Source organism: Rattus rattus, chromosome 8 (assembly GCF_011064425.1).
Source record: "Rattus rattus isolate New Zealand chromosome 8, Rrattus_CSIRO_v1, whole genome shotgun sequence".
In the NCBI taxonomy this organism is placed as follows: Eukaryota; Metazoa; Chordata; class Mammalia; order Rodentia; family Muridae; genus Rattus; species Rattus rattus.
In genome coordinates this window covers 111723471-111794257 of record NC_046161.1, presented here as the reverse complement: position 1 = coordinate 111794257, position 70787 = coordinate 111723471, and the positions used below count along the sequence as shown (strand labels likewise).

Below are 70787 nucleotides of genomic sequence, written 5' to 3'. Positions count from 1 at the left end.
CTTTGAGAATTTCATACATGCATACCATGTATTTTGGTAATATTTACTTCCTGATCCTAACTTCTCTCAGACCCACCCTTCAAGCCCCACCCCACCCCCATGTCTTGTCAGGTGTGTGTCTCTCCAAGCCCAGTCTGTGATGTTCATATGTGTATGGTGCAGTTGACTACCAGGGACCACAGCCTTCGAGAAACCGATACTCCCTCCCCGAGAAGGCACCGACTGTTCGTAACTCCTCAGCTAGGGCTCTGGAGCTCCTGAGCCCCTCCCTCCTCCATGTTAGAATGCTGACTGGCTTGAGACCTTGTCAGGTCGTATGCAGACCACCACATCTGCTGTGGGTTCGTGACTGTAGTGGTCCTGTCATGTCTTATCAGGGTGAGAGACTCCTCCTGACCTACGGTTCTTGCAATCTTCCCACATTCCTCTGTGGTAGCTCAAGTCTTGAGTGCGACAGAGATGACCATTTGTGGCTGAGCACTACACTTGTCCCCTGCAGTTTGACCAGTTATGAGCTTCGGCATTAACCACTGTCCCCTGCACAAAGGACCTCGGATACAGTCTGAGTGCACTAATCTGTAGAGATAAATCAATTTAGAGGGCAGTTTGACCCCTTGGCTAGGGTCACCTCTGAACCCTATAGACTCCCAAATGTGGGTCTGTGGCCAGGCATGTGGTACTAAGCATGTGTTTCCTCCTATGGAAAGAGCCTTAGAGCCAATCAGAAAGCAGTTGGTTGCCCCGCAAGCATCAGGCCGCTGTTGCACCATGGACATAACTTACCATGCTGGTCATTTCTGTGTTTGAACACAGCTTGGTGTTCAAAGCTGTGTAAGATTGTTGGTAACTCCACACTGAACCCAAGAAGCCTGCATTATCACCTTCTGGTGGCAAGAAAACCAGCCAGCAGGAAGGAGGTCAGTACCAACTTGATTTGTTCATGCGCTGTGATTACAGTTTTGTTGATGTATTAGTCAGCTGTCACTCATGCTGACCCCACCCATCTGCATTGTAAGGAATCACCCGTTTGTTCCTCCCCTAGCTTCTTTTCAGATTCCCAGCACCAATCACTGTGTAGAGCAATGAAGCTCTGAAAAGTCAGGGTTTTGCAAACCACATTTTCCTGTCTTTTGAGAAAGCCAGCTCTCTCAGAAGAAGTGTGTGTGTGTTCTAGCTTCCTTGGAAAAACAACTGTGGACCCAATGGAGTCACAGAACTAAACGTGAGTCACCAAAAGCAACCAAAAAACTGGTTCAGTGACCAAAAAACTGACTTAAATCAAGTGTGTAACAAGTCCAAGGTTTTTCCACCTGTGTGGTAATGTGTGACTTCACCACCACTGTAAACACATGTGTGCTCTGCATGACAAAAACTCAAAAAAGGTTGACTCAGGGCTGGAGATGGCTCAGCAGTTAAGAGCACCCGACTACTCTTCCAGAGGTCCTGAGTTCAATTCCCAGCAACCACATGGTGGCTCACAACCATCTGTAAAGAGATCCGATGCCCTCTTCTGGTGTATCTGAAGACAGCTATAGTGTACTTATATATAATAAATGAATAATAATAAAAAAAAAGGTTGACTCAATACTCAAGTGTCTGTGGAAGGCACTCACAGGCCTCAGATCACAGCAAACCTCGTTCCCAGCCCCTCCCCTTCTACAGAAGCTTCAGTTAGTAAGGTACTTCCTGCACAGCTTGAGTACTTGGGTTCATTCCCTTGAACCCACACGGTGCAAGAGTTGACTCCTGAAGGTTGTCATGTGACCTCCACATACCGTCTGTGGCATATACGTCTGCACACACACAAATAAGTGTATGGGGAGTGAAAGAAAATGCACACACTGAACACTGGTCTCTTGACAATAAGTCCACAACGGATGAAGCAAACTCTTCAACGAGTTTTGGTTTGTTTATTTTTAAGGGATGGATCTGGTCGATGGTCCGACACACGCACACACACATATGCAGTTATTCCCTCTCCCAGAGACCAGAAGAGGGCATGGGCTCCCCTGAAAGGACCTGGAGTTACAGGAGGTTGTGAAAGAATCAGCAGGGATTCTAGGAACCAAACTTTGTTCCTCTGGAAGAGCAGCAGGTACTCTAACACAAAGGTGTGGCCAGGCTCGCTCCCCTTCAACTCTGATATTCCTGCTTCTGCCTCTTCAGCACATCCTACTAGCAAGGGATACCACAACCAGCTCAATAATGAACTTCTAACATCAGCAGGTGACTCTCGTTCGCGGACACGATCTGCATTTCCACACTCACGGGATGTCCTGGCATGGCTTTCCTTTCTTTCATTAGTATCTGCAACGTCAGCCTCACCACTCCTAATATTTATTTCCTCCACCATGGGCCACTGGCCATGAACTTCGGCGTGGCCCAAGGAGTCCTTCAGCGTTTCGGATAATGGACAGCTAGTCTGAGGAGGAAGGAAGCTAACTCACCTGAGGCCAAGCGGTTTGGAGCATGACTGGTGTCCCTGACTCCTTGCACTGTTATCTGGCCTTAGATAAGCAAGACCTTAGAATCCAAGGGAACCGCAGGAGTGCTAGGGGAGGGACCTTGCCCTGAATCACTGAAGCCTCCAGTGGTGCCTGGGTTCCGTGTATCTCCCACTGTGGCCCCCAACTCCTCGGACACTTCCATCCAAAGCCTTCCTGCCTCCCACACAGGGGGAGGCCTCCACTTTGTAGGCTTTGCAGCGCGCTTTCAAAGGCGCGTGGGTCTGACAGCGAGGGGACAGACATCCTCTGAGGACAGCTGATGCTCTGCGCCCCGGGGGTGCCCCAGGGGCCCAGGGCACCCCGGGCCGCGGGGGCCCCCATATCATATTGTCCGCTTGTGGCAGGCTGGGAACGCAGAGGGAAGATCCCACCTCAGACCCAGCACGGGTGCAGTAAGTCAACGACCAACTCGCCGGAACTCTCTACAAGGCCCCAACCCGGAAGTGCAGTATACTTCGGCCTCTCTAGGCCTTCCGGAGGCCTCATCTCGGTGATAACACCGCCCGACCCCTTGACCATCGGGCGGAGTAGGAGGAGTTTGATGTGTCTCAAGGCGCCTGCGCACTTAAGAGTTTAAAGGGGCTAACACGCAGGCTCCGCCGCATCTGCTCTGAAGATGCACTTTGGGACATCTGGGTGCGTGCGCACTGGGGCGGCAGGTGGTGAGCGTTGCTCGCTCCGGGCATAAATTATACAGATTCGTTTGAGCGATATATCTAGCACCGATTTTAAATAGCAACATGACTGGACAAAAAAGTCACACCTCCACAAATAAAGATTGGACATCAGTGTGCTGATGTGGCCAGAAAATTGGCTTAGCCAGTCAGTTCCCAGCACGAGTCCAGGCGACTCAACTCAGCGCCAGCAAACCTAACGCCCTCTTCTGGACTGCCTGACACTGCACTGAGCACATACCAACACAGACACATGAATCATTCTAAAAAGTATTTTAATGATGGGGTTGGAAGAATGTTTCAGCAGTTAATAGCACTTGTTGCTCTAGTAAAGGGCCACGACTCAATTCTGGCACCCACATGGTGGCTCAAACCATCTGTTAACTCCTGTTCCAAGGGACCCAACATCCTCAGACACCACAGAGGTGCAGACAGCCCAAGCTGGCAACTCATTTACATAAAACAAACCTTTCTTTAAATGGTAAAGCAGTAGAAATTATAAGGTAGAAAGAACTTATTTCTCACTGGACACCAAGGTACTTACCTGTAAATGCCAGCATTTCAAAGGCCTAGGCAGGAACCAGAAACCCTACCTCAAACAGGTTTGTTTTTTGTTTTTTTTTCTTTTTTCCGGAGCTGGGGACTGAATCCAGGGCCTTGCGCTTGCTAGGCTAGTGCTCTACCACTTTTTTTTTCCCTTTTTTCTCTTTTTGGGGGTTTTTTTTTTTTTTTTTTTAAATTTATTTATTTATTATGTATACATCATACAGCTTTCTGCCTGCATGTATGCAACTACAGGCCAGAAGAGGGCACCAGACCTGATTATAGGTGGTTGTGAGCCACCATGTGGTTGCTGGGAATTGAACTCAGGACCTCTGGAAGAGCAGACAGTGCTCTTAACCTCTCAAACAGGTTTTTTAATGTTCAAGAAGGAAGGTGTGGTGGTTGAGGGGCTATGCAAGCTAAGGCAGTTAGTACCCTGGAGCTCAGAAGTGGGAAGCCAGAAAGGCAAAGTGAGACCTCATTTTCTGAAATTTAGCAAGTCCACAGCAGTCCCAAGGCTAAGAAATCCTCAGTAGGCCATCGTAAATACCCCTGAAACCAATCACCAAATACCTCACTGTAGTAACCATGCTTTTGGAACTGCTATCTCCATGAGTTCAGTCCCCTCCACCCCTGCCCCCTTACCGCAGGCTATTACAGTAAACGCAGTTCCAGGTATTAGTTCTTAACCATCAGTGTTTCAGTGCAGTAAGGAATTGGCCCCTTTGCCAGCCGAGGGGCCAACCTGAGTCTAACTAGGTATGGGCTCTGTGCAGAAATCCACTTCAATTCCCAGCCCTGGGAGGAAAACTGTTGCTTCTTAACAAATCACCTGCTAGTTGGCTGGTTGAAAACAATAGACATTCTTCTACTCCACCCCCATGGGGATGGGGAATCCTGGGTAGCAAGGCTGGAATTCAGTGTGGTCTCCTTTCCCACAAGTCTTCACAGGCCACTTTTTGGACCATAAACAATTTCATCATGTAGAACTCTTCCTGCCACCAACACCTTGGGGGTATGGGGAACATGCTACTTAATGAAGCCAGATGCATTTATTCTACTAGATTCTGTGAGCTCAGAGCAACCGTATGGTTGGAGAACCAATTATTCTACTTTGTATGTTTTAATCCCTAAACACAAGTCCATGAAGGGAATAGGCTCATGGAATATGGGACCACCACCTTCCTGACAGTAGAGGGCCCAATGTGTGCTCTGAAGTGCATAGATGTAATGAGCATTTTCAATTTCCTTCCCACTCTGTAAGCCAATCGGGGCTGGCTAAACTGAAGTATCAGTGTTTTTATTGTATGACCTACCTCACAGTTCCACTCTATACCTTCATTGTGCAACACTGGCTGGCCTCAAACTCCTGAGTTCACATCCATTTTGAGTGCTGGGAGTAAATGTGTATGCACCACACCAAGGCCTTCTTAAAGGCTACTCAAAGGACTACTCCACATTGCACATTCCCTAGAAGCAACCCGAATCCTCTCCTCAATCTTCCACCTGCCACCTCATAGGATAAACACAGCCCTCGAAAGCTACAGACAATGACAGGACTCCCCCTACCCCAGGTCATTCCCAACTTGTATTCCAGGTGCCCAAGTATAAACCCTTGGACATCAGATTGAAAAGCACCCAATGTGTTGGGGATGACCCTACAAACAATCCACCCCAACTTCTCTTATCCTTTTCAAGAACCAAGCTTCTCTCCAATCATCCACTTCCCTATAAATATTCAGAGCCTATTTTACAGTCCAAAATTATCAAAATCATGCCGTGTAAAGGGAAGAAACGCTAAATGCACCACACATGCCGGACAGGCAAGCCGAGCCTTGCTGTAGCTTTCAAGTTATACTAGACTCTAACTCATCAAAGGTGGGAAATATATTTATCTGTACAAGGGCTAATGACACTGTACTGTCGTGGTACCCGTGTATAAAGGATCAGTTTAATTCTGGCTGTATGCTGAGTACTGAGGCCTGGGCAGAGTGAGTTTATGTAGCTAATCCTGGAAAGCATCTCACCAGTCCATTCCCCACTTGGTGATAAGCTTAGAGTCCACACATGAGATCTACCACTGTGTCAGTCAAAAAGAACCTTTATTCTTTGTGTAGCCTCCTCATGCTTTCTTGCCGGCTGCCTTTGGAGCAGGTGCCTTCTGGGCCGGGGTCTTCTGACCCTTCTGACCTTTAGCAGGGGGCGCTGCCTTCTGGCCTGCAGCCTTCTGTGCAGAAGCCTTCTGGCCTGCGGCCTTCTGACCTGGTCCTGTTGCCTTCTTGGCTGGGACCTTGGCTTTAGCTGCTGCTGCGGCCGCAATGGCAGCCTTAGCAACAGCGGCTTTTTTAGGAGAAGCTTTCAGGAGAGCAGCTCTCTGGAGTTTCTTCACTTCAGTCTTGATTATTCTGTTCCTCTGAAAAAAAGAACACAGGAGAGCATTTGCTACAGGATCACACAAAAATATACCTTATGTCCATTGTTAAAAATCAAACTGCTTGTGCACACATTGACTTAAACAAGGGCGTCACTGCCAAGACTCAGTTGGGTCATTAAGCCAGGTACCGAGCTGTCTTGCTGGCCTCACCTAACAGGAATTTTAAACACCAATCACCTACACCACCAAGAAAGGGGCTGGCTACCATGCCCTTTTTACCCTGCATCAAATACAAACATACATCTGAAAACTTACCATTTTCTTTGCCTTCATGACTTTGAACCGATCAAAATCTGTCATCTTGGCTTTCTGTTAAAAAGAAAAAAAAAAAAATTGATCTCCCCTAACACTTCTCAGCACCCCACTCTCCAGAACTTAAAGCTTTGTCATTACCCTTTCTCTGGCATCAATTTTCTTGGCCCATCGTGTGGCGGCCCACTTTGTATTGATGTCTGCCTTCTCCCAAGCTTTCCGAACATACTTCTGGCGCGCACTGTGAGGAGCAAAGGCACAAGTTACTGAATCAGCCTCAGATTCAGCTCAAATCCCCTGAGCACACATGCCACTGCTCACATACACGTAAGCGCAAAGCCATATCCTTTTGTAGGCGACAAGAGCTGCTCCTTACACGTCATATTTTGTACATAACTTGGCCAAGTTTCTTTTTTTTTTCTTGGTTCTTTTTTTCGGAGCTGGGGACCGAACCCAGGGCCTTGCGCTTCCTAGGCAAGCGCTCTACCACTGAGCTAAATCCCCAGCCCCTTGGCCAAGTTTCTTAACCACCAAAACTTCACTGCTGCTGTGAACCCTAGCTCCACCTGTCGTCACTCGAGTACATGGTAACTGTTACTGCTCCAAGACCTGTACCCCTGACCTGCGTCTGTCTCATGGACCACCCGCGTTAAATCTACTCTGGTGGCTCATTACAGCAGGTGCTTCATTGCACCAATCACTGAAGACAACTGCACAGTACTGCAGAACAGTCTTAACCTGCATTTCCAAGAAAAACCAAACAATCGCTGTTGCCTTCATTTCCAAGCTGGAAACACACTTCTTCATGTTAAACACCCAAGTCCATCAAATGACAGGTTTTTGCATGTTTAAGGCAGGGGGCATGGTAGCACCCACCAACCGCATTACTAAGGGAAGTCAAGACAGGAAGGCTGCAAGTCTGGGGTCAATTTGGGCTACTCAAGAGCAGACATTTTCACTGAATTTATAAGGGGGTGGGGGAGGGGGAGACTCAAACAGTAAAGCGGAAGACCAAATATAGCTAACTTCCATGATGGCAAACAAATGAAGCCATACTAAGTAAATTAAGGTACGTTTGCTAAATATAGACACCTTTTGTGGGTTGGCTCCAAAACACCTGTATTGTCTGCATATAACGGACCATGGCACCAAACCGAAGAGTGACTTAGAACCGGGTGTTACCTGTGTGGGAACTTGAGGATGAAGTCAGTGAGCTGCATGCATTTGAAGGGCATGGCCTGTCTCCTCACCCGAGTGCAGGGTCCATCCACTAAAGCCTAGAATACAAAATTGAGAGCCTTAGTCACCTCATATTCAAGATAACTGCAACCTCTATATAACCTCTGGTCTTCTTCAGGGCCAAATGTACATTACTATTGAGATAAAGCCAACGTGCACTCTAACCCAATATCCCAAACACCTTCATTGTGGGTCTTTTCCCCCAGACAAGGTCAAGTAGCCCAGGCTGGTGGCAAACCCCTGGTTCTCCCACCTCATCCTCCCAGAGCCTGAGGTAACAAGAGCCACCACAACTATCTTCAGGGCTGGGGAAATGACTCCAGGGTCTCTAGCAAGCAGTCTTGTCAACAGAGCTGCACTTCCAGCACCATTGGTCTTTTACAGTTACCTCATTTAAACTCACCGGTATTTGTCTGTCTGGTTTACCTGGTGAACTATTCTTGTGAGATTACTTCTTACCTACCCTGTACTTCAAACCCTGTGCCCAGTGTTTCCTCAAAGTAAAGCTGTAATCTGAAGAACGCCACCCAAGGACCACTCTAGCTACCCTGAGCACCATGTATAGTGCTGTCAATCTATGGCCCCGTTAAAGATTATAAAAAATACTTCGTCCAACACGTACCCTGTTTTGATCAATAACATCTACGATTGCGACCAGCTTTCCAGCATGGGGCCCAAAGGAGATGTAGGCCACTCGGCCAACCTCCACGAAACGCCTGAACACCTAAAACAGAAGAAACAAGGGTTGGCTTTAGATATTCCAAGTCCGATGTTTACCGGCAACACAGGGCTCAGAGCCGCCGTGGGGGCCGAATTTGAACTTAGCAACCAGTCCTTTTAACTTAAAGTGTCCTGCATGTGTTAAAAGAGTCCTGCATGCACTTTTTCCAGCACTCAAGTAGCCCGGATTCGCCCTTACCCATGTCTGATACTCCTTTAGTTCTCATACAATTATCTCATTGTTCGACTCTGACCCACTCCCCGGTTCACTTTTTCCGGAGAAATAGAGCTGAAGGGAGCTCCCGAGGAGTCAGGCCGCCCGGAAGGGCCGAGGCCGCAGCAGCGCCGCCATCCCCGAACTTCAGGCCCGACCACTCCCGCCACTGCGCACGCGTGGCCCCGGCAGAGCCATCCACGCGAGCCGCGCTCCACGAGGGCTGGGTTCCGCGCCCCACCGCCTCCCCACGCGCTTCCCGAGTCGCACAGAGCCACTCCACGCCGGGGCTCGCCCGCTCGGAGCGGAAGACGAGCGTCCCGACCGCCGTGCTCGGAGCCCTCAGCAGACACACTCACCATGTTGGCGGCGCTCAGCGAGAAGGGAGAGGGCCCGCCCTGCCGTGCGCATGTGTCGGCGGAAGCTCCGCCCCTACGTCCAGCGTAGCCACCGATTGGTCGACAGGGAACGTGCGTGCGTTTACGCATGCTCAGTAGGTAATGACATGGCGGTGCGGGTTCTTAGCTGGTTGCTTCTTCTCAGACACGTGCTGTGAACTTGGTGTTGTAATTCCTCTCTTCTTGTTTGTTTGGGTTTGGGATTCTTGGGACAACGCTCAGTGTCTGCCTTCTCTGTATAATCCGGGCAGTCTCGGACGCAGCAATGCTCCTGCATGTCTCTCAAGTGCTGGCATGACAGGGCGGTCACTCCTGAGAACTTTACAGATAGGAAGGACTCAAAGGCTGATCTTTTCGTCCGAACTGTCCAGAGCCCACTTCACTTTTCTTCTGTTTACATAGGATATAAGTAAAATACAGCCGAGCGTGCTGGCGTTCGTCCTTAATCCCAGCACTCGGGAGGCAGAGGCGGAAGCAAGTTTGGATTTAAGGCGGGTTGCCTTACCAGTAATACATATTGAGATTGTCTTAAAGAACAAAGATACAGGTTATTTGGAACAAAAGGGGGCCGCGGTTGGATCCAGAATCCCAGATCTTAGAGTTTCATGCCTCCTTTACAAGCCTTACGTTGCATCGATTGGGAAGAAGTCTCCCTCTCCACCCTCTTAGTTTTTTGTTTGCCCATCTGTGTTTCTGAGAGGGTGCGAGTGCCACTGGGAGTCAGCACTTGTGGAAATTGGTTTTCTGCTTCCACATCAAAGGTCCTTGGGACTAAACTTGGGTTATCAGATCTGGCAGCAGGCGCCCTTACCCACTGAGCCATGTCACTGGCCCGAACTATAATTGTTAAAGACATGAAAAAGAGTGGCCGCAACAGTACTTTTTCTTTCGTTGTTTTGCTTAGGTTTTTGTTAGTTTGTTTTGACAGGGTCTCTACAAAACCCTGGCTAGCCTGGAACTAGGTAGACCAGGCTAGCCTCAAACTCAGAGATCCACCTGCCTCTGCCACCCAAGTCCTGCTATTAAAGGCATGGGTGACCATGCCTGTCCCTTTTAATGTTTTTAATAGTATACACCGTAAACTGTAGAGAACCATACACAGGAGAATGGATAAAGTTTGGTAGCCTGTAATCAGGAGACTTTGGAACAATGCAGGTAAAATTCACACAGAACCCTAAGTGAAGTAAACATGTGAAGAATATATACTTTTTTTTTTTTTTGGCCAAATCTTGAATGTCAGAAGTATGGATTGTGGCTCTGGGAGGTCACTTCATGAGTAAAACATTTATCAATAGGTCAGAACTTCAAATTCCTAACATATGCTATGGGCGGTAGTGGCCTCCCTGTGATTCCAGATCTCAGGAGGCTGAGGCAGTTGGAGCCTAGGGGCTCACTGACCAAAGAACTGATCTACTTGGTGAGTTCCAGGTTCAACAATTGTGATGGTTTGTTTATGCTCAGCCCAGGGAGTGGTACGGTTAGAAGGTGTGGCCCTGTTGGAGTAGGCGTGTCATTGTGGGTGTAGGCTTAAGACCCTCATCCTAGCTGCCTGGAAGCCAATATGTCTGCTAGCAGCCTTCAGATGAAGATGCAGAGCTCTCAGCTCTGCCTGCACCACGCCTGCTTGGATGCTGCCATGCTCCTGCCTTGATGATACTGGACCGAACTTCTGAACCTGTATGCCAGCCTCAATTAAATATCCTTATAAGAGTTGCCTTGGTCATGGTGTCTGATCACAGCAGTAAAACCCTAACTAAGATAACAACAGACCTTGTCTTGAAAAGTAAGGTGAAGAGACATGGAGGAAGACAGATGCTGGCTTATGGGGATGCACACACAACCGAATGTGCACACACAACTGAACGTGGGAACAAGCGAGCAAAAAGCACGATAACAAAACAGGCTAGCACCGATCTTGTTTTTCCATGGTTCAGGCTGCATTGCTAGAGTGTAGCAGGCCGGTCATGCTGTCCCTCATCCCCCAGTTCAGTACTGGAGTGTTTGCTTTGTGCGGACAAAGATCTCCAGGTAACACAGGTGTCCTTTTTTCTCCAAGCGTGTATTAACTTAAAAAAATATTCTAAAGAGAAAAGAAAAAACCTTTTCTCCCTAATGAGAGTTCCCTGGACTTACTACCAGAGAACTTGAGGGCAGGAGTGGGGGCTGAGACAGTTTAAAGTCCAGTGGTATAGTGAACACACTTTGAGGATCACTGGAGAATTCCTTCAGCCTACAGGACTTTTCCGTAAGTGTAAAGTCAGATTATGTCACTCCATTCCCATCCCTCCCGAATTCACTTTTACCTCCTAACCTAGAGGGTCCACAGCAGAACCTGGCATCCAAGCCCCTCCATTGTCTCACCCAGACACCCTCCATGGCTTTTGTTGTTCAGTTTTTCAGGATAGGGTTTCTCTGTGTAGCCCTGGCTGTACAAAGCCCTGGCTCTGTAGACCACGTTGGCCTCAAACTCATAGAGATCCACCTGCCTCTGCCTCCCAAGCACTAGGGTTAAAGGCATTGCCACCACTCTGCTGTTCTCTGAGGTTTTAATGTTTTGTTTCTTTCCTCCTGGAAAGACAGGGCACGTCTGTGAAGGGACGTTCCGGGACCTTCGCCAAGACCAAGCATCAGGCTGCAGTCAGGTTTCTATGGGTTCTGTTTTATGGACAGGGTAACTATTCCAAGCAAGACTTGCTTTGCTCTAATGGAGAGGTTCTCAAACCTGTGAATCTCGACCCCCTTCACAAGGGTCACCTGAGACCATTGGAAAATACAGATATTTACAATTCAGAACAGTAGCAAAAACACAAGGTAGTAGCAATGAAAATAATTTTACGGTCAGGTCACCACAACACGAGGAACTATATCAAAGAGTCGTAGCATTAGGAAGGTTGAGAACCTTATGAATCATAATGTCCTATCTGATATGGCAGGATATCTGATATGCATGACCAACAAATTAACCCCTGCACTAGAGTCCAGTGAGAAGGTAATCAGGATTTCCATTACAACCCTCTATAACTAGAGCATCACAAGACTCCAGGCAGTCCAATCACTGAAATAGGAAGGGCAAGTTGAGGTTGACACCGGGAGCCAAGATTGCAGCCCCCATGCTCTCTGGTTCCTCCGACCTCTGCCTAGTACCCATGAAAAGGCCGGTGAGAGGCTGGAGAGATGGCTTAGTGGAGTTCAATCCCCGATATCCACATCAGGTGGGCCACATCCATCTGTAACTCCAGCCCCAGAGGATCTGATGCCTCTGGCCTCCAGCCGCATGTAGACGGAAAGAAAAACTAAAGAAGAAAAAAACCCTAGCACCTAAATGCAGGTGGAAGCCCCAGCAGCTGTCCTTGTTGTTTCCTATTGGTCCCATCCCTTGCTTGTTTCAGAGAGCCAAGTGGAAGACCCGGGGAAGACAGCAGGCACCCTGCCCAGCTTATCACAGGCCTGGTGCCCCCAACTTCTGCCAACAGCTGCTTTGTGGATGTAACTTGGGTTTCCTACTCACCAGGGATGGAGGCCTCAGTTTGGCAGAGAAAACCTTTGAACCCTCAAAGAGAAAAAAAAAATCATCAATATCTGTACCAGAAGTGAAGCCAAAGCAACCCTGGCCCCGACTGATTTCCTTTAAAAGATGTGTAATTATCTGTGTATGAATAAGTGTACACACCCATCCAAGAATGTGGAGTTATAGGTCAATGCTGGGTGCCCTATCTAGTCCCTAAGTGGCTCACAGCAAAAGTTCTCAAAGAGGTGGATGGCCCTTCCTTGCAGCCCCATCCTATGGCTGTGGTAAGATGCCACAGTAGGAGCTGTCAGAAATGGCGGTTTTTGTCAAAATGGTGGCACTGCAACATCTTGGTCTCCAGCCTTCACAGGAGTCTGCACAGGAGCTTCCCCTCATGAGCTGTCCGTAGTGGCCACACCTTTCCTGCCTCATCCTACAGCCCTGGTGCAGGAACAGGACCTGTCCCACCCTGTCTCCAGCCTCCCCAGCAGCTGCACAGAGATGGTGCCTCAACCAAAACCCTCTGTGACTGGAAGGACTTTGAACCCTAACCCATGGGCCCAATGCAGACAAAAGGGGGTTATAAAAGAAGCCACCAATTCCTGAATAGGAGAGCCTACCAATCCCTGAGCAGGAAAACCCACCAATCACTGAGCTCCCCAAGCTCAGGACTTGAAATCTCACCAATCCTCAATCTAGAAATCTCGGCCTGAAAAGCTCCACCTCCTAAGAAATCCTATATAAGCCCCGCCCTTTGTCCAATTCCCTGCTGTCTGCTTCTGGGAACAGAGGGTTGCCACGTCTGGATTCCTCCCTCCTCTCCCTGGACCCTCCAATAAATCTCTCTCATGAGATTTTCTACCTGTCGTGACTCTCATCAGAAGAAGCCACGAAGCAATGAAGAGATGGGAAGGAGTGAGAAAGTGGAGCAGGGCTGAGGCTCCTGAGCTCCTGAGCTCAGCTGGAGATACTCTCCCCTGAGAGCTGCAATGCCTCTGCTGAGGAGGCTTCCCCTCAGAGCTGTGTGGTTCCTGGGCTTCCAAACGCAGGGAACCCTCCCAACCAAGTAAAGACACTTACACTCTAGTTTGCTTTCTATTGCTGTGAGAGAACACATGACCAAAAGCAACTTGAGGAGGGAAGGATTTATTTGGCACACAGCTTACAGTCCACCATGAAGGGAAGTCAGGGCAGGAGCTGACGCAGAGGCTGTGGAGGACTGTGGCTTTTTGGTTTGCTCCTCTTGGCCTGCTCAGTTGCTTTCTCACACAGCCTAGGACCACCTACCTGCCCAGGGGTGAAACAGCCCCAGGTGGGCTGGGCCCTCCCACATCAACCACTGACTAACCACAGATTAAGAATACGTTCTACAGACGTGCCTCTTATCCCCCAAATGGGGCTCCTTCCTCCCAGAGGACCCTGGCTGTGTCAGTAGACAAGAGCAAAACGGCACACTGGGTACCTTCCTCAGCGACTCTTCATCCCAGTTTTTTGAGACAGTCTCTCACGAACCCAGAGTCTGCCAGTTCAGCTGGTTAAGCCACTGAGCCCCAGGGGTGCACTTGTCTCTACCTCCCCAAGATGACCACTGCAGGCCATTGATCCGAACTCTTCACGTGTGTGATGGGGACTCAAGTTCAGGACTTTACAACATTAAGCCCTTTTTCCTAATGTGGGTGCAGGGGGCAGGGGGCGTAGTTCCCTTGGAGGCCAGAGAGGGCGTCCAATCCCCTAACGCCAGAGTTATGAATAACTGTGAGCTGGAACCTGAAATCTGGTTCTCTACAAGGGCAGTAAGAAAACACTCAACTGCTAGTCACCTCTGCAGCTCCGAATGAGCCCCATTTCAGACAATTTTTGTTTATTTTATGTGTTTGGGTGTTTGCCTGAATGTACTGAGCACCGAGTGCAAATAAACTCAGTACCGGCAGAGGCCAGGAGAGGGCATCACATCCCCTGGAACAGAAGTAAACGGACTATGAGCAGCCATGTGGATCCTCTGCAAGAGAGCAGCAAGTACTCAACCACTGAGCCAGCTCTCAACTCCCTCTCAATAAATCACTCATCCTGAGAAGTCTGCGATAGCTGGAGAGTGAAGAGGCACCGTGTGAGAAATCCCAAGGAAGAGCTTTCTATCAGACGGGTGCAAAGAGCTGAGCGAAAAGATGTTTCAGACAAGCGTTGCTGAACCCCCCCCACCGCCGCCGCAACACACGCACAAGGTCCTCTCCGTGCTGCTCCCCCCCAGGGGGAGGGGGCAGTGGGCAGTCCTGCCTGGAGGCCAGTGCGGAGGGTGGGGATCTGAGAGAGGCGCTCCGGAAGGCTGACAGGGCTGGAAAGTGCTGGCTCAACACGTGCTTTTCAGAAGCTTGTTTTTAAGTTGTTATCTGTTGGAAGCAGCTGTTCGGACCCCGCTGTCCGCGGAGACGGAGCAGTCAGCACCAGTATTCTATTAGGAGAACGGGGTCCCAGGAAGCTCTACTGCCTGAGTTTGAGGGACAAAGCAGGAAACAAGCATTGGACTCAGGAGCGTGGCTCAGCAGTAAGAGTTTTCCTGGGACACAGGAGAACCGACGTTCAAACCCCGAACCGCCGAAGTGAATACATTTAAAGTCAGTCACCGTGGTTCAGGAAAAAAAAAGTTTTTTTCATGTGTTCTTAAACACGAGGCTTTTATATTTCCTTGATTTTATTATTAGGTCGTAAAATCTTTTGGAAAGGAAGCCTTAGAGGAAACCTCAATTTCGGTTTTTACAAAGTAAAACTATTGCGTATAAACTGCGCGCAGTGGTGCGCGGCTACAATCCCAGTACGCGGCAGGCTGGAGGAGAAGGTCCCGAGAACTTGAGATTAGCCTGGCATATATAGCAAGCACCAGTTGGGCATCATGGCAAAACTTTCTCAAACAAAAACCAGGATTGGGGAAGTGGCCTCGTTGGTAAGGGGCTTGCGTTATAAACGTGAGAACCTAGTTCAACTCCCAGAACTCACATTAGGAAAATAGGAAGGGAGGGAGGGAGGAAGGCAGGAAGGAAGGAAAGAAAGAGAAAGGAAAGAAAAGAAAGAAAGCCAGGTGTGATAGTATTATTTTGTAATCCCAGAGCTGGGAGTGAGGAAATGACACAGCTAGAAATACAGTGGGCTGACTCAACTCCCCCCTCTGCCCCTCTCTGGCAGTGTGATACTGATTAAATTAACCTCTTATCTCCTCTCCTCTGTGAAATGGCATCTAAAAGCTTTCTCTGTATGCCGGGTGGAGGGGAGGAACACTTGCAATCCCAGCTACTCAGGAGGCTTAGGTGGGAGGAGCAGGACCAGCCTCAGCTGCTGTACCAGTGCATACAGGTCTGAGCTGGAGATCAGGTGCGAACGTGTGAAAAACACTACCTCAGTGTGAGCCAGCCGAGGTGGTAGTGGAGAGCCAGATGTCTTGTCTGTGTGTGTGTGTGTGTGTGTGTGTGTGTACTATGAGAGTGTGTGTGAGACTGTGTGACTGTGTGTATGGCATAGGGTCTGAGTATGCGTAGGAGGAGCACAGACATAGGGGCCATTAGAGTTGGGAGAGCTGTTGGGATAGCTGGGACGGTGTGTGGGTATGGGAAAGTGTGGCTTTCCGAGTGTGTGGAGCCAATAGGGTGACATCTATAGTGTATATAAGACAGGAAGGACCCAGAGCAAGCTCTCGGTCTGTAATCCAAGAGCTCAAGGATGACAGGGGTGAGAAACACAGACCTGTCAGAGAAGGCGTGGCCTTGGCAGGAGGAGAGGCAAGCAGCTGCCTTTCTTTCCAATGACTGCAACCTTCCAGCCAGGAGCTTGTTATTTAACTGTCATCTTCAGCATGGGTTGCTTTTTAAAGCAAGCACAGGGTTCTGGTTTTATCCAGTGCTTGTTTGTTTTTAAGTGAAGGAGCTGTGGGGCTTCTAGGAGTCAGAGATTGGCATGTAAAATCAAGATATTTGACTTTTTAAAAAAAAAGATTTATTTAACTTTTATTTAAAATTTATTCATTAGCTTTTATGTGTAAGGGCCTTTTGCTTGCATGTCTGTCTGTGTAGCACGTGCATTCAGTGCCGGAGAAGGCTAGAAGAAAGAATCAGATCCCCCAGAGCCACAGACGGCTATGAGCTACCACACTGGTGTGGGGACCTGAGCCCAGGTCCCATAGAAGGGCAGTCATTGCTCTTCCCTGACGATCCGTCTCTCCAACCCCTATTTTTATTTCTGATTTATGCATTTCAGTGAGTCTGTGTCAAGACCCTGTCTCAAAACCAAAACAAAGGCTAGGGCTATGGCCCAGTCAGTCAGTAAAAGGCATGCAAGGCTGAAGACCTGAGTTCGGGACCCAGAATTCATGTCAGTTATAAATAAATAAAACCTGGGATCCCAGTCCTGAGGAGGCAGAGACAGAGCTATAAGCTACACAGTGAGACTCCTCCTTCTAAAAATACCACCCTGTGTCCTTAGGAGAAAGGACATTGAATTCAAGTTAACAGATACATATTGCAAAATAAAAATAATAGTTTATTCCATATGGAGCCAACGACCAGCCTTGAGGCACAGCATTGATTTGTCGCTTGTAGCTACTGGGCTTGAAGATCTTTCCCATCCCACTTTGGAAGCAAACATTCCCAAGACTGCCTTCTCTTCCCCCAAAGTCAATCTGGGAAGAAGCTATGCAGGAAGAAATGTAGGGATGTTTTTGGACAGGATCCTGGATACCTGTGGGAGCGGTGGGAAGAAAGCACACACTGACATGGTTATAGCCCAAAGGCACCTTGGGCAGGACCTTTGTCAGGTCAATGAGATCCACCCCCAACCTTCCACCCTGGTGCAGTCCACTGGGTGCGATTTACAAGAGGGAACAGCGGGGAGGCAGTTACACAAGGATGACACACTCCAAGTAGCAACCTCATGACCAGAGCTCCAAGTGGGCATTCCAAAATAAGAATAGCTAATAGTTTAGGGACTCCTGTGTGGCTTTGTGCTTCAGGTTCTGCCTACATGACAGGGGCCGTCTGTCCTTGGGGCTGTGAGTCTTCTTAGGCTGGGCATGTGACTCAGGCTGGTCGAATAATTGCCTAGCATACGTGAAGCCCTGGGGTTCCACCCCCAGGACCTCACAACCCATAATCCCAGCCCTCAGGAAAAGAGCTACTTAGTGAGTGGTCTTGGCTACAGAGTGAATGGGCTACATGAAACTCTGTCTCAAAAGGTATCATCTTCCCTGCTAAGTGCTACAAGCTACCAGTCAGGGAGCTTAGTGCTTACGAGATTGCTAAGAGAAAGTATCAGTGGCTTGAGATAGGGCCCCACTCAACTCAAAGACTTGAAGGCCTTGCAAAGGAACTACAGGTCAAACCTACAGGGTGAAGTGTCTGAGTCAGAGCCTTCCTGGGCAGCTTGCTAGGAGGAATACGGAGGGAGAGAAAATGGAAACCCAGCCTGGGTCAATCCTTCCAAATTAAATTATATTCTCAACGTCCTCTGGAGGAGACAGAGTGAAGCCCCTGACACCAACTGCCAGTGTCTCCTTGATTTCCAATGGATCAGCAAGCGGGTACGAAGGGTGCAGAGGCAACACCCACTGGGTGGCTGAGGGACTCCCAGGAGGTGCTCCAGCAGGAACCAGTGGCTGAGAGGCACGTGATCTTGGCATTTAACCACGGGACAGGTCCTGGTGGCAGCCACTTCACTCCCTGCCTGGTGTCACTCTGGTGAGTTATGGCAGCCTCAGGCCCCAGGTGCTGCTTGGAAGGTTCAATCAGAATCCACTGCTTGGTCAAAGGCATTCTCAGAGCGCTCCTTTGTCCTAAATGCTGAACATAGATAGAAAAGAAATGCCAGGCACAGCAAGGCGATAGCTGTGAAGAAGGCCAGGACTCCCATAAACACCGGCGGCTGTATGGGTAGATGGATCAGGGGACTTCCAGCTGGGATCTGGTTGGTCAAGCTGAGCATGTAGCCTAGGGACCAGGCGATGCTGCTGTTCCCCACCTGTGGAGGAGAGCGGACGGCTCAGTTCTGAGGTAGAACTACAGGCTAGTCCCATCCCATACCACCATCAGCCCCACAAGGACACCCCGGAAAAGAACTATGATCTAAGACATATGTTCTGACACTATAACACAGCCACAAAGAATTGGGGTTCCACCTTCAGTACTACAGACAATGAGAAACTGAGTTCCCTACAAGCCCGTTGAAGTGGAGGGTTAAAACAGCGCGGTCCTAGCAGTGAAAACATTCCTGTTGTGCAGGGAACCTGCCTGTTTGTGGTTAAAGAAAGGGTTAGAAGGCATTGACCCAGGCTGAAGAGATCACTCAGCGGTTAAGAGCACTAGCTGCTCTTCTAGAGGTCCTGAGTTCAAATCCCAGCAACCACAGGGTGGCTCACAGCCATCTGTGATGGGATCTGACGCCCTCTTCTGGTGTGTCTGAAGACAGTTACAGTGTATTTATATAGAATAGGTAAATTTTTTTTTTAAGGTTTTTATCCAACCCAAGACTGGTTCCTAGGAATAGGGGGCCAGCCCTAATGGGAAGCTCTCTTCTGATAGGTGCATCTCCACTTTTTTCCTCCCTTCCTCCCCCCACCCCTTTAAAACAAGATGTCATTAAGTAAATTCTATCCTGGAACTCACTATGAAGGCCAGACTGGCCTTGAACTCAGAGACCCACCTGCCCCTGGCTGGGATTAAAGGTGTGTGCCAGCACGCCTGGCCTTCAGTCTGCTTTTTGATTATCGAGTTTCGAGGCTGTTTTCTTAGGCATCTCCGAGGTTTGGGTTTGCAGTCTTTATAGGGAACCAAACTTAGGAGGATCTGCACTCTAAATTTCAAATAATGCTCTTCAAGATAGCTTAGCCAGATAGCAAATATTAGCACCTCGGTTAGCATTTGCTTGATTATTTATTCAGATTGCACTTTTACGTGTGTATGTGTGGGGGGGTGTTTGTGGGGGTGGGTGTTAGTGTTTGTGTGTGTGCATGTGTGTGTGTGCATGTGTTTGTGTGTGTGGGTGTGTTTGTGGGGGTGGGTGTTAGTGTTTGTGTGTGTGCATGTGTGTGTGTGTGTGAGTGTGTTTGGGGAGTGTTTTTGTATTTGTGTGTATGGGTGTGGGGGGTGTTTGTGTGGGTATGTTTATGTGTGTGTGGGTGATTGTATGAGTGTGTATGTGTGTTTGTGTGTTTGTATGTATGTATGTGGGGTAGATGTTTTTATGTGTATTTGTGTGTGTGTGTGTGTTTGAGTGTGTGTTTGTGTGTATGTTTGTGTGTCCACAGCATACATGCACAGATCATTAGACAACTTCTTTCAGGAGTATAGGTTCTTTCTTCCCACTGAGGATCCTACAGTGGAACTCAGAGAGTCAGGCCTGGAGGCAAGGGCCTCTCTCCTCTGAGCCATTAACTGGCCCTTTGCCTGATAAAAGAAAACTATTGGGGTTGGGGATTTAGCTCAGGGGGGGGCGCTTGCCGAGGAAGCACAAGGCCCTGGGTTCGGTCCCCAGCTCCGAAAAAAAAAAACCAAAAAAAAAAAAAAAAAAAGAAAACTATTGTTTTAACTTTCAGTCTGTCTGTATCCTAACTCTTAAAAACATAAACATTTCTCTTACAAATGAAACACGTCGGTTGCTTGTTTAATTTTGCTTATTCATTTAACTGTGCCTATTAATTTGTATATTATTATGAGACAGAACCATACTGGTCCCAGGCTGGTCATAAATTTACTAGTAGCAGAGGATGACCTTGAACTCCCAATTTTCCTGCTTCTACCTCCTGAGTACTGGGATTATAGGTGTTTGCCACCAGACCTGGCTAGCACAGGAGGCACATTTCCTCACAGGATTTACAGATATTCAGTATTCCTCAGAATCCCTTTCCAACACCCCCCCCCAACTCTCCCACTCTACTCCCCTTCTCTAGCTACAACTTCCCCAAGTGATGGCCAGAGAGGCAGCCTGGCTTACAAATCTAATCTGACCAGCCTGTCTTCCTAATGGAACTGGGAGTTTCATCTCCCAGGCTGGCCTGAACACACAGCACACCTGGGTGACCTTAGACTCCTCATCTCCTATCACCCAAGTGCTAGGATCAATTACAGGGGTGTGCACTGTGAGACTCAGCTCAGGACTCCCTGTTTTTGCGGGGTGCTGGGGAAGTAGGGTTCTGCCTGGGGTCGAGTATATGCTAGACACACATTTTACAAATGGAGCCATCTCCCAGGAGAAGCCTTGTGACTGATGGCATTGTTGACGAGTCTGGACTTCTGGACTTCTAATATCCTACTCCAACAATCTCCATTATTTAGCACCTGTGTGGTGGTCCAAAGACAGCTTACAGAAGTCAATTGTCTTTCTCCAACGTGGGTTTGGGGAGGGACTCTTGCCCCTGGCTCTTCGGGAAGAGCTTTTATCAGCTAAGCCATCTGGCCAGTTCCCGGAAGGAAATGCAAACCAAAGATGTCTCCTCACAGACTGATTCTCAGTGCAGACGGTCTTCATTCTTCCGATGCGCTTGGCAAACGACTGTTCTTGCAGAGCAGGGCTCAGCACACAGGCCAACGGTCTGCACCTCCAGAGAACACTGCCCCCTTAGATGACTCAATTCTACTTACATGAAAATAGACAGCTCCAAGCTTAATTCAGGATATTGATTGGATTAACTCAATTTTGCCAAGGCTGGAATTGAACAGAATGGCTCCAGACATCCTGCAGGCTTTACTGAAGCTATTCCTGACCGGAGAACATCCTCTCGGAACCGAGGAACACAGTACAGGTCAGACAGATTCCCAAGGTGATGTCCTGCCTGAAACAGCTGTCCTTCTGCTCCCTTAACACTTTAGTCACTAGGCAATGCCTGCCTGTCTGTCTGTCTGTCTAGCTACCATCTACCTATCCATGTATCTAATTTATTTGTCTGTCTGTTCTCTTTCCAGTTGTCTATCTTCATCTATCATCTATCTATCTATCCATCCATCTATATCATCTGTCTGTCTGTCTATCATCTATTGCCATCCTCTATCTATTGCTCAGACAAGAGGCCCCTCCCCATCTTTATATTTTGTCTGTAAACATGGTGACCTTGGGCTCCTTCAAAGAGAAAATTCTTACATAATAAAAAGGTGCTAATGTGACCCCCTCACACCTTCAAGGCTGCATCTTACATTGTCTTTTGTATAACATGGGGAGTACTTAATTATTCTTTATAAATTATAAGCCATGAGTGGTGGTGGGTGGGTGGATCTCTAATCCCTGTACTCACATAGTGAGCTCTGGGCCAGCCTGGGCTACACAATTAAGTCCAGGCGAGCCTGGGCTACACAATGAGGTTCAGGACAACCAGAGCTACACAGTAAGTTCCAGACCAGCCTGATCTACATAATGACAACCTGTCTCAAAAAAAAAAAAAAAAAAAAAAAAAAAAAAAAAAAAAAGAAAAAGAAAGGAAGAAAAGAAAGAAAGAAAAATGTAGGCTCACCTTGCAGTTTTGGGGGGATGAAAAATCTCAGACACATTTTGTATTTCATGATCTCACCAAAAAGTTCTTTGGCACTGACTGGGCTCTAGCCCTGAGCTGAAGGCCGGCATCTAGCAAGCCCAGACAGACCCACCCTCAGGAACCTCACCGTCCATCTATTCAATTCAGTCTTCTTATCTGCAGCACTCTGGGAACAACTGCTTTAAATTCTATCACCTCTTCTCCTGAGGCACTAACAGGTGCCCAGCAAGATTAGAGCATCTTTCAACCTTTAACCTCTCTTCCACAATCCTTTCTATGGAAAGGAAGAAGAGAAGACTCTTCGTGTTTGGACTTACTTCTTTTTCAAACCGTATCTGAGGCCAAGTCGCCTCAGTGAATTTGTATCCATTTATGAGCAAGTGGTAGATGTAGTGGGCTGAGAAGCAGTAGGACCGGGCATACGTCTCATCAAATCTGGGGAGCAGGGACGGGAGCTGAAAAGGGGACAAAGACACCTGAGAGGGGGAGCAGGCAGGAGAATCTCAAAATGTGCGTGTGGGAGAGCCCAAGGGCGACAGCGGTGTTTCAAAACCAGTCACTCACGACTTCAAGATGAAAACGACATTAATGAAATTGCACAAGAGCTGAGACTCCTACCCAGTGTTGCGTCAGAATCCAGAAGGTCACAAAGCCATCTACACCACGTGCTGCTTCAACCCACCGAGCCTTTTCTCTTTCATGTTCACTTCAGTTGGGGTCTCACCTAGCCCATGCTAACCTTGAACACGCAACATGCACATATACATACATACATACATACACTTATGTGTACATACATGCTCACTTATGCATTGCATATACATTCACACATGTGTGTTGGAATATGGTCAAGAACAGAGTCGTGTGGGGAGAATTCTGAGTGCTTGTGAGAAGACACCAAGAAAACAAGACAAGAAAGGCAGAACCGTTCTTGGAGTGGTTCTGTGCTACTCCCAGGTGTAGCAGATAGGAGTGACTTTGCTTCGGATTTTTCCTTACAACTGGCCAGGTTTTTTGTTTATAGCCTCTATGGAATGGGAGGCTTGTCCTTGTGACTGCACACTTTACTCATATGACTCTCGAGAGTCTGAATTGTCCGATGCTCTGAATAAAGTTGGCTATCACATGAGACTTCAGTCTGTCTGACTGATTGGCTCCAGTCTCTCAGGTCCCACTGCCTCTAGAGCCAGTAGACACACAAATACACATACATACAGATATAAATAGATAAATATATATGCTCATATGCATTTACACACACAGAGAAACAAATACATAAATATATAAGCTCATATATGCTGACACGCACATATGCATGCACATGCGCGCGCACACACATACACATGCATGTGCACACACACACACACACACACACACACACACACACACACACACGGACTAAGCACTGTTGTTTGGTCTGTCCTGATGCTCACCCTCTCTTTTCTAATACTGACCTCGCTCCAAGTGTGTCTGCAGAAGTCCCAGCTGCTGTCATTGAAGGAGGTAAGGGAGAAGCTTCCAGAGAGGTTTAGGGCACTGGCTGTGTAATAGAATCCTGCAAACGCCTGTGAGCAGGAAAGAGACAGTGAGTTCTCTAAAGGAGTGTGCTACGGAGCTACCTGGGGAGGGAATATCGAGAAGCAGGATAGAGGAAGGGAACAGGGTGGGAGAGAGGCACCCCCCGGGGTGCAGAGCCCCACTCCCAACCCCCTCCTGCCAACCTGTCTTGACTCTTACCACAAATGGCCCTTGAACCTTGGGCTGGTAAATGCCATCAAAGGAGCAGGCATCTTGCTCTTGGCAAGCACTGAAGTCAAACACAGAAGCCACCTTCTCCCTGCACAGCTGGGGGTCACCAGTTCCCGTGAAGGTGACGGTATCACTGGGGTTGTAGCTCTTCGGCCTCTGCTTCTCCGTGCACAGGCTGCCAAACACGTGGCCCAGTGTGAAGGTGGTGCTGTAACCGTGAGGGTAGCAGGGGTTGCTGATGTTGGTGTCTGTAGAAGGGCTCTGGAGGCAGACAGGGAGGTGTGAGATGGGGCACTTTCCTTCTGGAAGATTCTCCCCACCACTACCCTGTGATGCCAAGGGAGAGGCTGAGAGCCACCACCCTGCTGTGCCCTGCTGCCCTGCAGAGAGAGCAGGGATCCTAAGGGGTTTGCACTCCACACGGCCCTGCCAAGAACGTTTCAGGCGACTTGGAATATACATGATAAAAGAGGCGGACAAATCAAACACTGATAATAAAAATCATAAAACATTATTTTAAAATAATTTGGGGGGGTGGGGAGATAGCTCAGTTGGTAAAGTGCTTGTTACTTAAGCATGAGGACGTGTGTGTGTGTGTGTGTGTGTGTGTGTGTGTGTGTGTATGAGCAGGTGAATGTGTGTATACACCTGTGGAGGTCAGAGGTCAATGTCAGGTGTTGTTCCTGGATCTCACGTGTAGCCATGGCTTGCTTTTAAATCACTATGTAGACCAGGACTGGCCTCACATTCATAGAGATCCTACTTGCCTCTGCGTCATAAATGCTGGGATCAAAAGTATGTGCTACTCCACCTAGCCTTTTTAATATTTATTTTATTTCTGTGTATGCATGTGTGTGTGTGTGTCTTTGTGTATGTGAGTGTGCATGTCTGTGTGTGCACGTCCCTGTGTGTGTGTGAGAGTGTGCATGTCTGTGTGTGTGTGTGTGTGCATGTTTGTGTGTCTGTGTGGTTTGTGTGTGCATGTCTGTGTGTGTGTCTCTGTGTATGTGTGTGTGCATGTCTCTGTGTGTGTGTGTGTCTCTGTGTGTGTGTCTGTGTGTGTGTGTGTGTGTGTGTGTGTGTGTGTGTGTGTGTGTGTGTGTCTGAGTGTGCATGTCTCTGTGTGTGTGTCTCTGTGTGTGTGTGGTGTGCATGTCTGTGTGTGTGTGTGTGTGCATGTTTGTGTGTCTGTGTGGTTTGTATGTGTGCATGTTTTGTGTGTCTGTGTGGTTTTGTGTGTGTGCATGTCTCTGTGTGTGTGTCTCTGTGTGTGTGTGTGTGTGCGGTGTGTGTACATGTCTGTGTGTGTGTGCATGTCTGTGTGTGTGTGCATGTCTGTATGTGTGTGCTCACGCACATGTGTGAGTGTGCATGTGCACACATGCACTTATGAGCAATTGGGTGCTCTCAGCAGCCAGAAAAGGGTATTAGATTCCCTGGAACTGGAGTTATAGGTTGTTGTGAGCCACCATGTGGGTGCTGGGAACTGAACCCTTGTCTTCTAAAAGATCAACAAATATTTCTCCTTCTCTTCCTTTCTTTTTTCTTTCTATTTTTTTAATTTTTTTGAGACAGGGTTTCTCTGTGTAGCAATGACTATCCTGGTATTTGTAGACCGGCCAAGCTGGCTTTGAACTCACAGAGATCTGCCTGCCTCTGCCTGCCAAGTGTGGGACCAAAGGCATGCGATGCGACACCAGGCCCAGCCACACTTTGTTTTTTGAGACAGGTTCTCTCACCGGCCTGGGATTCCATGTAGGACAGATTGGCTGGGCGGCCCCGGGGTTCTGCCTGCCTCCACCCTTGCACTTACATCACAGTGTGCATCCCCATGCTAGGCCTTTTCTCATTATATAGCCTTGGCTGGCTGGCTTGGAGTTCACTATGTAGACCAGGCTAACCTCAAACTCACGGATTAAAGGCGTGCACCAATACACCTAGCCATGCCTGTCTAGGGACTCGAACTCACACCCTTAAGTTTGAGCAGCAGCCATTTTCCCCACCAAGTTATCACTGCAGCCCGATCCTCCCTAGTTTCTCTTACTTCCATTTGCTGGAAGTGGAAGAGGAAAGGGAGACAGGAAGAGAGGGCGAGAAGGAGACCCCAGGTTTGCATGGGGCTCTGGTGTTATTTCTATCCACTTTGCAGACTGGAGTGGGGATAGACGCTCAAGGCAGACCTCCTCCTCCTCCTCCCTGGCGTAGACCCTCCCACCCCGGTACCTGCAGAAGCATCGCCAGGAACTTTTTCTCTGCTTCGTTCCGGCCGTAGCACTGGAAACTGTGCGTGTAGAGAGTGTACGTGTAGCCGTACAAGGACACCTGCACCGTGTCGCTGGCGTTCGGCTCCATCTTCTCTTCCGACACAAAGGATATCTGGGTGGAGGCTCCGCCCAAATCCAGGGCTCCTGTGGTGTCTACTCCGTGCGGGTGCACCCACATGTGCCACAGGTTCTTCTGCACAGCGGGGAAAGGAAGTGAGAAGAAAAGCCAAGGACACCATCTTCTCTGCTTGCTGGGGCTCTCCACCCAAGGTCCAGCCGCTACTGCTAGGCAGGGGGACCCGGCTGCACTCGGGGCTGCTCCTGCTAGGCAGGGGGACCCGGCTGCACTCGGGGCTGCTCCTGCTAGGCAGGGGGACCCGGCTGCACTAGGGCTGCTCCTGCTAGGCAGGGGGACCCGGCTGCACTAGGGCTGCTCCTGCTAGGCAGGGGGACCCGGCTGCACTCGGGGCTGCTCCTGCTAGGCAGGGGGGATGTGGCTGCACTCGGCGTTAGTTCACTATTATTTTAGGGATTATAAAATGATCCGAGAGATAAAACAAATGCATGTAGCTCATGTGCGTGGAGTGGGACAGGTAGGGAGATGAGAAAAAAAACCGAGAGAGCCTGGGTTGTGTGGTGCCCCGCTAGTAGCTCCCTGCAGGAAAATGTGACCCCTGATAACTGAGTGTAAGGCCTTGAAGGTCAGGGGAGGCTAGACAGGTGGACTTTCCTGTGAGATTACTCAAATATTAATCATGCCAATTAATCTGAAAATTCAAAATATACTCGTTGGGGATCAAAGGTCTAGTCTGGGATGTGGTCTCAGTGTCCTCTGCAGGGACCGGACTGTAAGGAGACTTTGGACGCAACGTGAAGAAGATGCCTTCTCTCTGGGGGCTCTGGACAAGCACTGAGGGCTCTGTAATTTCCAGGAAAGTCACGGAGCCTCTTGGAAGGGCCATCTTTAAGCCGCCCTTCTAAACATCCCAGAGCCTGGTGTTTAATTTAGATCCTCCCCAAATTTCTTACGAATGAGCAACGTGGTCCAGGATGTCAATGCCCTTCCTCGGCTGCTGTCTCCAAGTGCTTCCCCTCAGCATGGACCTCTACCTCTGCTGTCACCCACGGGGACCGGGTAAATGGTGAGATTAGAAACCGTGCATTTCTTTCCACACACCTCCAGGAAATTTCCCATTATATAGTTGGCTGTAATCCATCCATACACCCCTTCCTCTTGCCCAGAAATGATTTGAGCACCCCTAAAATCAAAAGGCTGGGACTTGAAGTAGCTTTGGATGCTCTCAAGGACTTCATGAGCTGCTGTCTCATTCTGCAACCTATGCAAGGCACAGAACACAAGAGGCTGAGCACAGAGGTGTGGCGGCCGCCTGCCCATCAACCCCCTTACTGAGGAAACATCCTCGCTTCCCCGTTAGCCATCACTGTTCCCAACCCCAGCTGGTCCATTCTCCAGGAGGTGGGTAATCAGACTTCTTATCTGTATTGCTCTAGCTCAGGTCGGTGGAGAACACAAGACTGGAGAGGGCCCAGCAGTACCCTACAGCCTCTGCGGCATCACAGAGAGGAGCCTCATTTGGTCAAACACATGAGCTTAGGAGGGGACGGGAAGAGGGAGGGCTCAACCTCTAATTCCTTGAGAGAGTTGTACTAAGAAGGGACATGTGGGTCCTCATGTCCCTGGACAGCCAAACTCCAGCATTTATCTGACCCTCAGAGCCTGATCGAATAGCATCACCATGCCACCCAGGCACGGTGTCACCAAAGCTCCTATCTGTCATGTTACCCTACAGACCAGCAGTTCTCAACCTGAAGACCAATACCAGGGTTGAACAACCCATTCACAGGGGTCACCTAAGACTATCGGAAAACATAGATATTTATATTATGATTCATAACAGTAGCAAAATTACAGTTATGAAGCAGCAATGAGAATAAATTTATGGTCCGGGGGTCACTGCAGCGTGAGGAACTGTATCAAAGGTTGAGCAGCATTAGGAATTGACAGCCACCGCTCTAGATAAATCTCACATTGCTGGGTGGAGGTGGTGCACACCTTTAATCCCAGAACTGGAGACAGAGATGGTTGGATTTCTGTGAATTCTGGTCCAGCCTGACCTATAGAGTATGCCCCGGGAATAGCCAGGGCTATAGAAAAACCCTGTCTCAGAAAAGATAGATAGATAGATAGATAGATAGATAGATAGATAGATAGATAGATCCCTTTGTTAGTGGGAAAAGGAAGCCCAGTGCCGGCTTGCGTAGTGAGGGAAGGAGGAAAGGTCCTGGTTGCCCCAGGCAACCGTAAGGATAAAGAAACACCAGGAAAGGCTCCATCCAGCTCTGGAGTTCTTTCCATGATGGTGTTAACACGCCTGGTCTTTCTGTTTTCTCCTGCTGGGATCAGGAGCAGAGTTCCTTCCAACACCCAGCAGCCTGTACTGTGGACAGATTTACATTTCTGTTTTTTCTCCCGGAAATGACTTTTAAAATTCTATTTCAAAGTCAACACACCACTACAATGAAAAGCCAGAGAGGGGTTGGGGATTTAGCTCAGTGGGAGAGCGCTTGCCTAGCAAGCACAAGGCCCTGGGTTCAGTCCCCAGTTCTGAAAAAAAAAAAAAAAAAAGAGAGGAAAAGCCAGAGAAGGCTGGGGATGTACTTGCCGAGCATGCAAGGCCCAGGTTCAATGCCCATCACAAAACAACAACAAAAATAACAACAAGAAAAGAGGTTGAACTTAGCATGGTGGATGACCCCTATAATCTGCAGAGGCAGGAGGATGACTGCGAATTCAAGGACAGCCTGGCCAACATAGTGAGCTGCAGGCCAGCCTAGGCAATAATAGATAGAGTGAAACTCTGTTTAACAAAACAAAGACATGGGTTTGGGGATTTAGCTCAGTGGTAGAGCATTTGCCTAGCAAGCACAAGGCCCTGCATTGGGTCCTCAGCTCCGGGTGCGGAGGGGCTAGGGGGGAGACCAAAGACATAAAAAATGCGTTTTTAGTTTGGTTTGTATTTTTTTCCTAAATGTCCCCGGGATCAACGTCATGTCTACTAATTCAGCAGGAACAGAGTGGATGGAGTGAGATGTTTGTTCCATAAAAACTCTAGAAGCTTTGACTAGGGTGAGGAGCAGACATTGTATCATTTTACAAAGGTTTCTGAAACATTTCTGAAACATTCTGCAGAGGGGCAGAGCCTCGGTGGCTAAGGCCTGAACTTACCACAGACTTTAGCTGACTCTTTACCGGTGCCAAAAACAATAACTGCCCTCCAAGGAAGCACAGGATACCCAGCGATCAGAAGTCACGTCAGAGCTTTTCTCCATTTCTTGGTAAAATCACCATGGAGAAGGAACCCAATTTTAGAAGTATGTCTTCCATGGTGTTAAAATACTGGCTAAAAATTTCCCAGCTATCAAAACCTAAACTTACATAGAGTATAGGCTTTCTTCTCTTGGGTTTGCTCCCCCAAACAAAATGATGCTCTTGGCTGTTTCAGTCGGTCACATGGGTTCCTCTGTGCCCTTAGCCCTTACCTCAGCAATCGCATCCCAGCTGTGGCCCCCAGGTAAACTCGGGTGGATTCGTGGAGATGCTTTGGGACCTGTTCCTTGACCTTTAGCATGCAGTCCTCAAAGGCTTTGGGGGCATCTTGGGGGTTATTCTCATAGCTGGAGATTCCCGAGCCTGAAGAGCAAACAGTCAGAACTCACTAGCACTCCTTGGAACAAACAACAATAAAAAGACTTTTAAATAAAAAGTCAGGGGTGGGAGATGGATCTGTTGATAAGGTGTTCACCATTTGTTTACATGACACGTGTTAGTGATCTTCAGAACTCATTCAAGGGGTTGGGATTTAGCTCAGTGGTAGAGCGCTTGCCTAGCAAGCGCAAGGCCCTGGGTTTGGTCCCCAGCTCGAAAAAAAAAAAAAAAAAAAAAAATCCTATGAAGAGATTCTATTAAGGGGAGAAAGAGAAAAAGAAAGAGAGAGAGAGAGAGAGAGAGAGAGAAAGGAGGAGGAGGAAGGAGGAGGAAGGAGGAGGAGGAAGAAGAGGAAGGGGGAGGAGGAAGAGAAGGAGGAGGGGAAGGAGGAGGGAAAGAGGAGGAAGAGAAGGAGGAGGGGAAAGGGGAGGGGAAGGAGAAGGGAAAGAGGAGGAAGAGAAGGAGGAGGAAGAGGAGGAAGAGGAGAGGAGGAAGAAGAAGAGGAAGGAGAAGGAAGAGGAGGAGGAGGAAAGAGGACGAATGAGGAGGAAGGAGGAGGAGAAGGAAGAAGAGAAGAAGGAGGAGGGGAAAGGGGAGGGGGAGGAGGAAGAGAAGGAGGAGGAAGAGGAGAAAGAGGAGAGGAGGAGGAGGAGGAAGAGAAAGAGGAGAAAGAGGAGAGGAGGAGGAGGAGGAAGAGAAGGAGGAGGAAGAGGAGGAGGAGGAAGTAGAAAGATTAAAACCCAAACCCAAGTTGGAGGGTAGTGCCTGAGGACTGATAGCCAGGTTGGTCTTCTGGCTGCCATTGACACACCTGGGCACACTTTGCAACCTCACATGCTAGCTGTCTGTCAGTGGAAGGGGCTGTTGGCATCCTGGACGCCATCTGTGACTCAGGCACAATATGGATCATGGAACCCTCAGAACACCATCTTTTCTGGGAAGGGTGTCACCTCAGGAATCCACAAATACTCTGAGGGAACAGAGACCACAGACTCCAGCCGAAATTACAGAGTGAGGGTTTGGCTTAGTGTCACACCCTCGAGGACACGTGGCTCCTCCTCTGGCACTAATTCGGTCTTCTGTTTTCTCAGAATGGTGGCCAGCCACAAGGGTTGGTGAACCCAAGCTCATCCCAGAGGCCTAGACCCTCAGGGTTTTCTTTTACCAGCGTCTCCTGGGTGGGACTCGGTCTCTGCCTCTCCGTGTAAGTGTCTGAAGCTCTGGCTGCTACGGGAAAGCCACCATAAATGGCTGTGTGTCTGTCTGCCTGTCCATCTATCTGTGTGTGCACATGTGTGTGTGTGTTCCTCTCCTACAAGGCTGCCTACCCTACAAGCATGAACTACCTGGCTTTATCACATCATCCTGTGCAAACTGGGATGTTGGAGAATTTGTTCAAGAAAATATTGACTCTTTGCTCTCACTGTGTGGAGGGGTGACTCCTGTTTCCCACCATCACCTAGGAGACCACTGAAGGAGGAAATCTCCACCATTCACTGCCCAGACATCCCCCAAGGCAGAGGGCCAGAATGGGAGGGAATGGACAGAGCTGCCTCCACAGATGGACAGCCACACAGTACTTCACAGTCTCCTGCCCCCGGCCCAGGCCTCCTGCCCCCAGCCCAGGCCTCCTCCTGCCCCCAGCCCAGGCCTCCTCCTGCCCCCGGCCCAGGCCTCCTGCCTCCTTTACCTTTCACACTACATCTGAAGGTTTGGCTGACCACTCCTGTGTTATTCTCCTTCTCTGCTGGCCACTGATACACGTAGACAGTGGTTCTGGAAGAGCCAGCATCCAGGACGACTCCATACTGAAGGGAAAAGGAAGAATGTGCAGCAGGCTGGGCCCTTCCGGGCGTTCATCTCACTGTGGATTACTTGGATGTCACTTTTATTTATTCTTCATACATTTCACACATGTGGACTATTATTTTGGTCATATCAACTCCCAATCCCTCTCCAACCCTTCCTTATCATGACCCCATTCCTCCACCCCGCCAACTTCATGCTTTCTTTTCATAGCCCACTCCGTCCAGTATCATCCTCATGTGTGCAAGTATACAGGCCTCAAACTTTCCTCCATCTATGCTGGAATGGTGACTGTGTGGACCTTGCATACACCATGTGCTAGAGACCACAGCTACTGTGAGCTCACTCATGCAATGGCTCCAATGTGAGCTCACTCGTGCAATGGCTCCGGTGTGTCCAGGGGACACGGCTTCACACCACTCCTCCCCAGTCTCCAGCTCCTACAATCTTTCCACCCCCTTCTGCACTGTTTCCTGAGCTATGTGGGGAGGGGGGTGAGTCTTCCACGGCTTCTCATCCTGTGCGCTCTGACCAACTGTGGATTTCTGTATTAATAGCTGTCCACTACGAAAGAGAAGCTTCCTGGATAAGGACTGGGATGAGGATTGGGGACTCGCTGATCTATGAGTATAGATGTTTTAGAAGGCAGTTTGACACTGTTGTAGTTTCTATATGGAGTGGAATGTGATGGTTAGTATATGCTTGGCCCACTATTAAAGGTGTGGCCTTGTTGGAGTAGATGTTGTCTTGTTGGAGTGGGTGTGTCACTATGGGTATGGGCTCTAAGACCCTCCTCCTAGCCACCTGAAGTCAGTATTCTGCTAGCAGCCTTCAGATGAAGATATAGAACTCTCAGCTCCTCCTGCACCATGCCTGCCTGGATGCTGCCATGTTCCCCCTGAATGGCAGCATTTGTAATGGGCTGAAACTCTGAACCTGTAAGCCAGCCCCAATTAAATGTCCTTATAAGAGTTGCCTTGGTCATGGTATCCTTTCACAGCAGTAAAACCAAAGCTAAGACAGACACTATGTTCGTTTAGCAAAATAGCAGTAGGAAGAACCTTGGTTATCACAATGCGTATGTTTCATTTAGGTAGAGACAGATCAAGAAGAGAGAACTATTTGTCCCCAAACTAGCTGTAGCTCCCTGGACTCTGAGGAGGGGATGAGAGGAGGTGGGCGGGCTCTCAATCTTGGTCACGTATGAGGGAGGGAGCTTAAAATACTCAGTGCTGAGGCTCCACACCAGACCAGTGAAGTCTGAATCTCTAAGAATAGATACAGCACTCCCTGCCCAGGCAATTCTAATATGCAGATGACTTTGAGAACCGAATGTGAAGGAGCTGGTAACCAGCATGTGAACACCCAGATTCCCCTCCCCCTTCATCCCTCTCCCCCCTTCATGGAGACCTCAGAGGCCAGGGATAACAGTGGGGTCTCTGTGAATGCCCAGGCTTACTGTGGGGGATAAACAACCAAAAGAAGCTGTGGGAAGACATCGTAGGAACGTCTCACAAGGAAGAGCCTTGTAAATGTTCACGGTTAAGGCAAAAGGGCGATCAGCTGCTCCCTGCGGTAGTTCCTAAGTGAACAAGTGCCCAGCCAGGAGCTGCTGGGAGGAGCTAGGGTTGTGGACTGGTCAGCCCAACAAGGGTTAGGCAGCAACAAGTGCATCCCTGGACCAAACTGGATGATCACAGAATGCATGTTAGGAGAGGAATTAGGGATGCTGACCCAAGGCCAGAGTCAGCTGGGCTCCAGGGGACTCCAGGGGTAGTGTCAGTCTATGATCTCAGCAACTGGGGAAGTTGAGGCAGGAAGGTCAGGAGCTCAAGGTCTACATGGCAAGTATGAGGCCAATCTCGGCTACATGAGACCCTGTCTCTGAAGAATAAACACACGAGAAAATAAAAAGGTCACTCTCAGCCAAGGGTGGGGCCTGCGATGCTTGTCATCTCAGGTTTGGGAGTCTGAGATGGGATGGCTGTACTCTAGGTTAGCCTGGCCACAGAGTGAGACTTGTCCCAAAAGGGGAGTTACGGGTAGCTTAATGGGTAAAGTTCTCTGTGGACAAACCCGACGGCCTGATTGATCCCTGGAACCCATGTTAAGGCAGAAGGAGAGAACTGACTCTGCAAAGCTGTCCTCTGGTCCTGAGTTCAAATCCCAGCAACCACATGGTGGCTCACAACCATCTGTAATGGGATCTGATGCCCTCTTCTGGTGTGTCTGAAGACAGCTACAGTGTCCTCACATATATAAAATAAACAAATAAAAATCTTAAAAAAAAAAAGCTGTCCTCTGAACTCCTCATGTGCACAGGGTATGTGCACCTCCCCACATCATTCATATATGTATGTGTATATGTATACATAAACATTATATATATAGCACCTCCCACATCATTCATATATGTACACACAAACATTATATGTAGCTCCTCCCATATCATTCATATTTATGTGTATAAACATGTTTTATATGTGTGTGAATACATTTGAGTGTGTGTATGTGTATTAGTCTAACATGGAGAGCCTTTATATCACAGATACAAAAGCCAAGCAATAAAATTAATGGGGTTATAAAGAGAGAGCGAGATAGGAAAGGTGAACCAGTGGCTCAGGTTTAACTATTGCCTTCACCTCGTGACACGTAATGTCGGATAGCCTGCTCTATATGTGGCTCCATAGGTTCACGTAGGTGTGCATGTATATATTTATGCACAGGCAGATCCTACTACATCACCCAGGCTGGTCAAATTCTTGACCCTCCTGCCTCAGTCTCCCATGTGCTAGGATTACAGGGGGTGCCACCATGCCTGGCGACAGTTGTGTGTTTTAAAAGACATTATTTTTATCTCATGTGTGTTTACCTGCACGTACGTAAGTGCACCACATGCACACCTGGTGCCCACGGAGACCAGGAGTGGAGTTACAGTGTGAGCCACCATGTGGATGCTGGGAATTGAACTCAGGACCTCTGCAAGAGCAGCCAGTGCTCTTAAGCACTGAGCCATCTCTCCAGCTCCCGTCATGTTTCTAAATCAGGTTGCGGTTACCCTGCACATATGCACACAGGATTTACGTGTGTTTAATGCTCTTTCCTAAACAAATTTTCATAAAACCCTCTCTTCCAGTAACAACTCCATTATGTCTTTTGTGAAATTCAGAATATTCACTTTAGCACTTCTCTGGTTCTAGGCCTGTAGGAAAGTTCCAGATCTCTCCTCTCTGGAGCAGTCTCCTGCCCAGCTCCCGGATCACAGCTTCTCCACTCTATTGATCGAGAAAACCAGTAGCGTTGGCTCTTGGACAGCTCCTTAATCCCAGCCCTTCAGCTTGATGAACCTGATAGGGATGCAGACCTGACCCCTGTGGCAGACAAGGCTGCCTTTGTTCAGAGCTGTCCCGGGCAGAGACTCCCAGTGAGATTAAAGTGCAGGTGGAAACTGAAGCCAGGCCCTGAAGAGGCCAGGGCCTCTGGAAGATCAGCCTGCTTTTTCCCTCCTCCCTACTGAGGAGCTGACCGCCACAGCTGTCACTGGTCCTGCCACTAACACACACACACACACACACACACACACACACACACACACACACACACACACTTGAAACCTCACAAAGGGAGCAAGCTTTCTTAGAGTGTGAATCCCCAGGGTACCAGGGTAAGGTCAGAAAGAAGGCAGAGTAGCCACTCCTTGTAATGCCAATTAGTACTGAGCTTCGAACAGTGGCTGGACCTGCAACTCTGTTGCTAACCCACCTCTACTGACATATGTGGTGTCCGTGAATCTGTGTCCATGTGTATGTGTGTCCATGCTGCGTGTGTGTGTGTGTGTGTGTGTGTGTGTGTGTGCATGCATGTGTGTACAAGTATGTGTGTCCATGGTGAGCACACCAGAGGCTGACACTGGGTTTCTTCCTGCATTATTCTTTATCCTTTAAAAGACGATCTATTTTTATTTTGTGTGTACAGGTAGTTTGCCTACATGTATGTCTGTGTGTCATGTACGGCGCCTGGTACCCTTGGAGGCCAGAGAAGGGCAGCAGATCCTCTGAGAGGGGAGTTGCAATGGCTGTGAGCTGCCATGTGTCAGGAACTGAACTGAACCCCTCGGAAGAACAGTCCGTGCTCTTCACCACTGAGCCCCCTCTCCAGCCACTCCACCTGGTTCGGTGGGGGGACAAGGGCTCTCGCGTGCCGGGCACTCACCAATGCCAGGCTAGCCGGCCGTCTGTCTCCACCTCCCAGAGGGAGAACCAGACAGGTGCTGTGGCGCCTTCTCCTCACACTCTCATGCAAGGATCGCTTTACCCACAGAAACATCTCCCCAGATGCCCACTCTCACTTGCAGAGTGGAAGAATCTGTTTAACCCACATTTGAAGATTATTTGCTTAAATCGCTGGGCGCACTGTGGATGTGGTGGAGAGGGACAGAGTGAAACTCTTCCACCTCAGCTAGGCAGGTGATGGTTACTCACTGTCACTCTCCACCGAGGGCCATACAGGAGGAACGGCAAGTGGCTTCGGAACTCACGGAATTCAGCCTATCGGTTACCACGGCCACACGGGTGAGCCTCATGTGGCATGGCCCCGAGGACTGTGTCCTGAGGACTTCGTGCTGTTATGGAGTTCTGCTCTGCTTGCTGCTCTCACATCCCTCCTAATCTAAGAATCGTAGGAAAGGGGCCGGAGAGATGGCTCCGCGGTTGAGAGCATTGACTGCTCTCCCAAAGGTCCTGAGTTCAATTCCCAGCAACCACATGGTGTCTGACAACCATTTGTAACGGGATCCGACGCCCTCTTCTGGTGGGTCTGAAGACAGCTACAGTGCACTCATACACATAAAATAGATAAATAAATCTTTAAAGAAAAAGAAGTGTGTGAAAACTCTAAGGGGCGCACACTCCCTCCCTGTACAGTGTCTCTGGCACTCACGGCACTAATGCCCAGTCTCTTACAGACATAACCACTGGGGCAGATTAACCCTTAACCCCAACACTCAGGAGGCTGGGGCTGGCTGACCATTGTGAGTTCCAGACCAGCCCAAACTACACAGAGAGACACTGACTTTAAAAAAAAAAAAAAGGGGTTGGGGATTTAGCTCAGTGGTAGAGCGCTTGCCTAGGAAGCGCAAGGCCCTGGGTTGGTCCCCAGCTCAAAAAAAAAAAAAAAAAAAAAAAAAAAAAAAAAAAAAAAAAAAAAAGGAACAGGCCTTCTTCCTCCTCTCCCTCCTCCTCTCCCTCCTCCTCTCCCTCCTCCTCCTCCTCCTCTTCCTCTTCCTCCTCCTCCTCCTCTTTCTCCTCTTCCTCCATGTAGCCCTAGCTGTCCTGGAACTCAAAGATCTACCTGCCTCTGCCTCCTGAGTGCCAGGATTAAAAGTATGTGCCACCACTGCCCGACTGGAACAGTCTTTCACACAAACTTGTGGTCCAACGCTCGAATACTGCGTGATCTGCCAAAAGCAAAAGTGCAGGTGACAGGTGACAGGTCATAGGTCGGCCATCTTAGATTTTTTCCTAGCACTCACAGACTCCTGGGCAGATGCACGCCGGGAACTAACTCTGCCTGGTGCTTTAACAAGTTGTATTGCCTTCATAAGGCTGGTGTGATTGCCATCTTATTAGACACAGGAGAACAGCCCTGAGACTAGGCCTCATTGACTCTCGGACCTGTCTATTCTCAGAGTCTCCAGGTTTTCCCAGAGTCTTAGGAAACCAGGTCTGATGGGGCCCTGCAGAGTAACAGGCCTAAGATTGTGAGATATACGCTGCCTTTGCTTGAACAAAAGAGCTCCTCAAACTATACCCATGGAGCATGCAAACCTGGCTGGAAAGTGGACCAGCTTGTATTAGGAAGCAATCAGGGACTTCCTTCTAATTGGGAGGAATCAGTCATCCACTTCTTGCTGCCTCGAGATTAGCATAGCATGGGCCACAAGGTACCCTCATCTAGGAGACTGAGCAAGACTCCATGAGCGCTAACAGGAATGACCTTCGCACAGCCAGACTCAGTGACTGTACTTCAGGGGACATCAGTAGAGGATGGGCACAGGAATGAAGACACCTATGGTCTTCTACCCAACAGGCCTGAGTAGCTCACAGAGGGAAAGCCTATCCCTGAACCCTTACAGGATCATCTTCAATGGTGACAACCAGAGGCTATAAGGAGAAACGGCACCGGGATATTGGGAACAGGCGAAGAAGCCTCAAACATGATTGGGGAGAGAGGGAAAACCCTCAGAGAGAGATTTTGGAATTTGTGGTAAAAGAGCAGGTGGGAGCTTGAGTGGCAAAAGAAAGTGATGACATCATGTTTACTCTCCAGGCTGTGGAGCAGGTCAGACCAGTAATACAAGGAACTGGGGACATTTCTGACCCACGATGGAGGTTTTCTTAATGGCTCTACTCTTAAGCTTGCATCAGTCAAGGTCAGGCAAGTCGCGGCTGGATTTAAGAGCAGGTGTCTACCCTTTCAAGGTAGGGGGAGAGTAATCAACGCTGTAGGCGCAGGGGAAGCTGGTGCCTCATTACCCATGCACACAAGCAGAATAGGGCTTGCAGCATGAGAACATAAATATTACCGTGGCTAAAAGGCTCTCAGTCACTGAGCTGCACTCCTGCAGCTCCATACCCCGCCCCTGGCATACCGCAGAAAACCAAAACACAGAGCTCTTAACCCCAAGCAATGCTGTGTGTGGAACTCCCTTGGCCAGTTGTCAGTCATTTGTCCCAGCCTCTACTGCCCAGAGCATCCGTGTGCTCACATTTCATTCCACTCAAGCAAAATGACCGTCAGAACCAGGCCACTTCCTGTGCCCTGCAACTGTGGCTAGGGCCAGCATCTATTTCCAAATGGATTGAAAATCCTTTCTTTCTGTTTCTGTCCCTCTGGCTTCTGGGTGTTAGGATTACAGGTGTAAGCAATCTTGCCAGCTGTTTAGTAAATAGTAATGACACACCCCATAATAATAAAGCACAGTATGAAAATACACAAGCCAGCAACATGGTCAGCTATTAATGCTAGCACGCGTCTCTCTGTCCTCTTACTTGGCTGGCAGCCCAGCGCCTTTGCTGGCACCAGTATCGCCACAAACGCATGCGCGATGAATACTGCGCCGTGACGTCACAATGGTGCACGCTACCAGCGGACAGGAAATTTCAGCTCCAACTCCTGCAAGCAGCTACTTGTGCCCACCCTTCAGGCCAGTGGTGAGATCCACCCTCTGAGACCCTGACTTCTGAGGACCAGAACCACAGCATGCTCTAGAAGGGGGGCCATAGGCTCAGGGTAGGCCTGTCCCCTCATTTATAGAGACAAACTCGAAGCCCAGTTAGAGCTGGTCCTTTTGAAATGTGGGGCCCAGGCGTGCGGTTCTATTTACAGGCTCTAAGGTGGTCTCAGTTTTCCCTCCCATCCCGGAGTTCTACAAGGCTTCCTGAATCAGTGCCTCTCTCATCCCTTGCTTCCTGTGCTCAGTCCTGGTTGGGTTCATTGTCTTCTTGTCAACTTGACTCAAACTTCCCAGACTCCTCTGGGAAGAGGAAACCTCAATGGAGGACCTGCCTCCATCAGACTAGCCTGTGGGCATGTCTATTGAGCATTTTCTTGGTTGTAGACTAATGTCTGAGGGCCTATCCCACTGTGGGCGGTGCTACTCATAGGCAAGTGTTCCTGGGGTGGATAAGGATACTCTACAAACTGAGCAAGTCATCTGGAGGAAGCCTCGGGGAGCAAGCCATGAGGAGGAAGCTAATAATCAGCGTCCCCAATGGCTTCTGCTTCAGTTCCTGCCTCCAGGGGTCCCATCTTGAGCTCCAGGACTGATTTCCCTTCAGGATAGACTGTAAGCTGAAATACCACCCCCCTCCAAGCAGCTCTCGGTCATTGTTTCTTTATTATAGCAATAGAAAGCAATCTAGGACAGCTCTCACCTGAGGCCGAGCTCCTTCCTGAGCCTCCATTTAGAACTCAGGGTCAGGAGAAGCTGGAGGAGGGAAGAGAGCCTGGCTGGGAGAAGCAAGGACTGATCTTAGTTTTAGTCTTGCGACTCGATAGACAAATGTCTGTCGCTTTGCCTGCAAAACAGGGGTCACCAGTGGTGGCTCTGCCATCTCTGCAGTTGACATAAAGGTTAAGAGAGACAAACATCGGGTTGGGGATTTAGCTCAGTGGTAGAGCACTTGCCTAGCAAGCGCAAGGCCCTAGGTTGGTCCCCAGCTCGGGGAAAAAAAAAAAAAAAAAAAAAAAAAGAAAGAGAGAGACAAACAGCAGTGTGTGGGGGCGGCGCTCACTGAACCACGCAGAGCATGTGAAGTGTGAAGACGATCTTAACTGAAGTCCAGGTTATTCAGTTTGGAGAATAAGGCAGAGTCAGAACCACAGAAAAACAGCTTCTCTCACCTCAGCTGATGCCTTGGGCAGTATAGCTCACCACTGGACTATAGCTTAGGTTAAATAGTTTTTCCTTTACATTCTTCATAAGGACTGAGTTTTAAAAAAGCGTTTTATTTTATTTTTATTGCACGTACATGTGTGAGGTAGGGGGCGTGTGAGTGCAGGTACCCTTGCAGGCCCAAAGAGGACAGCAGATCTTTTAGAGCTGAAGCTCTAAAAGAGGTTGCAGGTGGCCCAGCGTGGGCCCTGGGAACTGAACTCAGGTCCTTTGCAAGAGCAGCGAGCCCTCTTTACCACTGAGCTATCCGTCTAGCCGCTGAGACTCTTAAGTAAAATATTCCACATCGTTAACCTCAGCATTAGGGAGGCAGAGGCAGATGGATCTCTGAGTTCAAGGCAAGACTAGTCAAGAGTGCATTCCAGGATAGCCAGAGCTGTGTAACAAGACCCTAACTCAAAAACAAACAAGACATCAGAATGAAAAGGTCTTACGTCAACCCTTCGGAATACCAAACAAAGCCATGGGACCTGAGGTAGTGTTACCTCATTGTTTTCTGAAAATGTCTACTCCAAACACAACCTTTGAGCAGTTGCTGGTGGCAGGAAGATGAAGAGAAAATGTGAGGTCAAGGGAGAGTCACATAACGCAGAGGACTGGGCTCCTAATGGAGCCTCCTCCGGCTAACGAGACTTCATACATGTTTAATGAGCCCCACGCCCAGTTACAACAGAGCAGAGGCTCTGAGTGGCTGCCAGCGCCTAAAATGCCACCGTTTAGGGTATTTTATAAAATGTTTGTTGACTGATTTCCAAAATGACCGAAGGGCTCCGTGACCATCATTTTCTTTCGAGGCCCACTCCCTACTCTACCATCGTCTCTCAGAGTGAAGGCCAGCAGGCAAGCACAAGGCTACTCGGGGCTGAAGTCAGAGAGGTCTCTGGACCTACATGCTAAGTCCTCAGTGGTTTTGCAGGGGATGGGAGGGATCACACGTATGGCCCAGACCTGAGAGAAGACCTTAGACCACAAATACGGCTCAAGCAGATTTCTCAACACTCTTAAAACCAGGAAGACGTGTCTCCCGCTGCTCACTCAGTCAGACTGCAGTTTCCAGGAACTTATAAACTGGCCAGAGTGGGAAGTGAACAAGACTCACAATTCTTGGGTGCACATTCTATAGTGTATCCTATAGTCAGAAGTGAAACAAGGCCACCCAGGCCCTGGACAAAGTACCACTGCTCAACCTGCACCTCAAACGTCACAAACACAGTAGCCCCAGACTGCCCTTTGGGTCTCACACTGCTCTCTCCAGCGGAGGCAGGGAGAGTTCCTCCCCTAAGTTGTGGGGTTTAGGATGGCCGATGCCGAACACATTCTGGCTTACCTTCAGCCCTGGAGAGAGAACCTGTGGGTGGCGGATCTGGATGAGTGTAAGTGTCACAAGTACCACGATGCTCACAAGCAGGACCACCAAGGTGACGATGGCTGGAGTCCTCGAGAGGGCCCTGAAGCCTGCAGTGAGGAGGGAAGAACAGTGACATTCAAAAGTTGTTCTTTGACCTCCACGCGCGCACACACACACACACACACACACACACACACACTCATCCCCGAAAGTAAATATGTAAATGCAAAATGGAATTTTAAGTGCACATTGAAAACCTGGGTTTTCTACAAAAGCATGATACAATCTTTTCCTTTAATTTCTGTGAAAGAAATTAGGACCGTGGTTCTTAGCGAGTGGAAACCATGCTGTTTATAAAGCCGGTAATCAGCACAAATGGGAAGAATGAACCCCTGAAGGTTTGGGGAGGGAGTTCATGGGGAGGGAGAGAGGTGGGCATCTTCTGCAGTGATTGGTGTGCTCTCCATGTTAACAGGATTATGGGGGGTGGCAGCACCTGCATTTGTCAAAACTCCACAGTCCTTTAAAATCCTTTGGGGGCAAACTTGAAAAGCAAAAAGCAAAACAGCTTCTTTGGTACAACTCCCCTTTTGAATCTTGTAATTCTTGATAATTGTATTTGTGCTGGGCCTCGTGGTGCCCAGCACTTGGTAGGCAGAGGCAAGTGGATCTCTGTGAGCTCAAGGCCAGCCTGGTCTACATAGTTCAGTGTAGGCCACTAGGCTTACTAGGGTTCCGTCATGAAGCCCTGGCTCAAATAAATGAAAGAATTCCATACAAGACATTAAGACATAATCCCCAGCTTTCAGAAGGTGAGATTGGGAGTATAACTTAAGGCCTATCAATTTTCCTTCTATTAATCACCTGTAGTTTTACAAATATAAAAGCTAGTTAATTAAAACATTGAAGTCGGTTGGGCTTGATACTACCGACCTACGGTTATAGCACTCCAAAAGTGGAGAGCTCGGAGGCAGAGGGATCTGGGATTCAAGTCTAGCCTCTGCCACAGAGAAAGTACAAAGTCAGCCTGGGCTACAGGAGAACCTGTGTACTGGCTGGTTTTTTTGTGTCAGCTTGAATAAGCTGGAGTTATCACAGAGATAGGAGCCTCCCTTGAGGAAATGCCTCCATGAGGCCCAGCTGTAAGGTGCTTTCTCAATTAGTGATGAAGGGGGAGGACCCAGCCCATTGTGGGTGGTGCCATCCCTGGTCTGGTGGTCCTGGGTTCTATAAGAAAGCAGTCTGAGCAAGCCAGGGAAAGCAAGCCAGTAAGCAACATCCCTCGACGGCCTCTGTAGCAGCTCCTGCTTCCTGACCTGCTTGAGTTCCAGTCCTGACTTCCTTTGGTGATGAATAGCAGTACATAAGCTGAATAAACCCTCTCCTTCCCACCTTGCTTGTTGGTCATGATGTTTGTGCAGGAAAAGAAACCCTAACTAAGACACCCTGTGTATTAAAAAAAAAAAGACTAACAAACAAACCTTATCTAAATAATTCTCTCAGTAGAACTTCTAAGGCATAAATACAAAAAAGTACTTAGTGGCTGAAACGTGATATCCTAACAGAAGATAAGGAAATATCAATATTTCTCTTAAAATTGGCTGTTTAAGTGCAAACTATTTGAAATAAACACTCAACTCTTCGGTCGTATTTCAAACATGTAGTCCCTCACGGCGGTGGCCCTGTGGATGTGGGATGAGGTCCTTCATCTCATTTCCACAACCCCATCCCTTCCAAAGCCATGAGTGCATTCAGCCCTATTCCAGAACATTCCCTCTTATGACTCTAAGGCCTGTGATTTACTTCCTCTTTATTTCTACATTTTTTTTTCCTGGAAGAAAACAAAGGCCTCATGCACCACCACTGTAATCAAATTAGACACAGGCCCATATCCAATTGCATCGCCTTGCTCATTGCATGAAAAATGGTCAGCGGAAAGTGGGGTGGGTTGTCCAGAAGAGCCAATTCCTTCTGCCTGTTAATGAGGACAAATGACAGACACTTCCTGATGGCAAAGGTGGCTACCTAACACCACCTTCTCTCCCCTTGTCGGGGGGGGGGGGGTGGGGGTGGGGGAGTGTGAACAGGTAAGGCATCCATGGAAGACTGGAAGATGGTTTGTCAATATTTACCAAAACTCAAAGCTTACTGCCTGACCCCAAACTGCACTTCTGGAAACCCATCCCACTTCACTTAACCCATGCATGTGAGGTGACTCATCTCGCAAGTTCAAGCGGCCATATAGACCTGGAGGAGAGCCTAATCCTATGGCATTGACTCTCGGAGCATCAGAAGGGGCCCTGGATCACTTCTCTGTGCTTTTTTTTTTTTTTTTTTTTTTTTGAGCTGGGGACCGAACCCAGGGCCTTGTGCTTGCTAGGCAAGCGCTCTACCACTGAGCTAAATCCCCAACCCCGCTTTCTCTGTGCTTCTGAATACAAAGTCCCCAGCCAGCCAGGGAGCAGTGAATCTGCAAAGATGAGCTCACAGTTGTTTTCAAACCACATCAGTGGCAATCTCAGAGGCTTAAGGGACCCCCAACCCCCAATAAGACCTGATAGTGTTAACCTGCCAAGTTTAATCTACCCAAGGAAAGAATGTAACTGATTAGCTTGTACGTGGAATGTTACGGTGTCTGTTAAAATTCCAATGCATTTTGGGGGAAACGTGCAATGCAATAGAAACCATAGTACTAGTTGCTCTTTCCAAAAATATTCATATAAGTATAAAATGGTCTTTTGCCCTCAAGTCATGCCCTTTTGGAAGCCAAGAGTCAGCAGTTTAGGGCATAGTTAAGGAACCTCTTCAAGGGGAGGGGTGTGTGGAATGTAAGCAGTGTCTTGACCACAGCCAGGGGCTGGCTTCCAGGATCCTCCAGCTTCAGCACTTTCCAAGTGAAAAGCTGTGATTACCTTCAGCAAACACTTAACCCAGCAAAAAAAGCTCATTACAAAGTGACAGACCAGGCTGGGTCTCATTCATGAAGACACGCAGCAGCCTAGTGCTGTGAAAGAGATGTGGAAGGGCTGGGCAAACACTGTTAATTGCAGGCGCCTACCCGAGCCTGGAGAGGAGGTGAGGCTAACTGAGTGGATGCCTCCCACCTCCACAGAAATAGATGGGGGAGGGGAGGAAACTGCTGGGGAGTCGGGAAGCCAGGCCACCAAGCTGGGCATGCTTGAAAGTGTGGGAAAGTTGGGGGAGGGGGAGAGATGGACAGAGACAGAGAAACAGACTGACAGATGAGAGGAAGAGGGAGAGGGAGATAGAGACAGGGAGAGGGAGAAAGAATGGGAGGGGATGGGAGAGGAGGAAGGGGAGGAGAAGGAGGAGGGGGAAAAGGAAGGGGAGGGGGAGGGAGAGACAGACAGACACAGAGAGACAGAGACAGACTGATAGATGAGAGGGAGATACAGAGACAGAGGGAGAAGGAAATACAGAGGGAGAAGGAAATACAGAGACAGAGGGAGAGGAAGAAAGAAAGGAAGAGGGGGAAAGAGAAAGGGGGAGAGGAAGGAGAAGGAAGGGGAGGGGGCTGGGGGAGAGGTGTTCCTGTGCAACCTATCATAGTACTCAGGACACTCCAACTCTATAAGGATTCATCCCCACGTCAACAATACATAACACAAACCTTACACATAGCTAGGTAAGGAAACCACAAGAGCCAAAATAATGGATTATACAAACAGGAAAAACCATTTAAGCCAAGCATTCGTGTCAGCCCTTGTTTCCTGCGGCCTTGTGGAGAAGCATTACTTTTATCTGAAGAATGCCAAGGTGAAACCTAGGTGAGCCACGACGTCCGGGATAAATGATAAACAGCCAATTCACAGCGATACGATGGAGAGCTACGAACCAACGCTGGGATTCTCCCCGGATCTGACAAAACCATGCTAGCCATCCAGTGAGGGACACTTACCTGCCTGTTCACAGGGCTGGCGGGTCATCACCGTAAACATCTTCAGTCCGGGCTATAGGGGTAAGAATACAGAATGAACGTGTGGCTAAGTTTGCACGTATTAATACTGAGCACACCGTCATCTAAATCGAAGCCTTTTTAGAAACAGTGCGGTCAAACCAGAACTTCAGAGACTGATGGAAGTTGGAGCTCCAACCCCAGCGTCCCCTCCCCAAACGTAAAGCTGGAAGAATGGATTGGTTAAAACTATAACTAGAGAGCAATTCTGAAAATAAAACCACAAAACCGTGCGTGTGTTTTTTCTTTTTCTTTTCTCCTTTGGGTCTCTCCACCTGTGAACAGCACCGGGGCAGAGCGAACCCCCTCTTAGGAATATACACAAGGCTCGGGCTGGGCTGTACTTCAAAGCACACCAGCAAAGCCGGTTCGCATTGGTGTGTGCTGGTGACTGCCAGCATGCAGTCACCCTTAAAGACCCGAGGGGTGTCTCCAGCTCCCGGAGCCGAACACCGGCAGACAGCTGTCAGGTCCTGGGGATTAGGGTGGGGATCTAGGAGTTGGCCCGTCCCCAGCACCTGCAGGTCTTGGGGCGCTTCGTGACGCGGTGTCCTGTGCCTGTCAGATGACAGTGCCCAGCTCCCCGGGTTTCGGCTCCAGCCTGCGGTCCTCTGTGGGAAGCTGTGCCGGGTCCTTCCCTCCCTGCTTCAAGCCTCCCGCAGCCTGCTCCATCCCACTCCTGCGCACGGGTCCAGACCTTACCTGCGCGCTGCGCTCGCTGCGGATCGCTGAAAAGCGGAGGCGCCTCTGGGGTGCGGGAGGCGCGGGAGCCTAAGAGGCGGAGCGAGGTGGCGTGGGTGGCGCAGCCTGCTGGGGCCGCCTCCGCGCGGAGGCCAGGACCTCTTTCACCTTCCCAGGCTCCTCCCTTCCACTTCACCCCAGCCTGCCCTGCAAGAGGATGGAGGGGGAAATCATTGCCACGTGGGGGGTAGCCAATCCTTTCTGGCCTTGTATTAGTTAATTCCCTCGTTGCTATGACAAACTACCTACAAAAGGGACCTGAAGGTGACTCACGGTTGTAGGTACTGTCCTTGATGGCCGGGAAGGCACGTTGGCAGGAGTTTGGACAGCGGCCACATCGTCAGCAGTCAGTACCTGAGACCCCAGCCTGACACACTGGTACCACCTTCGTTTAAGACGAGTCTTTCCGCCTCAGTTAACCGAGCCTAGACCCCTAGTCTCAGACGTTCTCAGAAGTGTGTCTCCTAGGTGATTGTAGATGCTGTCAAGCTGACAGAGTTAGTTATCTCAGTGTCCCACCAGGACCCAGCCAGATAGCTTCTCACACTTTTATCTTCTAACTCCCTGCGCAGTCCCCTGAACCCAAGGCAGAAGAGGAGGCGATGTGGCCTTGCCTCCAGTCCCAAGAGGCACCCCCTGTGTGGTAGTTTGAATAAGTTTGGACCCCATAAATTCACGTGTTTGAATGCTTGGCCACAGGAAGTGGCACTACTAGGAGGCGTGGCCTTGGTGGAGGAAGTGTGTCACTGTGGAGGCGGGGCTTTGAGCTTTTAAATGCTTATACCACGCCCAGTGTGAAATAACTCCAGTTTCCTACTGCCTTATGATCAAGATGTAGAACTTTTGGCTCCTCCAGCACCATGTCTGCCTGCACACTGCCATGCTTCTCACCATGATAGTAAGAGACTGAACCTGTGAAACTGTAAGCCAGCCTCAATGAAATGTTTTCGTTTATAAGAGTCTCCGTGGTCCTCATGTCTCTTCACAGCAGTGAAGCCCTAAGACACCAGCCTGCCTGTCTTCCATCTGTCAAGACAAATAACCTTTTAAAAAGAAAAGATGTATTATTATGCTTATATATTGTTTATTATATAGTATTACCTATGCTTATTATGTGGGGTGTGTGTGTGTACCATGTGTGTATGGGCACCCATGGGGCTTCAGATCCTCTGAAACTGGAGTCACAGGCAATTGTGAGCCTCTGTTGTCAGTGCTGGAAGGCTGAAAGGAGAATGGAGCCTAGTACCCTATTTCATATGTTGTTTTGAGACAAGGTTTGCCTATGTAGCCCAGGCTGGCCCTGTACTTGTCACTCTTGGGCCACCGTACATGCTACAAGGTAACTTTATTTTCCTAGTTTCCCCGTCAAACATTTTTAGAGGGAAAAACAGAACCAAGAGCCACTCTGAGAGCCTACATGATTCTGTGCAGACCCCTTAATCTCCCTGGGACACGGGTGTGTCATGCAGAACACCTAGAACCGGGTATGGTGAGTAGGCAGGTGGGGCCCGGTCACGTGGGTGCACGCTGGGGAACACAGGACAGTTCAGACATGCTCTCAAGCCAATCTGTGGTGGTGATTCCCAGGGACCCACTTAATGGGGACAGAGAGGTGTTCTTCTTCATTCTGAACGTCACTGAGCCAACAGTCAGAATGAAAACAGCTTGGAAGAAGCCCAATAGGACAGATGACAAAGAAGGGCAGCCTGGGGACTGCAGAGACCCAGAGGACCTGGGAGCCCACTTCTGGTGTCACCTCTTGGCTCCTCTGAGGGCCCAAAGCTAGAAGCCTGAGTGAGAGGCTGTCCTGTTGTATTTCCTGTTGCTTGAATAACACTCTGACCAAAACCAACTTAGGATAGGAAAGGGCTTATTTGACTATACTTCCAGGTCACAGATCATCGATGAGGGAAGCCAGGTAGGAACTCAAGCAGGACTGTAGACAGAAACCACGAAGGAAGTCTACTGGACAAAAGCCTCATGCTCAGCTTTCTTATACAATCCAGGGCAGCCTACTCAGGGAATGGTGCCACCCACAGTGGGCCGGGCCCTCTGACATCAAGACAATCCCCAGTAAAGATATCCACAGGTCAATCTGACCTAGGCAATTCCTCAATTGAGGCTTTCTTCTAAAATGACTCTAAGTTATGTCAAATTGACAATCAAAACTAAGGAGGACTGAGGTCTTGGACCATCTGCCTTGTGGCTCAGTAGGTCTGGAAGGAAGGACTGAGGACAAAGGCCTGCCTTTTAAAGATCCACTGGTTTGCTCCTGTGCAAGTTGGGCTGAAGCCCCTGTAGGAAGGATGAGAGGGCTTTAAAAGAGGAATTCCTACTTGAAAACCTCTGAGCCTAGAGAGAAAAGCCCAAGCCACGGCCCTGTAGCAATTGTGTGTGTGTGTGTGTGTGTGTGTCTGTCTGTCTGTCTGTCTGTCTGTCTGTGAGTGTATATGTATGTATGTGTGAGTGTGTAAGTATATGTGTGTGCGTGGCTGAGTATGTGAGTGAGTATGTGAGTGTATGTGTGTGTGAGTGTGTGAGTTATGTATGTGTATCTGTGGGAGTATATGTGTGAGTGTGTGAGTTATGCATGTGTATGTGAGTGTGTAAGCGAGTTATGTATGAGTGTGTATGTGAGTGTGTGAATGTATGTGTGTGTCTGAGTATGCCTGAGTGTGTATGTGTATGTGGGAGTGTATGTGTGGGAGTGTATGTGTGAGTGTGTAAGTGAGTTATATATGTGTGTGTGGGAGTGTATGTGTGAGTGTGTAAGTGAGTTATATATGTGTATGTGTGAGTGTGTGTGTGAGTGCGTGTGTGAGTATACATATGTGTGAGTGTCTGAGTGTGTCTGAGTATGTGTATGGGTGTGTAATCGAGTTATGTATGAGTGTGTGAGTGTATATGTGTGTGAGTGAGTGTGTCTGAGTGTATGTATGAGTGTGTGTGTGTTCACAAGAAGTAGTGTTGGATGGAGATGGTCCCTGCTGAAGGACTGGTACATGATCTGCTCTGGGGGAAGGGGTGCTGTCTACACTATGAGACTTATTTTCTTTGAACACTATGGAGTACTGGAACATAACACGTGATAAAAACCTGGGTCCCTATGCATCCAGGGGTACAGGAGTCCACTGACTGCAGCTGGCACACCGCCGAGACCCAAGCTGAGAGATCTGCTCTAAGGCATACATCTGACAGTAGCAACTCTGGAGAGCTGCTGGGAACTGAGAAATGTTCTTGGGCCAGGGCACCTAAATGTATCTAAAAATAACTGAGGTCTATCTGAGCCTCCTTTCCTTCTTGCTCGCCTCAGTCTACGGGACTCTGAGTGTCAGCCTCCTCTGTGAGCGTCTTCAGTTCTCCCTTTTTTTCCCTGCAAGTTCAGCTCTGGTTCGCACTGAACAAACAACTCTGCAGCTCCCAGACGAGTCCAGTTACTCAGAGGCGCTTCACCGTCCCCCTGAAAGCACACATATTGCAAGTCACAGATGCACACTGCATCTATCACCCTCAGCTCTAGAACACAAGCACGCATGGACATAAGCCTTCAGAGCGCTGATCACAGAGTGGCCGGGTGTCTTCCCTGCTATCAAGGCATGTTAGAGAGCTTCAGCAATTACATAGGATTGGGTACAGGAGTCTATTACGCCGTCTGAGGAGCCCAAGCAGACTAATTGTGGAGTTTAGACTATGCCAAAGGAGAGGCTGATGCTGAAACTGCTGGCTCGCCGGGAATGGATCCTAGCGTTCACTGTGTCTCAAAATAGATTTTTAGATGTGTCAGAAGTTGAAACATAAGAGAAGAATGCAGTGTACTATAGAAATACAGAACCCTTATCATTGGTGAGGATGCGTCTCTCCCAGCATCCAGGGGGTGGGGGGAGATGGGAGGGGCAGCAGGAGTGTGTGTGGTGGGGTAAGGGTGATAAGTCTGAGGACCCGAATTCCTCCCCAGGACTCACATGGCGGACAGAAAGGATCAGTCCTGCACAGTGTCCTTGCCCTCCACACATTTGCTGTTGTGAGCGTTACCCCCAACACACACACAAAATAAACAAAAACAATATCCTAGCCAAGAGCTCACACTATGGTAGAGTTAAACCCATAGAATAATAGGAATATCAAAAATAGAAAAATAAATGACTCACAATAGACAAGTTTCAAAAGAAGTGTAAATGACTGGTATGTTTGGAAAAGAGGCTCAATTCCAGTTTTCCAATGAAAACTTTATTATATATGAGTGAACTAAGTATATATATGTATGTGTGTGTGTGTGTGTGTGTGTATGAGTGTGACTGTGAGAGTGTGTACTGTGTGAGTGTATGTGATTGCGTGTGTGTTAGTGTGTGTGTCTGTGTCTGAGTGAGAGTGTGTGTGTGTGTGTGTGTGTGCATGTGTGTATGTGTGCGTCTGTGTGTGCGAGTGAGTGTATGGGTCTTTGCTTGTCTTTGTTCTTTGACACATATTTTCACTCACTGTTTAGCACAGGCTGGCCTCAACCCTACAGCGGCTCTCTTGTGTAAACCTCCCTCCCTCCTCTTGAGATTATAGCAGTGAGCCACCTCCCCCAGCTTAAAATCTTAACATCTTTGGAGAAAATTTCTTTTGTTTGTGTTTTTTTTTTCTTTTTTTCAGAGCTGGGGACCAAACCCAGGACCTTGCTGTTGCTAGGCAAGAGCTCTACCACTGAGCTAAATCCCCAACCCCTTGTTTGTGATTTTTTTTAGACGTATTTATTTTATACATGTGAGTACACTGTCACTGTCTTCAGACACACAAGAAGAGAACATAGGATCCCATTACAGATGGCTGTGAGCCACCATGTGGTTGCTAGGACTTGAACTCAGGACCTCTGGAAGAGCAGCCAGTGCTCTTAACGGCTCAGCCATCTCTCCACCCCGTATTTTTGTTTTTTTAAAGACGGGATCTCTATACAATGCTGGCTGTCCGGGAACTCCCTATGTAGTCAGGCTGGTCTTGAACTGACAGAGATCAACAGGCCTCAGGAGTGCTGGCTAAGGCATGTGCCCCTAGGCCTGGAATAAAATTCCTTTTTAGCAGTGTTTCAGAAGACTGTGTAGTCAGGCGCTTTCATCTAACTTTGGCGAAGCTGTCAGAAACATGCGTGGGAGAAAGTGTCGCTGGGAACTGGAATTCTGCACGTAGAAGAACTAACCTAGATCTGTGTCCCTTCAAAATGGACCAGAGGACTCAAGTTTAGGCATGGAGCTGAAATCTATAGAGGGAGGTGGGTAAAGCACCCCAAGTTATGGGCACAGGCGAGGATTTTCTGACGTCTCCACTGGCAGCAGAAATGATCCTGAGAATTGACAGGAGAGGTCATACAAAATTTAAAAGCTGCACAGCAAAGGAGACAATCAGCAGTGTGCAGTGGCCGCTGCAGAGTGAGAGGCCTTTGCCAATAGCACACCAGATGGGGACTAAACGCCAGGATATAGAAAGACTCACAAAGTCCAAACACGGAAGAGTCCAGCCACCAGGTCACTGCGGGCACTAAAAACTGAATACGTAGATCTCGGAAGGAGAAATGCAAATGGCCAATAAATAGAAGAAACGGTGGTCAGCATTCTTGACCAACAAGAAAATGCAAATTGGAGCAGCGCTTTGGAGATCCCGAGGATCTGTATCTTGCTTCAACAGAGTTTAGACGGAACAGACCCAGGGACTCCCACTTTATTAACTTCCAGCCGCCTTGCAAGTCTCTCCAGTCAGAGCCTCCAGGACCATCTACTTGCCGCCTTTGGCTCCTAGGACCAGCCAGCACCGTCTTCACCCTTAGCCCCATACTCCGGATCAGCCATGACCTCTCAGACTCGTCAGAATTATTCCACCAAAGTGGAAGCTGCCGTGAACCGCCTGGTCAACTTGCACCTGCAGGCCTCCTACACCTAACTGTCTCTGGGCTTCTTTTTTGATCGGGATGACGTGGCTTTGGAGGGCATAGGCCACTTCTTCTGTGAATTGGCCGAGGAGAAGTGCGAGGGCGCCGAGTGTCTCCTCAAATTGCAGAACGAACGTGGGGGCTGTGCACTCTTCCAGGATGTGCAGAAGCCATCTCAAGATGAGTGGGGTAAAACCCTGGAAGCCATGGAAGCTGCCTTGGCCTTGGAGAAGAACCTGAACCAGGCCCTCTTGGATCTGCATGCCCTGGGTTCTGCCCGCACAGACCCTCACCTCTGTGACTTGTTGGAAAGCCACTTCCTGGATAAGGAGGTGAAGCTCATGAAGAAGATGGGCAACCTCCTGACCAACCTCCGTAGGGTGGCAGGGCCACAACCAGCGCAGACTGGCGTGGCCCAGGCATCCCTGGGCGAGTATCTCTTTGAGTGCCTCATTCTCAAGCACGACTAGGAGGCCTCTGCGCCTTCCAACCGGCTCCCTCCTCTGCTCCCCACCAGCCACCTCAGCACCTCCACCCGAATGAACCTCTAAAGCCACTAGGCAGCTTTGTAACCGCCCTGGAGCCTCTCCCAAGTCTTGGACCAAGTAAAGATAAAGCTTTTTGAAACAGCAAAAAAAAAAAAAAAAAAAAAAAAGCAAATTAAGGCTGCCATGATCCCATCTCACACCCCCGGACATAATGATAATTACTAGGAAGCAGAGTCCAGGAACTACAGAGATGGCTCAGAGGCTGACTGCTCTTCCAGAGGCCCTGAGTTCAATACCAACTACTGTAATGGGATCCGATGCCCTTTTCTGGTGTGTCTGAAGACAGCTACTGTGTACTTAACATACATAAATAAATAAGTAAATCTTAAAAAAGAAATCAGAGAGCAGAGATGGTTCAGTACTTAAGAGGGTTTGCCACTTTTGCAGAGGACCCAAGTTCTGTTCCCAGCACCACATCCGGCAGGTAACAATGTAACTCCAGCTCCGGGAGGATCCCATTCCCTTTTTAGCCTCAGTGGGCACACCCACACACTCACACACATCCACACACTTAAGTAAAACAAACAAACAAATCAGAAAATAAGACTGACCACACATGCTGGTGAGGAAACAGGAATCCAGATACACCAGTGGTACGGATGCAAATTTGTCCAGTCACCTTAAAGATCAGTGTGGAAGTTCCTCAAAAAGTTAACAAGTGAAGGACCATGTGGTTCAGCCAGAGCACGCCTGGGTACATACAGCAGGTGTAGGCATCAGACCTACAGTGAGCTTCCGTGGGGGAAGCATCTGTATTCATCCGCTTTGGGCTGCCTGGGTTTCTCGTCTGGGAGTGTTACCAGGCTCCATCCTGACTCTTTGGCCTTTTGTCCCCTCCCCTCATTCTGTCTTTAGAGATCCTCCCCAGTCCCACTCCATTTCTTCTCACATGGACCCTTCTAGCTCAGGCTTCCCCTTATCCTTGCAGATCTGACTTCTTTTGGGCGCCTCATGGGCTACTCACAAAATGGAGTCTCAAACTGAGCTCTTCCTCTGCCTCACAGAGCCATTCACTCCATCAGTTTTCTTTGGCTCAGTGGGCAGCTCCCATGCACAGTGGGAGAGCAAACCTTCAGCCTGAGGTTATGTCAGATAACCTTTCTCCACTCCCTACAGTCAGGGATGCTGTACCTGCTGACCTCTGACCCCTCCTCTCCACCGAGGTGGATGGCAGAACCAGGAACTGGAGTTACAAGTGGTTGTGAGCTGTCAGTGGGTCCGGGATCCAAACAGGCAAGTGTTCTTAGCCACCAAAATCATTTCTCCAGCTCCATGGTATTATTTCCAAAATAATTAGTTTTCGGTTTCCATCTTTGAATTTGAGTAGGAGTCCTTGGGGTCGCAGGATCCTCTCTGCTAAACAAAGGTCCACCGAGGTCACAGATGAGCACACTGTGGAGCCCTTTTATAAACTGTGGGCTCTGGCTTTGTGGGGCCACGGAGGGCAGGAGCTGCCCCAGTAAAGCCTTGCGGTGCCCCTAACTTTATAATCAGAGGTTCCCACTTCTGCACACCTGTGCTCATCATCCTCTCTGATTTTAAGCACCCGATTTGAGCCCTGAAACCCCCTGCACTGCTGGCTGGACTGTGCCAAGTTTACTTCAGGATTTGGCTGGCCTGGACTTAGCTCTCCTGGCAGGTTGGGAACCCACATTCTGTTCATAGCTTTCTTGTCTGGATCCCAACCACCATCTGGACATCACCTGGGTCCTTTATCACTAGTGTTCCTCTCCCCGTGGGGCCTTTGTGATCAGAGGCCAACTTTGTTCTTATTCAAATTGTTGCTTTCTTTCCGGTTTAAATTTTTTGTTGCCTAGCCCCTTGTTCTGAAGGAAAAGAAACAGTTGGTTTGTAACCGGAGGGTAATGAATGGTTAATGGGCATAGTTTTTCAGAGAGATTTCCACCCTCTAGACAAACACTGAAGACTGCCAACATCTCCAGACATCCCTTTGGACCGTGGGCTTTCATATTTAATGAGCATCCAGCATGTTCTAGGTAGCCAACTATGACCGTTTACTCCCTGTAACCTCAGTGGTGATTTCTTTACAGGCTTTAACCTAGACACACACACACACACACACACACACACACACACATTGTGTTTCCAGTGGACGTTTATTGTCACTAAGCAATGCTCCTTCTTTTTGTAAAGAATGTTTTTATTTTTATTTTTATTTTCATTTCATTTTATGTTGTTGTCTTCTGTTTGTTTTGGGCTTGTGTTTTCCATCTGCAGCGTATGGTGTTTTCAGCATTAGGTATTGCCTCCGTTTTCATGGGGCACACTAGGGTGTCGGCAATAGCCCATTTTGTTTGAGGTCTCTGGGACAACCCTGACCAACAACTCCTAAGAAGGGTGTCATGCCTGGCACTGGGGTTTTTGTTAGATAGTCTAAGGGGCTTGTGGGGGAGGAGAGTATATCACCTAAAGTGGCATAAGATATATATATGTATATATATATGTGTGTGTGTGTGTGTAATTTTATATATATTTTATATGTATATATATGTAACTTTAAGTAAATATAAAGTAAATATCCTTAGTGTTATTTATCCCTCCCTCTTTCTGTGTTCCTCTCCCTCCCCCCAGGTAAGTCTCCCCCCACTATCTTTCCCATTACCCACTTCATAGCACCTGTGTCCTCCTAGTCTCTCTAGTGTCCTCTGCCCTTTTAAAGTCTTGTCCTAGTCTGGTGTCTGGGTCCGTGATAAAAACCACGATCGAAAGCAACTTCCGGGACAAAAGGATTTATTTCAGTTTACAGATCATGTCCCCCTCCCCAGCAACTCCCCCCAACTCCACCCTGCTCCCAGGAGAGGGACTCCAGAGCAGGAGCTCAAGCAGGAACCGAAGCAGACACCAGAGAGGATGCTGCTGGTGGGCTTGCTCCCTTTGTCTAGCTTTCAGACAGCTCCCCAGTACAACCCAGAGGGCTGCCTGTCCAGGAGTGGCTCCGCCCACTGTGGGAGGGTCCTTCTATGTCAATTAACATCAAGAAACACCCCCACAAATGTGAACACAGATAATCTAGATAATCCCCTACAGAGGTTTCCACGGAAGTCTGAAGCTAACTAGTTCTCTATTGTACATAAACTCTGCCTCTCTCTGTCTCCCGTAATCTCCACTCTTCTCTTCCCGGCTCTGACCACAGAAGTGTCACCCAATCTTCCTTGCCAGTTGTTTTGTGGTTAGATGGCTAATGGGTGTCTGCAGAAAGACCGGTGGAGAAGAGAGAGCTTAAAATACTTCTGGCCCCCTCGTGCTCACATTGAGCTGCATAAACTAGCATGGAACTCCTCAAACTGGGGGTCCTGGCCCTATGTGGGGTCACATGACTGAACGCAGACGTCAGGAAAATCGGCAACAGTAAAAGCTTTTTGAAAGTACAGATGTAAATAAGAGACCAAATAAATGAGGAATCCAGCGTTGCTGAAAGCCTCTGCCTGTGTTGTGTCAGGCGGCGTCACTGCAACCCTGATTCTGAACACAAAACACACATTCCAGGTGCACGCTGTCACACCCTGTAAAGCGGGGGAAACACCTCAGATTACATGCACATGCTGTCAGGGCATAAAACTACGCTTTCGGCGTGGCTCCACCCTGCCTAGGTCTGCTCAGCCAAATCCTGGGAAGTATTATGCTAAATCATCACCAAATTAATTAATTAACTGTTTTATGTGTACGAGTCTTTTGCTTGTGCCTGGTTCCCATGGGGGCCAGATGAGGCTGTCAGTCCCCTAGGACCAGAGTTGCAGACCATTGTGAGCTGCCATGTGGGTGCTGGGAATTGAATCCGGGTCCTTGAATTCACATTTTTTTTATTATTCTATGTTATCAATCACAGAGTTTTTACTGCCCATGTAAAGCTTTCTGCTCTTAGAGAAACATGGTGTTTTCTTTACAGAAACTGTGGCTTTTGATATTTTTCTACCATTATTCCTCAGCATGTAAATATCACATTATTTTATCATCAGATTGTGTTATGTTCCAAAAGAAGCAAGCCCATTTTACTACAATGTAAATTTTCTTCTGTCACTGATAAATGATAAAATTTATTCATCTTCTCATTAAAAACTTGCTATGCTGAAGGGAGGCATTAATGTGGAAGATGAAGATGAGGAATCGGATCAGATATCAAAAGTTGAGGCTGGGAGCCTGGAGAGATGACTCAATGGGGAAGAACACTGGGTCCTGAATTCAATTCCCAGCAACCACATGGCAGCTCAAAACACTCTTATCTCTACTCCCAGGAGATCTGATGCTTTCTCTGGTCTCCTTGGGCACCAGGCACAAAAAATCATGTATATACTACTACTACTACTACCACCACTATTACTACTACTACTACTACTACTACTACTACTACTACTACTACCAACAACAACAGCAATAATAATAAAATTGATGATGATTTAACAGAATACTTCCTAGGATTTAGCTGAGTAGGCCAAGACAGAGTGGTCTATGTTGGGACCCTAGTTTTATACAAGTGGCCCCCTGGCTGGGAGGTTCTTGGAGGAGGTTGACTCTATTTTGGTCAAGGATAGTCTTTTCCAATAACTTTCTCCTCTCAATCTTCCAGTTCAATGATTTTCTCTTCAGCTGTGTCTATGGGGGTACATTTTGGCAGTCTAATCCCATTATCTGCCCAGTGACTTCTAGACTGGGAGGGAGGGGAATAGAGTCTGTTGAGCTGTATATTATATACACAAACAAACAAAAACAAAAGACTGGATGTGAGGATTCAGTATGATCAAATTTGTAATGTGAAACACTACCTGGTTCATGAGATACATTGGAGTTACATTGCCACCACTCTAGAACATTCTCTCTATGATCTGTGTGTGAGTTACTATCAATAAGCTGTGCCCAGCCTATACGTCCCAAAACTGTGATGGCATAGTGTGTGTGCTTGACTGTGGCTGTGCACTTCAGGGAATGGGCATGCACAGGTTGGTGCGTGCTTGGCTACTGCCAGTCTTGTTTAGCCTTCTGCATGACATCCTGTATACAAAGCCATACATAAGCACTAGGAACTGTGAATGGACATGCTGAGTCACCTGCACTCTGCAGAGACCCAATCTCAAGGTTTGGGGTAAGGCAACATTGTGAGCTAATATCTCTTTGTTGCAGGAATGGAAACATAACAATGCCTGCGGGAACTTTAATAACCTCTGTTCTTTAGTAGCTTAAGATGTTGTTAGGACAGCACTGGCTGTGCAACAGCCTCTCTAGGAGGGCAAGGACCACAGCGGTAGCACTGCAGTCTTACAACATGGGGGGTGGGGGGTGGAGGTTGCCTCCTGGCTCACCTCACAGCACTGAGGGGCTGCCCTGGGTGGAAACATCAGAAGGAGAATGAGAATTGGCACTCTTGACCCCCGGCAGGCAGGAGACGCCTAGCCTTCCCTTTTGTTTCTCTCTCCCCTTTCATTATAGTTTCCAAAAGTGCTGCTGTGGGCAAAAGAAAAAACGCTGATGTTTCTCAGGCTCCTCGTCCTGTCCTGTTACATCACTTCTGCCCTCGCCCTCTCTCTCTCTCTCTCTCTCTCTCTCTCTCTCTCTCTCTCTCTCTCTTATGAATGTGGTATGTTTGGTACATGTATGTGATGTGCATGTATGTTGTGAGGGTGTCGTATATGTGGGTGGTGTGCATGTATGTGGTGTGTGTGAGTGGTGTGTGTGTGTGTGTGTATGGCAAGTATGTATGTGTGGTATGGTGTGTGTGTGAGTATATGTGTGTGTGAGTGTGTGGTATGATGTGTGTGTGAGTATATGTGTGTGTGAGTGTGTGGTATGATGTGTGTGAGTATATGTGTGTGTGAGTGTGTGAGTATGTGTGTGTGTGTGTGTATGTGTGTGTGTGGTGTGTGTATGTATGTATGGTGTGTGTATATAGTGTGTATGTGTGTGTGTGTGGTGTGTGTGTGTATGTGTGTATGTGTGTGTAAGTGTGTGTGAGTGTGTGTATGTGTGTGTATGTGTGTGTGTATGAGTGTGTGTGTGAATGTGTGTGTGTGTGTGAGTGTGTATGTGTGTGTACATGCTCATTTCCACAGGTTCCTTTTGTCAACTTGACACAATTTAGAGTCACTTAGAAGAAGGAACCCTCAACTGTGGAATTGCTTTCATCAGATTGGCCTGAGGGTACTTGTTCCACCCCCTGCCCCCTGCCCCTCCCCACACTATTATTTGTTTGTTTTAAAGATGTTTGAACAAGGCAAGAAGATGCACCTTTAATCAAGCATCCCAGAAGTAGGCGCCAGCCTGGTCTACAGTGCAAACCCAAGGCTGGCCGGGGCTACACAGAGAAACTCTGACTCAGAAGGCCAGTAACAGGCCAGCAGCAATCTAAGGAACACTCAGCACCGGCAAACGCTGTTCTCTTTGCTTTCGGAGACAGGCTCTAGCTGTCTAACCTCAAAGTCTTGATTCTTCTGCCGTGGGTCTGCAGTGCTAACATGACAGATGTGTTCACTGTGTCCACCTTCCTCAGATGGGATTGGTTATAACGAGCCAAGGTGACAGAGAAATCCAGCTTTCTGGGGTCCGCAGTAAAAGCCAACTGATCACATGAAGGAGAGAGAACACACAGGAAGGTGACCCGTGGGGCACCTCAAGGCTTTGCTTGTATTCTCCCACCTAAAACTTCCTTTGTCTAACTTTTATAGACAGAGAACAAGGCAGAGCCAAGTGCACCCCTTGGATGATGTCATTTTAAAACTTCTTTAGAGTCAAAAGATGTGATCAACAGCCTCCTAACATACTTTTAGCTTAAGTTTTAGGTTTTTTTTTTTTAATGAGGGATTATGGCTGTTTTTAAATATAGAAGCATCAAGTTCTGAAACCATCAGGGTAAGATGACATTGGTAATTATACTGACAGCTGCAGATATTAGCATGAACCCAATACCAAAAATAAATCAGACCGTGGATAATGGGAATTTGAAAAACCAGGCAGAGGCAGTAATGAAGTTAATGGAATCTGACTTTTCTCTCTCCAAGCCGATTTTACTGTGAAATCTGAAACTTACCTTGCTTTTCTAAGTTCAGATAGGGAAGGGAGAGGCATCCACTGATTCCAGAAGAAGCAAGGGAAACTGTACGGTTGTGTGGGTTGTGCTATCAAAGTATGGAACACACACATCACGGACCAATGGAGTCAGGCTGATGCGTTCATCAATGACCCCTTCTCACTGGCGCTGGGAGCTCTTATTCCTTCCTAGTTATTCAGACTGTGTAAGAGCTTCCTGTATGTGACAGTAGCCATGAGCTGTAGAGTACTCCTCAGGTAGCTTCCATTGTGCCTTCCCAGCTTCTAATATCCACAAGTACGCACCACAGTCATCTATTTTAGCCTTCATGGGGGAGATGGACCATGAGGATCTGTCTTTCTGCGTCTGATTTATGTCACAATAGTCCCTTCCGGCTCCTGCCACTGTGGCAGGACAACTGTCTTTTTTATGACAGCATAGTATTCCTTTTTGTAGATATACTGCAGTGCCTGCTACATCCAGTGACCCATTGATAGGCCTTCAGGTTGGCTCCCCATCCTAGCTGCTGCGAATGGTGCAGTAACAAACACCTGTACGTTGGCTGCTTTTGATAAGCTATTAATATAATTTTTCTCAGCTATACACCCAGAAGTGTGATAGCTGGACTGCATGGTCATCTTACTTTCAGTCAATAGAAATCTGAGAGCTGTTCTCTGCAGGGGTTGGAACAACTTCAGTTCTCATCCACAGCATGTGAGAGTCCCCCTTCTCCACAGTATACATGCACACACTTGCGTGCATGAGTTTATGTGCACCAAGTGTATACATACCTTAATCGTTGAAAAGACAGCATCAGACCCCCTGGAGTTAGAGTTACAGAGTGGGGAGCCACCATCTGGATCCTGCAAACTGATTCTGGGTCCTCTTCAAAAACAACCAGTGCTCCTAACTACTGAGCCTTGCTCTAGTCCCTTCCCATTTATTCTTACGACAAATACAGAATGACATATGATCACATCGAAATGAGGAGGGTGTCTTAGGGTTTTACTGCTGTGAACAGACACCATAACCAAGGCAAGTCTTTTATTGCTGTGAACAGACACCATAACCAAGGCAAGTCTTTTAAAGACAGAATTTAACTGGGGCTGGCTTAGGTTCAGATGTTCAGTCTATTATCATCAAGGCAGGAGCATGGGAGCAACCAGCCAGGCAGGCATGGTGCAGGAGGAGCTGAGAGTTATACATCTTCATCTGAAGGCTGCTAGCAGAAGACTGGCTTCCAGGCAGCCAGGAGGAGGGTCTTAAAGCCCACACCCACAGTGACACACCCACTCCAACAAAACCGCACCTCCAAATAGTGCCACGCCCTGGGCCGAGCATATACAAAACATCACAGAGGGTGCAATTTTTCTCATATCATATTTATTTTTTAGAAATCAAAATGTTTTTATTAAATGTGTTTATCTGGTGTGTGTGCTTTTGTGTCATAGCATGTGTATGGGAGCCAGAGGACAGCATGCCAGTATGTGGGTCCTGGGAAGGAAATTCAGGTCATCGGCCTTGGTGGCAAGGGCTACTCACCTGCTGAACCATTTTGCTGACCCTGGTTTTATATCTTACAACGGCCACTTGCTAATGTTGTTTGCCCTGATTCTCCCGGGCTGCCTGTCATCTACCTGTGTTTCTATTATTCACTTTATAAATATTTCTTCAAAAGGATTGAAAATAAGTTGTGTGTCCAGAGACTGTCCACCTACAGAGGTATTTCAAGGACTTGGCAATTGCTCCAAGATGCCTGGCCCAGACCACACGGCCATCCCTCCTTTTTATTTAAGATTTATTTATTTCATGTATATAAGTACACTGTCACTGTCTTCAGACACACGCCAGAGGAGGACATCAGATCCCCATTACTGACAGTTGTGAGCCACCATGTGGTTGCTGGGATTTGAACTCAGGACCTCTGGAAGAGCAGTCAGTGCTCCTAACCGCTGAGCCATCTCTCCAGCTCTCCTCCAGTCCTTCTGGTCATGGTGACTTTGATGGGCCTCTGCAGATGTGGAGGGAAGCCCTGGCTGGAGGTTCCCTGGGTTTGATGAGTCGACATACGTACGGCTTGATGAGAACTTCCATGATGGCGGAGAGTTGGAATGTGATAGATCAAAGATCAAAAGCTTATCTCGGCTGTCTACTCTCCTAACTAGTCATCTGTCCCCCACTCTGTATGATAACATCCTATTGACCACGAAATAAAGACGTCACACAGAAGGCCCTTGGCAAACCTCTGACTTCTGCCGCACAAGGATGAAGATGTCGCTGGTTAGCATGTGAAACCTGGAGCACAGGTTGGTTTCTCTACTTTACTGTGTAACACACCTACCTGAACCCCCAAACCCTTGAGTTTGATAAATGCCTTGATTGATAACATGCTTTTATTTAGTGGCTATGAAAACAGCTGCTCCCCCGGCAGAATGTGCCATACAGGACACACTGAATCCACATCCCAAGTCATCACATTTGACTTGAAATAAATGATTTCTTATTCCATTTGGAGGAAGAAGCGTCTTTTGTTTGTTTGTTTGTTTGTTTGTTTGTTTACATCATGCAGGGCAGCAAGCCCTTTGGGTGTCTGCCTGGGATCAAGCACTGTGCTAGCTCATAGAATGAGCTGCTGACACCTGGGAGGGAACACAGGACACACCCTGCCTATATCCCTTCACCAGGGCCACTGAAAAGAGATGGCACCTCCTGCAAGTGCCCCTTCCCCCAAGATACCTGCCCTGGTAAGTGCTCCCTCAGGGAGAGGAAAGGGACTTGATCCAGCAATGGACCACAGCAAATTCAAATGGACCTGCTTAAATGTCCTACTTCACCAGCAGGGGCTGCCAGTGCACAGTAGGATAGGAACAGCACACAGTAGGGACAGCCCGGTATCTTCTTGGTGTAGATGTCCTCACACCTGTCACTACTACAGAGTAAGCCACTACAGTTGGGACTGGTTGCTGCCACCACATGTGGCTCACCCTGGTCGAGGGCCACCTTAAGGAGTCCAGGCTGTCTTCTGATGCATGCACTATGACTGGGCCCCGAGGTCAGCTCTCCTCTCACCCTTGATTTCTTAGGGGAGCTATGTCAGCATTGTTTGGAACTCAGTGTGTTCTGGAAGGTTTGGCTTCTCAGCAGGCACAAGCATGTATGTCTGCCTGTGCACAGTTCTTCAACAAAAACTAAGGTGGGAAAGGAGTCTTATTATTCTTTTTTTTTAAAGATTTATTTATTTATTCATCATGAGTACATTGTGTCTTCAGACACACCAGAAGAAGGCATCTGGTCCCATTACAGAGGGTTGTGAGCCACCATGCGGTTGTTGGGAATTGAACTCAGGACCAATGGAAGAACAGCCATCTTAACCACTGAGCCATCTCTCCAGCCCCAGGAGTCTTACCCTTATGCTGTGCTTTCTTCTTGTTTTAAAAAGCTTGAGAACTTGCAGAGAGCTGGTCCACAGCGTCTCTCCCTAAGGTGCACAGGGCCTTGATCCAGGGTCACAATGGAGTAGATGCTATTTTGCAGATAAAGCAGTGTCTGAGGACCTGACTGCATCCATTACAGACGCATGTTGTGAAGGTTTCCTAGAAACAGCCTGGATTCTGAGCATCTGGCTTGGACAAGTCATCTGTTGCCTGGTAGTGACTAAAGACATCTATTCCAGCTGAATGATTCATCTTAAACATGAACCAGGAGCTGAGGCTGAGGAGAAAAACACCACCAACTAGATGTCTATGGTGAAAAATCAAGAGAGCTAGAAAGAGACGATAAAAACATCAGCAACACCAAAAAAAGTGAACAGAAAATCTAGGATAATGAAGACCACTTGCACAGCAGAAGGAACGCTCAAATTCTGAGCCATCCTTGGTCTCTGAGCCCATCAATGATCACTGAACCCATCCTCGAACTCTGAGCCCACCTCCGAGCTCTGAGCCCATCCCCAGGCTCCTCAGACAGACCTGAAGCCAGTGTGTGCACTGAGGGTAGAGGAGAGGCTCTGAGATAGACACAATGATGATGCAGGAAACGCCTCACTGTGGTGGGTTGCGACTGCCGGGAGGACTAGGCTGGGTGTTACAGACACATGCAAATGCGGACATGGGAGAAACGATAAGAAAATTGATGAATGGACTCCAGAAGAACAGTGCCCGTTGACACGTCCTAGAAATAAGTTAAGAAAACAGAAGGAAGACATTTTCAAAGAAGCCGAAGCAGAAAACTCTCAGGATCGGAGTAATCAGAAAGTTTGGATTAGATGTGATAAACTCAGCTGGGCGGTGCTGACTTACTTGAGAGGCAGAGGCAAGCGGACCTCTGAGTTCCAGGACAGCCAGAGCTAAACAGAGAAAGCCTGTCTCAAAAAAAAGGGGAGGGAGTGTCTCTCCTCGGTGGGCAAAGCACTTGCTTTGCAAGCATGGAGGCCTGAGTTAGGACTCCCAAACCCACAGAAAAAACGTAGGCAGGGCAGCAAACACCAAACTCCCAGGGCTGGGGAGGAGGAGCCTGGAGGATCCACGGAGCTCATTGGCCAGCTGGTCTAGACGAATCAGTTAGTTCTGGGTTCAGTGCGAGTCCCTTTGTGGAGAGAAACAAGCTGGAGGTTGATTAAACACGCCCACAGATGCTCACTGTTGCAACTCGGTGCTCTAATAACATAATGTCAATATTTTGTAATTATAATATTATAAAAATTATTTATTTTCAAATCTCTGGAAATCCCAGTTGTCTTTTGGCTCGATGCTTTAAAATGCTTTCCCGAGTGCAGGACTGAACCGGTTCACGTTCCCTAAGCTTGTATATGAGTTTCTCTGTAAACCCGGAAGATAAGCTTAGGATACACTTTCTGCCCTAACACTGGAGCAAGCAATTTCCATCTGTTCATTCGATTCCTCTGAGATCGCTGTCCTAAGAAGAAAAGGCAGGGGTTAGCCACGGTGCAACGCACCTGTAATCTAGCACTTCAGATGTCGAGGCAAGAGAATGAGGAATTCAGAGTCATCCTTGGCTACATAGTGAGTTTGAGGCAAACCTGGGCTACATGAGACTCTGCTCAAAACAAAAAACAAAGAGAAAAAGCCAGGGGTGGGAGTGGGGTTGGTAAATCCTGTCTCAGTTTACATCCTAATAGGAAAGAACTGGGTACATTTAACAAACATGTATCATGTATGATGTTGAAAAAAGTTGAATGCCAAAAAACCAAAACAAACAAAAAAAAAAACAAAAAAAAAACAAAAACAAAAAAACCCCAAAACAAACAAACAGGGCTCTGAGGCAGGGGTGAATCACTTTGGGGAGATTCAAGCAATTAGCCTAGGAAAGCAGAGTGGGACAAAACCCGAGGACACTTGATGCGTTTGTATGCCTGGAACGATCAAAAATGAAGCCGATGAATTGAGTCATTTGAAAAGGACCTTGAGAATTTAAGCAAATAAAACAGGAAAGCGACACAAGGAAATAAGGAAGCCACAGAAAACACCGGGCAGCAGTGAGCAGCACCCGCCACGGCCTCGGAATCAAGAAAGTAAAATGTGTTGCCAAGGTGAAGACAGGGAGGGTGATGGGTCGCCAGGTGTGAAAGGCTGGAACTCTCTGCTAGGGCCACTGGGAATTAACAGTCTCTAAGATCCATAAACAGACAGCACTAAGGACACTCCATGGAGAAATGAGAGGCCAAACTAAAGAAACAGCCGAGAAGATCCAAGGTAGAACCTTCTGGAAACGAGCGGGGAGGGGTGGGCAGGTCCGAAACCTGTAAATACAATTGGTTTTTTGTTTCGTTTTGTTTTTTGTTTCTGTTAATTAGAAAAAGCTATCCACCAGAGACCTACCTGCTTCTGCCTCCCATGCGCTGAGATCAAAGGTGTATACCACCACTGCCTACCCGCAATTTTTTATATTTTTTTAAAATTAACTTTTATTTTATGGACATTGGTGTCTTGCCTGTGTGTGTGTGTTTATGTAAGGGCACTGGATCCCCTGAAACAGGAGTTACAGACGGTTGTGAGCCGCCATGTGGGAGCTGGGAATCCAAGCCAGCTCCTTCGGAAAATCAGCCAGTGCTCTTAACCACTGAGCCACCTCTCCAGCCCCTACAGTTGGTTTTAAAATCACCTCCCTGTACTAACCTATTATTCCAATTTTTAATCAGAGTCGTGTTCTGTTTCCCATCACCTCCCTGTTGGCTCCTGTCTCTGAAGGCAGCGTATACAGTCATCTTCCTTTTGTGTGCTCTCCCAGAGACAAATTGTTTGAATTGTTCTTAGCAAGGTAAACATTAGTGTGGGAGGAGCTGAGGCAGAAGGAACAGCTGCGGGTGGACAGGTCTACCTGGCCTAAGAAATTAGGAGATTAAGCAAAGGTTACACCGTAAGGTAAGTTGTGGGAAGTTCGTAGATTCCCACTTCCTGACACCACAGGTTTTCTCCCGCAGCTGTGTCTGAAAAAGGTGAGTCACATCAATACGTTACCAATCAAGAGACTTCGGTTTTTGTAACTTCTCTGCTTCAGAATCCACATTTTGGTTTGCTCGTTTTTTAGAGGGGCAAGATACAGTCGAGCCTGATATGACCTTAAACTTGACCACAGACTCTTGTCACACACGAAGCTCATAGAAACTCTGCCTGCTATTTACCCAAAGGCTAATTACAGATAACGCAGAAGACAAGGTGCAGCGTGGGGGCGGCCTGATCTGTCATTAGGCACGGTCAGTTTGATCCAGTGCTGCTAACTCTCCCCAGGACTCGGGATCCACTCAGAGTGTGGAAGGGCTGAAAAGACTGCAGAGGGGAAGAATCCAGGGCTAGAAGTCAGCCCCTCAAAGCTGCCCTGATTCACTGCACGTGGTCAAAGGGAACCTCGACCTTCAACCTCTATGAAGGTCATGCCATTTGATACACACAGAGGGAAGCAGTTCAGTGCCCTATGCTCACTCGAACCTCTAACACCACGTGTCAGCACTGGCCTCCTGGCAAAGGCATCTCAAGCCCAGGATGGCCATGAGCTGTCTCCTCCTGCCTCAACCTCCCCACTGCTTGGGATCGCAGGCAAGCACCACCACACCCCACTTTGCAAGATGATATTTAATTTTCGTGATGTCAGCTAACCTAATAATTTGACTAAGTCATAAATCCTGGAGCTGGACACACATTTGTAATTAGTCTTTCTTGTTCAGAACTTGAGCTCTGATTTCCCAGAAGCCACAGAAAGCCAGATGTGCTGTCACACATCTGTAATCTCCCTTCTCCTATAGTGAGATGGGAGAAGCCCTGAAGGCCCACAGGTCAGTGGGACTGGCTTATGCCCGTCTGCTCACTTTGTTTTGCTGGCGTGAACATCCCAACTTCAGCCTGTTGGGAATGGGTGGCCTTGTCATAGCATCTAGAATGCTTCCACCTCAAACGGAGGCCCCTCTGTGACATGTGAAATAAGTTGATTACCTTCCAGAAGCTGTGGGCAAACCCTCTGTCCTCTGTTTGAGCAAAGCCATAGGGTTTTTTGGGTTTTTTCGTTTTGTTTTGTTTTTGTTTTTTGCTTGCTTGTTTTTTTCAGTACTGAGAATTGGCCTTCTTCATGCCAGCAAAAGTTGTGGCACCAAGCCACACCCCAGCCCTCTTTTTACTTTTTACTTTGAGAAATGGCTCCATTCCTACTCTAACTCTGCAGCCCACGCAAGCCTTGAATTTGTCGCCCTCCTGCCTTAGCCTCCCAAGTAATAGTATGGCCTTACCATTAGGTCCTCCACAAGGCCAAATTTTTTAATACAGGATCCACGTAAACAGTCCCTTGAGAGACGTTGACAACACTTCCTTTTCTGAGCAGCCGCCAAGATGGCCGAAGTGGAGCAGAAGAGGAAGCGAAGCTTCCCTCAAGTTCATCTACGTGGACTTCGACCAATTGCTGGCCATGTCCTATGAGCAGATGATGCAGTTGAACAGCGCCCTCCAGAGGCGGCGCCTGAACCGTGGTCTGCAGTGGAAGCAGCACTCAATGCTCAAATTAAGGCCAAGGACGTGCCACCCATGGAGAAGCCCGAGGTGGTGAAGACCCACGTGAGGGACGTGATCATTCTGCCTGAGATGGTGTGCAGCATGGTGGATGTGTACAACGGCAAGACCTTCAACCACGTGGAGATCAAACCAGAGATGATCGGCCACTACTTGGGCGAGTTCTCCATCGCCCACAAGCTCGTGAAGCACCGCCGGCCGGGTATTGGCGCCACACTCTCCTCCGGATTCATCCCTCAAGTAGCTGGAGGCCAATAAAGACTGGTTATTTTAAAAAACAAACAAACAGGGCTTGGGGATTTAGCTCAGCGGTAGAGCGCTTGCCTAGCAAGCGCAAGGCCCTGGGTTCTGTCCCCAGCTCTGAAAAAAACAAAACAAAACAAAACAAACAAACAACAAGTCCCACGAACACTAAATAGTGTATTTAAATGTTACTACAGCGATAATGTTACAGGTAAAGTTTTGAAAGAATGTCTCTTGGCATTCCTGAACACACTGCTACAGTCTAACGCACTGGCTTCAGGCCAGGAAGAAAAGAAAGAGAATCTCCCCTCCTCCCATGTCTTTTTGTAGCCCAGACTGGCCTTGGGCTTCTCCTGCCTCAGCCTCCTGGCATTATAACCACCCAGTATCCTGCCCGATTCTCTACAGAGCAGTGTTTGCCTAGGAGAGGAACCAGTGCAGACTACCACCACAGGAGAAAACAACCCTCATGTCGATAAACGTGGGAATGCATGAACTAGCTCAGAAAATGTCACCTGCTTGATCTAATACTGTTTGTCTCCTGGGAGAGCAGCTTGTGGGTGCACGAGGGACTAGGAGAAATGATTTTTGCTGATATTCTTTTAGATTTAAAAACACATTCTCTCTCTCTCTCTCTCTCTCTCTCTCTCTCTCTCTCTCTCTCTCTGTCTCTCTCTCTGTCTCTCTCTCTCTCTGTCTCTCGACGTTTTTGTTTCGAGAGTCTCATGGTGTAGCCCTGAATGGCCTGGAACTAGTTATGTAGGCCAGGGTGGCCTTGAACTTGCAGAGATCTGCTTACCTTTCCCTCTTAAGTGCTGAGATTAAAGGTGTGGTAAAGATGTGCACTACCACACCTTTTAAAAAGATTTATTTTTATCTGTGTGTGTTTGTGTGTGTGCATGCGCACACTTGTATATCTGCCACATGTGCAGGCACCAGCAAATCAGAAAAGGACATCAGATCCCCTAGAGCTGGAGTCACAGATGGTTGTGAGCACCCCAACATGGGTGCTGGGAATTGAACCTGGGTTTTCTGCAAGAGCAGTACACACATTTAACCACTGAGCCATTTCTCTAGCACTGTAAAAGGATTACAGTACTCTGAGATTTCGGTCACGGAACACTATCCACTAAAATTTCAGCTAACAGTTCAAAATGATAAGGCTATGCTTCTCTGTGATCCACACCAGGCCTCACTCCTCTTCCTTGAGACTTTGTAGACCAGGCTTAATTTTAACCTTTATAGACCAAGCTTTAATTACTGTGCCTAAGAGATCCTCAAAACATAAATGCCTATAGCCCATGAGCCCCTCGACCGAGGACAGATATTTTTCTAGAGGATTTTGTTTATGTAAGTTAACAATCCACGTGCTTTAGACCCAACTGCACCGGCGTGTACTTGATCACCCATAGGTGGGAGGTGTGGCAAGATACACGCTTGCCCCTGATTGCACCTGGTGGGAATACAAACTTTATGCCTTTGCCTTTTAAAGCCTCTGGAAAGGGGTTGGGGATTTAGCTCAGTGGTAGAGCGCTTGCCTAGCAAGCACAAGGCCCTGGGTTCGGTCCCCAGCTCCGAAAAAAAAGAAGAAGAAAAAAAGCCTCTGGAAAACGTGCCTTGTCACCTCAGAGTGGCCCTGATCACCCTCCATCATCCTGGCCGGCATTTAACTAAAGCCTGCTTCAGATTTGGCTCAAAATTGTGGTAGTGGTTTTCTTCTCATCCAGTGGAGTGAGCAGCTGCTCTTGAAGTCAGGGATGGCCTGCTTCTGCCTCTGGGCTCCTGGGACTAGAGGCGTGAACCACCACATCTGGCCCCTCTTTTTGTTGGCTCTAGAAGTCATTTATCATGAGGACTAGGGAAGTTCCCCTAATCTCTCTTTTGCTAGGAGCAGTGCTGTTAGCTTCACGAAGGAAAGGGTGCTGAGTTCAGCCCATGTTTCCCCAGCATCTAGGGAGATAAGGATGTATTTCTCTTCTCTTTAATGTCTTAATGCGCTGAATTAAGTAACGGATATCTTCGTACTTCATCTTTCTGTTCGTGGAATAAACCCATAATGTATTACTATTCTTTTAATCCACCACTAGATTCAATTTATCGGGGTTTAGGGGTCATCCACATTCCTAAGTAGAGTCCATCAATCACTCTCCCCAGTCTCATTGATCACGTTGGGTATCTGTCATGCAGGCTCATAAAGGAGCAGGAGGGTGCCCACTGATTCTAGTCCACAGGGCAACATAATAGTCTCCGGTCTATCTGATCATTAGGCTCCAAGTGCCTCCACAAACCTTAGAGTGTCCTTCCGACTCCGGTTGTGTCTTGTTTCCATGTTGCCCTCACAAGTGATGTGGTTCCTCAAGATTCTCAAAGTCATTGTTGTAGATTCACATGCCTGATAAATAAAATATATAGGTATTGTTTTCTGTACAAGTTTTTGCCTGCGTGTGTGCATGGGGTACCTGGGAAAACCAAAACAGGGCGTCAGACCCAGAGCTGGAGTTACAGACAGTCGTGAACTGCTGTGTGGGTGCTGGGATTGAACATTGATTCCCTTATCCTGTGGAAGAGCAGCCAGAGCTAACGGCTGAGCCATCCTTCCAGGGAATGTGCTTCTCCTGACAAACAACTTTCATGTTTTATTTATGCTTTAGTATTTAGAGAATTGGGGGCTGGAGAGATGGCTCAGTGGTTAAGAGCACTGACTGCTCTTCCAGAGGTTCTGAATTCAATTCCCAGCAACTACATGGTGGCTCACAACCATCTGTAATGGGATCTGATGCCCTCTTCTGGTGTGTCTGAGGACAGCTACACTGTACGATGTACTCATATACATAAAATAAACCTTTAAAAATATTGGAGAATTGGTACGGTAACTCTCAGATTGGATAATTTGGTAATAAGACTCTTTTTACAAAGATGTGAGCAAAGGTACAGAAAAATCCAAAAGGCTGATGAGAGAAGGTTACACTATAGCACCGGTAAATTAGCTTAA

The 70787-nt window shown here is 48.3% G+C and overlaps 2 protein-coding genes and 2 pseudogenes across 2 annotated transcripts; 2 read left to right on the top strand and 2 right to left on the bottom strand.

Annotated features, from left to right (window-relative positions):
* Positions 1-5807: 5807 nt before the first annotated feature.
* On the bottom strand, positions 5808-9037 carry Rpl14 (ribosomal protein L14). The gene is made up of 6 exons (XM_032911168.1): positions 8943-9037; positions 8272-8373; positions 7593-7687; positions 6552-6651; positions 6414-6467; positions 5808-6137 (listed from the first exon to the last, which is right to left on the bottom strand). The coding sequence occupies exons 1-6, from the start codon at positions 8943-8945 to the stop codon at positions 5847-5849; spliced, it is 645 nt and encodes a 214-aa protein (XP_032767059.1). The 5' UTR covers positions 8946-9037; the 3' UTR covers positions 5808-5846.
* Positions 9038-16988: 7951 nt separating this feature from the next.
* Entpd3 (ectonucleoside triphosphate diphosphohydrolase 3) lies at positions 16989-46072 on the bottom strand. Its single transcript, XM_032911167.1, has 11 exons — positions 46016-46072; positions 45257-45308; positions 41317-41444; positions 31419-31536; positions 29563-29713; positions 27179-27338; positions 25961-26194; positions 23726-23998; positions 23443-23553; positions 22306-22443; positions 16989-18486 (listed from the first exon to the last, which is right to left on the bottom strand). Exons 2-11 carry the CDS (start codon positions 45294-45296, stop codon positions 18250-18252), a joined length of 1590 nt encoding a protein of 529 aa, XP_032767058.1. The 5' UTR covers positions 45297-45308; positions 46016-46072; the 3' UTR covers positions 16989-18249.
* Positions 46073-51874: 5802 nt separating this feature from the next.
* LOC116907453 lies at positions 51875-52426 on the top strand (annotated as a pseudogene).
* A 14949-nt stretch (positions 52427-67375) lies between these two features.
* Positions 67376-67810, top strand: LOC116908271 (annotated as a pseudogene).
* Positions 67811-70787: the final 2977 nt, after the last annotated feature.

Excerpts from the sequence above, each read along its gene's own strand:
- Rpl14 (XM_032911168.1), bottom strand. Across the intron at positions 7,688-8,271 it reads ATGTTATTGATCAAAACAGG|GCTTTAGTGGATGGACCCTG; the intron begins GTACGTGTTGGA and ends TTTGTATTCTAG. Across the intron at positions 6,468-6,551 it reads AAATTGATGCCAGAGAAAGG|AAAGCCAAGATGACAGATTT; the intron begins GTAATGACAAAG and ends TCTTTTTAACAG.
- Entpd3 (XM_032911167.1), bottom strand. The coding sequence starts at position 45,296 with ATGTTTACGGTGATGACCCGCCAGCCCTGTGAACAGGCAG. Across the intron at positions 41,445-45,256 it reads CCAGCCCTGTGAACAGGCAG|GCTTCAGGGCCCTCTCGAGG; the intron begins GTAAGTGTCCCT and ends TCCTCACTGCAG. Across the intron at positions 29,714-31,418 it reads CTTCAGATGTAGTGTGAAAG|GCTCGGGAATCTCCAGCTAT; the intron begins GTAAAGGAGGCA and ends TTTGCTCTTCAG.